General features: G+C 30.0%; 7 protein-coding genes and 2 non-coding genes across 10 annotated transcripts; 6 read left to right on the forward strand and 3 right to left on the reverse strand.

The window, feature by feature from the left end:
- Positions 1-7019: 7019 nt before the first annotated feature.
- Positions 7020-9330, reverse strand: LOC145757372 (acyl-CoA dehydrogenase family member 11-like). 2 transcript variants are annotated; one of them, XM_082572436.1, is made up of 2 exons: positions 8714-9330; positions 7020-8647 (listed from the first exon to the last, which is right to left on the reverse strand). In XM_082572436.1, exons 1-2 carry the CDS (start codon positions 9168-9170, stop codon positions 7287-7289), a joined length of 1818 nt encoding a protein of 605 aa, XP_082428562.1. In that variant the 5' UTR covers positions 9171-9330; the 3' UTR covers positions 7020-7286. The 2 variants fall into 2 exon arrangements, with proteins under 2 accessions (XP_082428562.1, XP_082428561.1); XM_082572435.1 differs by having other exon boundaries at positions 7020-9330.
- A 380-nt stretch (positions 9331-9710) lies between these two features.
- Positions 9711-12902, forward strand: LOC145763412 (mitochondrial fission process protein 1-like). Its single transcript, XM_082574854.1, has 6 exons — positions 9711-9750; positions 10146-10204; positions 10540-10685; positions 11262-11358; positions 12061-12202; positions 12737-12902. The coding sequence occupies exons 2-6, from the start codon at positions 10150-10152 to the stop codon at positions 12798-12800; spliced, it is 504 nt and encodes a 167-aa protein (XP_082430980.1). The 5' UTR covers positions 9711-9750; positions 10146-10149; the 3' UTR covers positions 12801-12902.
- A 162-nt stretch (positions 12903-13064) lies between these two features.
- On the forward strand, positions 13065-17125 carry LOC145756083 (dehydrogenase/reductase SDR family member 1-like). Its single transcript, XM_082572325.1, has 8 exons — positions 13065-13211; positions 13289-13435; positions 14007-14086; positions 14586-14718; positions 15153-15299; positions 15664-15733; positions 16179-16259; positions 16817-17125. The coding sequence occupies exons 1-8, from the start codon at positions 13065-13067 to the stop codon at positions 16984-16986; spliced, it is 975 nt and encodes a 324-aa protein (XP_082428451.1). The 3' UTR covers positions 16987-17125.
- A 197-nt stretch (positions 17126-17322) lies between these two features.
- On the reverse strand, positions 17323-22101 carry LOC145745888 (lipoamide acyltransferase component of branched-chain alpha-keto acid dehydrogenase complex, mitochondrial-like). Its single transcript, XM_082564072.1, has 8 exons — positions 21768-22101; positions 21365-21527; positions 20910-21040; positions 20428-20562; positions 19862-20098; positions 19283-19474; positions 19016-19087; positions 17323-18375 (listed from the first exon to the last, which is right to left on the reverse strand). Exons 1-8 carry the CDS (start codon positions 22074-22076, stop codon positions 18208-18210), a joined length of 1407 nt encoding a protein of 468 aa, XP_082420198.1. The 5' UTR covers positions 22077-22101; the 3' UTR covers positions 17323-18207.
- A 441-nt stretch (positions 22102-22542) lies between these two features.
- On the forward strand, positions 22543-22614 carry Trnae-cuc (transfer RNA glutamic acid (anticodon CUC)). Its single transcript has one exon. It is a non-coding gene; the product is annotated as a tRNA-Glu (tRNA).
- A 10-nt stretch (positions 22615-22624) lies between these two features.
- Trnag-gcc (transfer RNA glycine (anticodon GCC)) lies at positions 22625-22695 on the forward strand. Its single transcript has one exon. It is a non-coding gene; the product is annotated as a tRNA-Gly (tRNA).
- Positions 22696-23222: 527 nt separating this feature from the next.
- Positions 23223-24439, forward strand: LOC145760326 (THO complex subunit 6 homolog). Its single transcript, XM_082574193.1, has one exon. It carries the CDS (start codon positions 23242-23244, stop codon positions 24241-24243), a length of 1002 nt encoding a protein of 333 aa, XP_082430319.1. The 5' UTR covers positions 23223-23241; the 3' UTR covers positions 24244-24439.
- A 168-nt stretch (positions 24440-24607) lies between these two features.
- Positions 24608-52789, forward strand: LOC145763679 (activating signal cointegrator 1 complex subunit 3-like). Its single transcript, XM_082575183.1, has 47 exons — positions 24608-24764; positions 25351-25486; positions 25789-25894; positions 26611-26764; positions 27227-27444; positions 28113-28194; positions 28590-28704; positions 29167-29222; positions 29298-29416; positions 29864-30008; positions 30284-30406; positions 30959-31159; positions 31642-31782; positions 32215-32379; positions 32837-32928; positions 33251-33407; positions 33941-34075; positions 34402-34468; positions 35016-35206; positions 35864-36022; positions 36386-36505; positions 36867-36963; positions 37310-37464; positions 38011-38187; positions 38709-38937; positions 39448-39602; positions 40100-40198; positions 40652-40820; positions 41379-41519; positions 42193-42358; positions 42736-42902; positions 43324-43469; positions 43948-44068; positions 44386-44528; positions 45041-45178; positions 45992-46112; positions 46545-46687; positions 47176-47314; positions 47813-47981; positions 48380-48496; positions 49168-49336; positions 49656-49807; positions 49873-49996; positions 50461-50572; positions 51068-51165; positions 51878-52050; positions 52423-52789. Exons 1-47 carry the CDS (start codon positions 24672-24674, stop codon positions 52541-52543), a joined length of 6516 nt encoding a protein of 2171 aa, XP_082431309.1. The 5' UTR covers positions 24608-24671; the 3' UTR covers positions 52544-52789.
- Positions 52790-63535: 10746 nt separating this feature from the next.
- On the reverse strand, positions 63536-69442 carry LOC145750415 (uncharacterized). The gene is made up of 3 exons (XM_082566454.1): positions 67032-69442; positions 64864-64948; positions 63536-64294 (listed from the first exon to the last, which is right to left on the reverse strand). Exons 1-3 carry the CDS (start codon positions 67227-67229, stop codon positions 64227-64229), a joined length of 351 nt encoding a protein of 116 aa, XP_082422580.1. The 5' UTR covers positions 67230-69442; the 3' UTR covers positions 63536-64226.
- Between the last annotated feature and the right edge of the window lie 1810 nt (positions 69443-71252).

Below are 71252 nucleotides of genomic sequence, written 5' to 3' on the forward strand. Positions count from 1 at the left end.
ATCGTATTAACTATTTTACACGATATAGATATAAGTTCTAAGTAAAAATTAACCTGTCTAACACTTTAGAATGCTTTTTTTAGTAGGTTAAAAACTTAAAATAAATGTAATAAAATGATTTGGAAAGTTATTTGTTCAAGTGTTTTAATTTTGGTTGTTGTTCTAGCACCTTGTAGAGGTAAGAAATTGTTAACAATTGTGCTATTTATCAAAACAATAATCCATATGTCATATATATATATATCTAAGTATGGATGCATGTCTTTGTAGACCTTAGTAATAAAATTCCGTTTGTAAACAAATTACGACGAGCAATGGAGTTATAAGTTTGATTAAGGTACGACAATTAAACAAAAGATTTAATTGTAACCTAACAAATAAAAAATATTCAACAATCTAAAGTGTTAAAATATATAAAAAAATTTGCGGAAAATCTAAATTAAAAGATCAAACCTTAAATGAAAAATAAGTTAGGTAGGGTCAAAATAGAAGTATTAACAATTAGGTGTAGTTAAAAGATTATCGAAAATAAATTATATTAATTGCTTCAAATTTTCGTCCCTCGATTAACGATTTACAACAAAAAATTATTAATAAAAAATTAGAAAAATTAAGCCCAGTACCGTGGTAGGCCAGCCATGGCAGCAGACTATGACCCAAAAACGTTTTATGTTTAAGCCGCATCAAAGCCACAATATTCGCCCTTGAGTTTAGCAGTTTTTAAGTATATTTTTGATTGCTTGCAATAAACAATCTTATCACACATTTGAATTACGCTGCCATGTATAGCAATTTCTACGAGTCCTTGTGTCGAATATAAATATTTATTATTGTAATAAAATATTTTGCAATCACTTTGTAAAAACTAGTTTTTTTTTACAGCAACCAAAGCCGATGCAGTGATAATCCACAATGGATATGAGATCAGTTTTTACAACAAAACACATTATTCATACCAACATCAAGCTGAACAAAAATGCCAGGAAATAGGGGGAACTTTGCTCATAATCAAAGACCTACAAACTCAACAAGTTGTTGAGACTCAACTTTGGGAATGGGAAAAACCGACAGGGGGTTACGACTCTGAAAGTTATTGGCTTGGTGCAAGTGGTTACTCCTCACCATATAACTGGACATGGTTCGATGGTACACCAATACCACAACGTGGTTCTAGTACAGACAAGAGATATGAAAATTGGGATAAATACCAACCAAATAAAAATCCAGGTTATCTTACAATACAAGCAACAAATAAAGTAGAAAACTTACCATTAGGAGCCTGGTCTGCCAAGAGTGATAATCAGCAATATGGATTAGATTTTATCTGCCAAAAAGGTAATTATAAACTATATTTAATTTATTTCAACATCCACAGAAATTTTCTTAAACCATTATCAACTTACATAACAAAATAAATAAAAATAAAAAGGTTGTACGTACTAACTGTTTTTAATTATATAGCATTTTGTTGTATCGCTTACTATATATTTTTATGTTTAAAATTTAAAAGAAATTAATCAAATATTTTTATTAGAAATTTGCAATAGTGAATACCGATGCAGAAATGAAAGCTGTACTAAACCTTGTGAAGTACAAGATAACGAAACTTGTTTGTGTTTTTGTAAGCCTGACTACATACAAACTACTGAAGGGTGCGAATTAAGTTAGTTAATTAATATTCAGAAATTTGGTAAATAATAAATGTTTATAAACAATTACTTAAAAATATTAAATATACTAAACTTATATAACCATAATAATTTGTAACACTAACTTGTTTAAAAATATTTTTTTAGATATGTGTAAAGAATCCAACCAAACCTTCGTTGATGGAGAAGAAAACCTAATTCTTACATTTCCTGATACATTAGCTGGTTACCGCGCAAATACAGTTCAAACTTGTCCTTTAAACACCCCAAACGGTAAGCAAATTAGACCTGTATGAACTTAAAGTCATTTTTATAGTATACTTTTTTTTAAATATGTCAGATAAACATAATTTAATTAATATTTTCATTTTATAAATTTTAAGCGGGAATTTCTTATGGAAACAAATTTTGTGATGAAAATGGAAATTGGAAAGATCCTGTCTTTATTAAATCATGTGATCATTCTTTGGAGGTAAAATTTTTGTATTTTATATCATAACCTTTGTTTATTAAAGTTAAATTGGTACAAATTACTAGAAATTATTAAACTTTTTTTAGAATCTTGAAAGCCAGCCGATAGCAAATGAATCACAACGTGTAGAAGTTGCTAACAATGTCCAGGTTTTAACTTCTAACCCAGAAAACATTCAAGCAAAAAATGTGACGTCAGCTGTTGAGGTTTTGGAGAATATCGTAAACACTTCATCTTTATCAACAAATGTAAGATATTTGTTCACTTTTCTTAGGAGTAACTGAATATAACATTTTGTTTATTTTGTTTAACACACTTATATTTAAATAAAAAATATTTTAAAGGTGACAAATTCAGTTGTTTTGACGTTAAGCAACTTGTTGGAAGTTTCTGAAAAGGAAATAATCAAAAGTAATTCACCGCAGAGGTTATTATATTTATGATAAAATGTTTTAGGCTAAATATGTTTAAACTTTTGTAAAATAAATTTAGATATTAGTCTTAATTCTATAATAATTAGTGTGAGTAATAAAATTACTTTTATTTTATTATCAAAAAAGTTTTTTACAAACCGAATAAAATATTAATTTACGTGATTTATTATTTAGAATTCTAGAAACATTGACCAAGGTTGGTGAAAAAGTTGAGCTCAAAGAAGGAGAAACATATGAACAAGTTGGAAACAACCTTGTCTTTGCTGTTTATCAACCAAATATAAAAGGTTTGTTCATGTAATTGCAGCTATAAATTTTAACGTAATCTTTTTGTAAGTTATTGTAGAAAGGCAAAAATAACCGTCAAAAGAAGGTTATTAAGCCAATAACTTAAAAAAAAGTTTAAAAACATTTATTCCACCAAATGAAAGTAAAAAAATGGGATCACTCGTATTTAAGAGCTTTAACGATCCTATTTTTATTGTTTAAATTTTGAAAAACAAAAAGTACAAGTGATCCAAAGTGGTTTTTAAAATGCATTTCTTAATTAGATTACTTTATTCAATTTTTATTTAGAAACAGTAAAACGCATTGGTTTGCAAGTTATTTGGAATCAATTAGTTGCAGAAAAAAGCTTCAGAAGCGACCAAGCAAAAACATTTCGTGGCCATTCAAGTTCAAACTCTTACATTCAACTTTTTGCAGGTTTGTATTAGTTTTGATTACAATGACTCCTAAGTAAAATTAAAGTTTGCAAATTGAATAAAGCATTTTATTGTAGATGTTAGAGTGAGTTTTTATGCAATGTTGAACAACAAATTGTTCATTAACCCAAGTTTAAATGGAGAAGTAAACTCTCACGTTGTCCTTTCTGCAACATTGATTGGCAATCAAAGTTTAAAGAAACCTGTTTTAATGAAATTTGATCTAAACCAGGTAATATATAAGTTTTTTAAGTTAAATTGACAGTTTTTAATATGTAACATAACAATATATTTGTCTTGGTTCTTTAGATTTTAGTAATGTTTTATCTCGTTTTATTTCTATAGAACTTGACAGCAGGCATGGAAAATCTTACCCAATGTGTATTTTGGGATGAAAACATCAACGAATGGTCTTCAGAGGGCTCAGAAATTATTTCTCAAACTCTAGAATATATTGAATGCTCGTTTCAGCATTTAACCAACTTTGCAACTGTTTTTGTAAGTGTTTTTGAGTATTTTTTATTTAATTAATACGTTTTGTAAGCTATGCATATATTACTATGTTAATAAAATCTATAGCAAGGATTAATTTAAAATTAAAACATTGTTTATTTCAGTATTACTCTGACACTGATGACATGTTACACGAAAACCAAATTCTTTCAACGATTACCTTGGTTGGATTATGTGTCTCAATTCTTGGTCTTTTGCTGGCAATATTAGCCAACATCTGTTTAAAGTAAGTGTTTTACTATTAGTATCGTTTTTTTTTAACCCTAAACTTGGTTCACCTTTATAACCAAAGAACTAACATCATCTATACTTCTATATGTATGGTCATATGCTGATCCATAATTCTATGCGGGCAATAACTGAACTTCCATAATATAACATAGTTAAATTCTTCGTTATTAACATACAGTATCTAGACGTTATAAAATGTTAAATACTATTTCTAGGGGCCCTAAACAGAAGAGCAAAAGACGCGGCACTTTTATTTCCACTAATCTTTCCATCTCTCTTATACTCTTGAACACAAGTTTAATCGTCAGTGAGCAAGACATTGTAACAACATCGGCTCAAGGTTGCTTGGCCTTTGCTATTTTGATTTATTATTTCCTCTTTACTAGCTTTGGTTGGATGGTGGTGGAAGCAGTTATGGTGTTTATGGCAATTTACTTTGTAAGTAACTGTTGTTTTTAAATGTAATTACTTACAAAACATTTTTTTATGTATTTTAAGATACTTTTTGTTAAAAAACTTTGAAATTTTACTTCAAAATATTTTTTAAATTGTTTTATTTTTAGCCCGTCTTCGTCAAAGTGAAACTGAATTGCAAAAAGCTGTACGTTAGTTCGACGATTTGGGCTTGGTTGGTACCTGCTGTTATGACCTTGGTTCTTATTTTTGGCAGAGAAAAATACCTGAAAAAGGATATGTTGTAAGTACAGAACCAAATTAACTGTAACTGGTGTAAGTATTATTTACTCAATACATATGATATGCATTTTAGATGCTGGCTAAAACGTGAATATATCAAGTACTTTGTGACGATTCCTACTGCTATTTACATCGGCATCAACTTGATCATTTATCTGGCAATTATCTACAAGTATGTCTGGAAACGAAACAGAAATGCTATGGTAAATCAAAATTTTATTTTTAAATCAAGTTCACTCAAATTGTAAACAACATAACATTACTTAATAACTTATATGTAGCTTAAAGTTTAAATTTCAATTGCATTTTGTTGGGTTAAGGTGAAGAAGAACCGAACAAGAGATGCCTGGTTCTCTTTGACGCTGTTTGTTAGTTCGGGAATCCCCTGGATATTATGGTTCTTTGTGTCAAAAGGAGGGTTGGTACTTGCGATTATATTTGCTGTATTCATTTCACTTCAGGGTAGGTTATTTTTATATTTAGTTTAATAACGATCCTGACCTCGCTGTAGTAGATTAAGTAATGGTAGATGTTGGCTCAGCTCGGTAGCACTTTTACTTCCATTTAAGCTAGTATTCAGGCTAAAGATTGCAGTAAAACATTGGTTTAACTAGTCGATAGCCTTCTCAACGGTCAGCATTTTAATTGTCAAAATTTAAAACAAATTATATTTGTCTGCGATAATCAACCTGCGCATCACAAACGGCAGAGCCGGGAGGTTTCGGGTACAAGTCGCACCAATACCATAATATTCGCCCTCAAATGCGGCGTTTAAAACAAGACCGGCAGCGTGGTTTAAAACAAGACCGGCAACACTTGCTACACCACACACGAGGTCGTGAGTTTAATCCCCACTGTCCTCATGCTGTAGCGCCCTTGGGTAAGTCGCTATAAACAGTATGAACTCCTACTGAGCCAGCCCGTATTCTGCAGTATAATTATCAGGCAATTATAATCTATAATATCCCAAACTGCTAAAGGCAACTCGAGACTGGGTCAGAGTAACAGTTGTTACTCTATGTTTAAGTCGCGCATTCGACTTTTCTACATCGAGGATAAAGATGTATACAAAAAAAAGAGCTTTAAACACGTTCCAACAGCGCACCCTTATCACAATAAGCTGATACGTAAAAGATAATAAAGAAATTATCCAAAAGTAATTACCAAACTGTTATTTCAGGTTTCCTGATCTTTTTGTTACGTTTTGTTCGTGATGCCGAAATAAGAAACGAAATCAAGTTGGCAATAAGAAACAACGAAGTTCGCTTGGCGGTCGTTAACGCTAATGACAATTCTTAAAGTAGTAGTGCTTTCAACTATGTAGTAAAAGTCGTCTTATCTGTTTATTCTCTACTATTAAAGAGCCCTTTATAACATGTATTTAACATGTTGTTGAATTGTAGTTCGACTTATTATTAAGATTCCGCCTTTAACTTTAACTTAATATAATTCTGCCTTGTTAACGTTTATGTTTGCGCGACTTAAACACAGAGTAACATAAGTTACTCCGACCCAGTCTCGAGTTGCCTGTGGCAGTTTGGGATATTATAGAGACTATAATTGCCCGGTAATTAAGCTGCTGATTAAGTGCTGGCTCAGCAGGAGTTTATACCGTTTATAGCGCCTTCCTCAAGGGCGCTACAGCATGAGATCAGTGGGGATTGAACCCACGACCTCATGTGTGGGGTAGCAAGTTTTCTTACCACTACACCACGCTGCCGGTAACTTTTATAAGTATGGTGAATTACTTTTATTTAATATTAACATTTTTGGCCTAAACTCTTGGTAGTGTCACTGAAATAAAATATAGTTTTTTGTGTTGTAAATTATGATTTGATTTTTAAGAAATATTGGGTAGCAAAATTGGCTAATTTAAACTAGTAATTACGCGAATTATTGTAAAATACGCGGTCCAGAATTAATCTTTTTTTTTACTATACTTATATGACATAAATTTTGTCTAACTTCCCGCCTTCATAGGCCTAAAACTTTTTTGGTATAGTTAAGTTTAAAACAACGATTTATACCTAAAAAAACGTCATAATCAGTCACGTGTCCAATGTAAGATGACAACCTTACAAGGTGGCCTCCCCTTTAACAAATCAATGGTCGTATATACATTGAACAAATGTATTTTCTAAAATATAAGTTATAATGTTTAGATAGAGAAATAGATTATATTTAAACTTGTAATTTTCAAAATTAGCAATCAGTTTAGACCAGTGTAAATTGTATATTAGGCCTTCCTCCATTTGTTTTTTAAAGAACTGAACCAAGAGATTCTATATGGGATTTAAATTTTATCATCATTTTAACTTGACAATATTTTAATTTATTTATGCAAAATAACAAAATCCATTTCAAAACCCAACAATAACTGTATGAAATTATGGTTATAGATTAAATCTGGATTTTAATGGTTGCAAATTTAAATAAAAACAACATACCTATAACATGAAAATTTAAAAATTTAAAAACTATTAATAGTTGCATAATTGTAGTTAATTTTTTTATATATACAGTAATAAAGATGCCAAAAAGTAATACATTAAAAGAATCAGAATTGTCTTTATATTACATTTGAATTTTAAAACACAAGTTCCCTATCCAAAATTTGAGCCTTTGTACTATAAGCTCCAATCCTTAAATTACTGGCAACTGGGCACAAGTCCGTATTACACCACATTACTGCAGCATGTACGTCTGCCTTAGTGGCACCCTCCCATGCTGCATGTTCTACTAATAACATAGCTGAGTAAATGCGAGCTAGGGTGTAGGAGAAATCACGCGCTGATAAGAACATTGTTTGCGGATCCATTTTCGAAAATTGGCTAATAAAAGCTCTTAGGTCACCGGTTGCAATCTGAATTTTAGCTGTTGGGTTTCGCAAATCTTTGATGCCACGATCACTTACATTGCCTAAGCGTTTATTTATTTCCATAAAAAATGAATTAAGTACCTCACCTTTTGATTTAGCAACTGCACGTAAGGTATCTAGAGATAGAATATTAGTCGTACCTTCCCATATACTTAAGACTTGTGAGTCTCGCAATAAACTAGGTAGTCCGGTGTCTTCTAAATACCCTGCTCCTCCAAAGCTCTCAAGACCTTCAGATATCATAGCAATTGATTGCTTGGCTGTGTATAACTTACACACTGGTGTTAACAGTCTTAGAAGATCAGTATCTTCTTTGGTAGCTGTGTTGAGTTCGGTTTTACCGAGTAATAAAACAGTCTCAAAAGTTAGCAAAGTTGCAGCCCTGCTTTCCACATCAATTCGTGCCAGGGTTTGCACATGTAGTGGATGGTCAACTAACAATTGACCAAAGGCCTTACGCTTAGTTGCATAGTCCTTGGATAAAAGTAGAATTCTTCGTATTGGTGCAGCAGACATGATCGAATTATGAATCCTAGTTAAAGTTAACATTCCTGATATCAGTTTAATTCCCCTACCCGGCTGTCCTATTAGTTGTGCTTTAGTACCATCTAATATCATTTCAGCTGTTGGCAATTGCCTTGTTCCTAGTTTATCCTTAAGTCTTGTTAATTGTAATCCATTCAAACCTGACACTTTATTTGATTTATCTCTAGTTTCAACATAAAATAAAGAAATACCTTTTGTTCCTGGTATGGTGTTGTCATTTTCATCTACAATTCGAGCCAATGTGAGAGCCATGTCAGCATCAGTTGCCGATGTAAACCACTTATAACCATTCAACTTGTAACTACCGTCTGGTTGTTTGTACGCAATTGTTTCTGTGGCATTCGCAACATCCGAACCTCCCTGCTTTTCTGTCATCCACTGACCAGAAGTCCAAAAATCATTAGGGTCCAAACTTGTTAGTTTATTAAATGCAGTCTGGAGTTCACTATCCGGATTGTCTTTTAATACATTTTCCAAGACTTTTGCAGCACCATCTACCATAGCTAAAGGACAGGAATATAAACCTGATGAAGGAGCAAATATAAACAATTTCATCATTTGATAAAGTCTACTATATTCTCCATATTTACGTTTATAACCATGCCCAACTACTCCTTCCTTTGCAGATATTGATTTCATTTCTTTCCATGCTGAGCAGGTATTAACTTCATCAATTCTATTACCCCATGCATCGTACTGGGTTAAGCTTGGTGGATTTAATTCACATTCTCTGCCCAGATCATTGATTTTATTCGCAACTTCATTCCCAAGTCTAACAAAATCTAATTCTATTTCCTTAAAGAAGTGTTCGGGAAAATGACGTTTTGCGAAAGATTGTAAAAATTTATCACTGGTATATGGGTTCTTTAAAACAGGTAAAACTTGTGTAAAATCTCCTGTATTTTCGTGTTTAAATTGCTCAGATTTCTTTAAATTATTGCGATTTGTTGATTTTGTAATCTCTTCATTTGCTATAACTTTAGTTGAATATTTAAAGCTCTTACAGTTATTTGTAACTTTCAACGAACTTCTTTTAAGAAATAACATTCTTAAACTACATTACAAAACTGCAATGTCAGAATGTTGCAATAGGATTAAGATCAGATGATATCCCATAAAACAAAACGAAGTTAAAGTAAATATGACCTTCCTACATTACAATTAAACATTAACTAAAATCCGGATATGTCAAAGCACAACGTTCTGACGTTTGTAAAACGTTTGGAACTAAACAGTTGAATTAACAAACTGCTAACTTATTTTAACAGTTACCCTTTTAGAAAAAAATATCATAAACCGGGTTAGGTTATTTATTAATAAAATAAAAATTTTTTTAATAATGAATTGCAAAAGTGAATAACTTAATTTTTTGAACTTACAAGGATGGAAATAAGGATAAATTTTCAAATTAAATTCTAGTTTTAATCTTAAATTTGGGGGATCCCCCTTGCATAGTAAACATTGTCCACGAGGTTAAGGCAATGACTTCATAAACTCACATGACGTAACAATTAGCGTAGTTTATTACGTCATATTTATAAAAAATGACGTTACCTTTATCCCACAGTAATTTGTGCAGTCCAACTTCGAAAAGTGTTGATAAAATTACGTTTGAAAACAAAACAAGGTATGAAAATGCTTATCTACCAACTGACCGAGATTTCATGTAAAATACTGGCAGCGTGGTGTAGTGGTCAGAACACGTCCTACACTATGTGAGGTTCTGGGTTCCATCCCCAATGAAATCATGCTGTAGCGCCCTTGAGTTAGGTGCTTTAACAGTGTTAACTCCTGCTGAGCCAGCACTTAATCAGTCAGCAGCATAATTATCGGGCAACTATAATCTATAATATCCCAAACTGCAACAGGCAACTCGAGACTGGGTCGGAGTAACCAATGTTACTCTATGTTTAGGTCGTGACGTCGACCTTTTCACATCAAGTATGAATAAATATGAAAAAAATTATAACCTTTACTCAGGGTTTTTTTAATAGTTGTTAATTAATTTTTTAATTTTATTAGGTCAATGAGCAATGAGAAAAAATACGACATTTTTAGGGATTCACTGTTGAGATATTTAGGTTGGTTTTATTTATGACTTTTATTGTACATTAAAGAAAATGTGATTTTTTTATATTAAATAAAACAAGCAAAAATAATATTAGGTTTGGTGACCATGCCATAACATACTTAAAATCTTTATATAAACATTAATATTTTTGGCATGTTTTAAATCATTAAATTGATTTTGTCATTTTTTCCCGCCGCATTGTTGTAATATTAATTGTATATCTTACTTATTATTTTCTTTTATCAATGCACGAAAAACCCTTTTTGTTTAAAGAATTATAAATTTAAAAAATAAATCTCCAAAAAAATGATTTCAAAACTTTTCTCAATTTTCGTTGTTTTCCAGGATATGCAAATGAGGTGGGAGAAGCGTTTCGAAGTTTGGTTCCAAGATTTTATGTAAATGGAAGTTATGTGGTGGCTAGTTCTTATGTTGTTGCAGATGCTTTTCATAAATATCAAACCACACAAGAACAAGTGGAACTAATAAAGGTTAATTATTGTTTTAAATTTAATTTTAATTTTTTAATTGCAATTCTTTTTTTAAATTTAAGCTAGTATTTTAATATAATATTTAAGTTCTTATTTATTATTTGTTTTAAATATGATCTAATTTATGCATATGCTTTTTTTATAAAATGACATATATATATATACAATTTACCGACAGCGTGGTGTAGTGGTAAAAACACTTGCTACACCAAAGGTTGTGGATTTAATCCTCACTGCTCTCATGCTGTAGTGCCCTTGAGTAAGTCGCTATAAACAATATAAACTCCTGCTGAGCCAGCACTTAATCAGCAGCATAATTATCGGGCAATTATAATCAATAAAACCCCAAACTGCTAAAAGCAAATCGAGACTGGGTCGGAGTAACTGAGGTTAGTCTATGTTAAGGTCGCGCATTAGACCTTCTCACATCGAGGATAAACATATATATAAAAAAAGATATTTAAAGTTGATTTTTTTGTAAATGATTACAAATATTACAGTTGAACACCCTTTTTTTTTTCTCAAATTTTTATTTTCATATCTTCACCTAATTTTTTATTTAAATTGATTTTATAGCAAGGTGAAATAGTATCTAATCCTCCTCAATTTTCTCCAGTTATTTCTGGTGTTGATGCATTGATCTGGCAATCTTTAGCTTCAGTCATTATTCCAGGTAACAATGAGTCTTCTTTGTATAATAAAGGCAGTTTTAATAATTTTATTAAGAAATAAAATAACAAAACAATAAGTGCTCATTAAAACTTAAGCAACCCATAACAACGGTTTAAGATGGCCTTTATTTTATTTAGAATAAATTTAAAGTGCTGGGCTAAATCCCAACTGCTTTAATGTTGTATTATGCTTAATTATGGCATAAAAACTGTATACTCATGTTGAGCTAAAAACCAATTGTCAAATTAATTATTGATATTTAAGCATTTTTTGAATTAAATACCTGCAAATCTAACTGTTTTAGTAGACGCTATTTGATAACCTGCTTAATTGTCGGATTTTTTAATTGTCATATTATGGTTGCAACTCTCAACTAATATTTTCCTGAGATACTTTTTTCACAAATAGAGCACATTACAAATAGTGGTTTTATTTATTTTGTAGGTTTATCAATTAGAAATGAATATATATTTTTTACTAAGCTTTTTTATATATAGATGAAGTTTGAGGTTAACTGCAGTTCATTACAGTCTACAATATATGACACAGCAAAATTTTCTTTACCATTTTAATGACACATAAATTCTGTTGCGATACTTATTATTTACTTAAATTTTTAATACTTAACCAAGGTTAATTATTTCTTTGTTTTATAAAATCTTTTGTTTGTTTTACATTAAAACTAAACCTTTAAACATTACAGGTTTTACAATAAACAGGTTGTGCGCTGGTTCTATGTTTACTCTGCAGAAACTTTCTAGAAAAACTTCAAATTCTTTTAAAAAATGGACTGTTACAGCTATAGGATTGCTAGCAATACCATTTATTATTAGACCTATAGATGAGTAAGTTGATATTAGTTAGTAAGTTAAAAAATTTTAATAATTAAATTTTACTTAAAACTTTAAAAAAAGGTAATTTAAAATTGCTAGTTTTTTGAACTAATTAAAAAATAAGATTTTGATAAGCCTATAGTGATTAATATCTCTATTTTATAACTTTATATATGGTATAACAATTTACATTTTATCTTGTTTTGGAATGACAATTAATTAAAAAATTGTATTTTCATAAAAACCCGCAGCGTGGTGTAGTGGTCAAAACGCTTACAACAATACATAAGGTCCTGGGTTCGATCCCCACTGCTCTCATGCTGTAGTGCCCTAAAGTAAGGTATTATAAACGGTTTGAACTACTGCTAAGTCAACACTTAATCAGCAGTATAATTATCGGGCAATTATAATCTATAATATTTCAAACTGCCACAGGCAACTTGAGACTAGGTCAGGGTACGGTTGTTACTCTATGTTAAGGTTGTAAAGATGACCTTCCCACATCGAGGATAAAGATATATATTAAAAAAAACTTTTTATTTTAAGGGGTGTTCATTTATTTATGGATGGTACAGTTAGAAAAATTTACAAGAAAACAAAAGAGAATTAAAAAAGACAAAATATTTAGAAATTTATAAGTCCTTAAAATATTTATTTTATTTCATTCTGCAACCATTGCTACCCCAAATTTAGTATTTATTTTTATTTTATTTTTTTCTTGGTTTTTAGCCTTTAAATATTACAAAACTACTTATATGATTTAATTTATTTATATTGTTAAGTTAATAAAATAACAATCTTTTTGTTTGTTTATAAAATTGTTATTTTTTTTCTTATAGATATTAGGGTTTTTAATTTTAAAAATATCAAAAAAATGCCAAATTTGTACGGTAAAGTTTGTCTGGTAACTGGAGCCTCAAGAGGACTGGGAAGAGGAATTGCAATTCAACTTGCAACAAGTGGAGCTACTTGTTACATCACAGGAAGAAACAAAGACACACTTGTTAAAGTTCAAGAGGAGGTTTGTTGTGTCATTATTAGGTTTTATAACAGTTAATTATATCTAATTTTAATAATATTAACTATCGATATTTTAAGGTTAAATCCCGGGGCTCTACTGGCAAGATAATTCCAATAGAATGCGATCATTCAAATGATAAAAGCATTGAAGAACTTTTTGCTCAAATAGCTCAAGAACAAAATAAACTGGACTTACTGGTCAACAATGCTTATGCTGCAGTTAAGGTAAAATATATGAGTTTTAGTGTGTTTATGTTTATTATTTATTTATTCTCAATGTAAAAAAGTCAACTTCACGCTAAACATTACACTTCAATATATAAGGTCTTTTCCCACTGCTTCCACGTTGTAGCATTCTTGAGTAAGGTGCTATAAACAATATAAACTCCTGCTAAGCCAGGACTTAATCAGCAGTATAATTATCGGGCAAATATAATCTATAATATCCCAAACTGCCAAATATTAACTCGAGACTGGGTTAGAGTAGCTGATGTTACTCTATGTTTAGGTTGTGAAGTCGTCCTTTCCACATCGAGGATAAATAAATAAATAAAAAAAACATAAAGCAACTATTGTTACCCCGACTTAGCCTCAAGTTGCCTTTGCCAGTTTAAGATATTATAGATTGTAATTGTACAAAAATGAATCTGCTGTTTGGTTTTGGCTGGGTAAGAGTTCATACCATTTATAGCAATTAAAAAACATAGAAGCAGTAGGGATTAAACCACTTTATGTAGTAAAGCCAAGTGTTTTTACCACACCACTGGTATTGTGTTTAACCATAAATATTTTCTAGTATATAATGGATGAAGCAAAGAAGCCTTTCTGGGATCAACCAACAGAAGGCTGGGATGCAATCAACAATGTGGGATTAAGGTAAGGGATTATACTAAAGTTAAATATTAAATATATTTCATAGACTAAAGACCTAAATGTTATGCGAACCCTTACAATGTTATTTTGTCTGTAAGTAAAGTGTAACTAGTACCTTCTAGTAAGAAGACTTTGCAAGAGTAAATATGTATGTAATGTTTAGACTGTAGACTCCTTTTTTTTGCATTATGTTGTTTTATTTTAAACATTTTATATAATTTATTGTATTCATTTATCATTGATGTAAAAAGTTAGTTCTTTCAAACTTAAATATAGAGTAACAATTTATACTCGGACTCAGTTTGAAGTAGTTTTTGTCAGTTTCGAATATTATAGATTATAACTGGCTGATAATTAAGCTGCTGATTTAGTGTTTGCTTAGCAGGAGTTTATACCATTTCCAGTATCTTACTAAAGGTAACTACAGCATGTAAGGAAATCCCAAGAGCTTATGTGGTAAAATCCAACAAAAGTTATCTATTTAACATAAAATTGTTTTTAGAAACCATTTCTTGTGTTCTACTCATGCTTCTAGAATGATGGTGCCCAAAAGAAGTGGATTAATTGTGAATATCAGCTCAGTTGGGGGAGTTATTTACTTTCAAACTCCAGCTTATGGGATAGGAAAGTCTGGGGTAGGTTATTATGAGATATTAAAATAAATGATCAGTATTTTATATAAGCAAATATTTTTCTGAAAATCCAAACTTATAGTCTTTTTAAAATCAATTTGGGTTATGAAAATTATGCACATAAAATCCTGAGTTCGATTCCAACTGCTCTCATTTTGTTGTGCTCTTCAGTAAAGCGCTATAAATGGTATAAACTCTTGCTCTTTAAAAAGACTGATTACCAGCCCAATTTCCGGGCAATTATAATCTATATTATCCCAAACTTTCACAGGCAACTCGAGACTGGGTCGGAGTTACTTATGTTACTCTATGTTTAGGTCAAGGTTGACCTTTCCACATTGAGAATAAGTAAATATGAGAAAAAAGATTGAAAACTTATATGTAAAATAATAAAAAGAATATTATAAAAATTACTAAATTCAAATATTCTCTCACAGAAAGACAGAATGGCAAAGGATTGTGCCAAAGACTTGGAGAAATACAATGTGGCTTATATTTCTTTATGGCCTGGTCCAGTAAGAACAGAACTTATAACTGAACTTATCATGAATGCACCGCCAGAAGAAGTACAAAAACAAGCTAATGTAAGTAAAATGTAAAACTTTTTTTAACTTTTATTTTGTTTTACATAACATGCTTTTTTATGTATTTATTTATACTCAATGTAAGAAGGTAGACCTTACAGTTTTACATAGAGTAACATTTGTTACCCTGACCCAGTCTCGAGTTGCCTGTGGCAGTTTAGGATATTATATATTATAATTACCCGATAATTATGTTGCTGATTAAGTGCTGGCTTAGCAGGAGTCCATATCGTTAAGCCCCTCACTTTAATGCCCTACAAAATGCAAGCATTTGGAATTAAACCCAGAACCTTAGGCAGTAAAGACAAGTTATAATATTGAGAACACTTAAAATCTATTACACTCTTATTAATTTAATTTTCAGTTAAACTGGCTATTTGAAAATGGTGAAAGTACAGAATTTTCTGGAAAGTGCATCTCCCATCTTCTGCTGGGTAAAATATTAATTTATATATAATGTAGATTAGTGGACTATATATATATATACTTATAAACATAAGTGGTATAAACTTCTGATGAGCCAATACTTAACTAGCAGTTTAATTATCAGGAAATTATAATCTAAATAATATCCTAAACTGCCACGGGCAACTTTAGACTGGGTCGAGGTAACTAATGTTACTCTATGTTTAAATTGTGAAGTTAACCTTCCAACATCGAGGATAAAGATATATACAAAAAAAATATATATTTATGTATGTTCAATTTATAAGCCTACAAAATATATTAAACTGCCATTTGTGGTGTGCAGGTAAATTATCACAGGCCAATAGTAGTTAGGAGTTGCAACTATGCTACGACAATTAAAGCCCCGATTCTAGATCTAGCCATTAACTTGTATGTTACAAAATATTTTATTTTTGTTATCTTATTTTTAAGATAAAAATATAATGGATAGAAGTGGTCAAATCTTATGGACAACTGATCTAGCAAACGAATTTGATTTTAAAGACATTGATGGTATGTTAAAATTGTGATGCAAAATAAATGTAATTTTTTTGATTGCATTGTTATGGTTTTATGTTGTAATACTTTTAGTAAAATATGTTTTATATAAATTTTCATACATAGTTAATGTAAACCAGCAGCTTGGTGTAGTGGTTAGAACACTTGACTTCACTACATAAGGTTATGGGTTCGATTCCTGCTGCTTTCATGTCTGTAATGTCCTTTAGAAAGGCATTTTAAACGGTATAAACAATTGTAATCAAATGCCGGCAGTGTGGTGTAGTGGCAAGAACACTTGCTACATCACCCACGAGGTAGTTGGTTCAATCCCCACTGATCTTCTACAAACGGTACAACTCCTGCTAAGCCAGCACTTAATCAGCAGCATAATTATTGGGCAATTATAATCTATAATATTCCGAACTGGCACAGGCAACTCGAGACTGGTTTGGAGTAACTGATACGCATTCGACTTTTTCACATCGAAGATAAAGATATAGACAAAAAAAAATGTTAGAAGTTTTTTTAAAGTTATGCTTATATCTACACCATGCTGCCTTTCTGTTTAGGACGCAATCCTGTTAGCATGCGATCAGTTAAAAGCATTATGGCTGGTGTTGGTTTGCTTGGTTTAAGTGGCTACATCCCATCATGGCTTAAGTTTCCCTTATGGTTGTTTCTAAGCATGGCTTCCCGACAGAAAGTTAAACAGAGAAAAGAGCAAAGCAAATATGAGTAAGGGTTTCTTTTTAATTTGTAAAATAATTGTTTTAAGAAATGTTTAAGCTGTTAATTATGCTTTTAACTCGTTTTAATTTATTGTTAATTTTATTATTTTAATAACACTGTAACCTATGTTAAGTTGAAATCTAAACTTATAATATTTTCTTATATAGCCTATATAATACTAAACTTTAATAAAATTATTTTTTTAATATTACCTAAATTACAAAAAATTAATTAGTGAAATAATTTAAGTTATTTTTTTAATTAAAATTCTTAATTACCTCACTTCTATTAATCAGTGTTTAATTATTTAAATAAAACGTACTAACAACATTATTAAATATGCAAGCAATATGATAATTTATTTAAATTAACTCACAATGCATTTTAAAATGTACATGATTAATAAATTTATTAAAAATATACAAAATTGGAGAGAATTAAACAGTGGGGTTGTGTATATAGAGTTAAAACCATTGTGTATAATTCAAAACATAAAACTAAATGTCAACATTGTTATATACTGAAAAATGATTTAAATAAATTAGTGACATAAACATTATTACTTTTGGCATGTTTTAAATTATTAAATTGATTTTGTCATTTTTTCCCGTCGCATTGTTGTAATATTAATTGTATATCGTATTTATTATTTACTTTTATCAATGCGCGAAAAACAAAAAAAATAGTGACATAGTATCAAAAACAAGTCTATTAAATGAACATTTTGAAAAAGTGCCATTTTACTGACAAAAAGCCATTTTTTATTCACCCCATTTTACCCTTACCCTTTCTTATAAAAATGCCCTTTAATTACAAAAAAATGTTAACCTAAATTTAGGTAAAATGCTGTTTTTTAAATTTTGTTTTCAGAAATATGTTAATTTGGTCAAATAGCTTTCGGTAACTTGGGCAAAATACCATTTTTAACAGGTTAATAATTAAGCATTATGTTGCAGTTGTTTAAATATGGTGCAGAATTATTTTGTCATAAATATAATTTAAAAGCATTACAAAAATAAATCCAATAAATTACGCAATTTTTTTTAGAAATAGTTTAAAATATAAATTATGTATATATAGCATGATTATAAAAAAAGCTTAACATAGGTGGAAATTTATATGAAATTTTAATACCTAATAATATATGCCAACTAAAGTATTAAATCTAAAATATTTATAAAACACCAAACTGTAATCTATGTGTATGCAACAAATATCAAAAATTTTAAGTTTATTTTAAATGCAACAACATTCGGTTTGGTTCCTCTAAATAACTCTTTAAAGTATTTGAAAACCTGGCCATTGTAGCTCCCTCAATGACCCTGTGGTCCCCAGACCAACTAAAACACATGATATGAGCTTTCTTTACTTCATTGTTGTGTGTAAAACGTGGCAGCTCCTGTGAATAAAAAAAAAATATAAAAGTTTAATATTTTGATTTATGGTGCAACTTAGGTTTAATCCCATTGCTTCAATGTTTTATTGCTTTTAGTAAGGTGATATAAATGGTATAAACTTTTATCGGGCCAGCAGTTTTTTAACAGATTAATTATTGGGTAATTATTTTTTTACAATATCACAAACTGCCAAAGCCAACTTAAGACTGGGTTGGGGTAACAATTTGACTTTCCAATATATAAAAAAGGGGTTATAATCAAGTTTTTTTAATACACCCTTATAATAAATTGTAAAAAGGTGCAATTTCGGCTAATATTACCCATTTTGTGCCTAATATAAGGCATATGATTGTAATATAAAGGGCCTTTATATGTGCTGCCACAGTATTTATAAAAATAAACAAACATATTAAATTACAAAAATGGTAATATGATATTTTTAAATAAACAATAGTCTACAATATTAAGGTTTGGTATTTAAATATGAAAGTTAATGTATTTTACAATTACAGTAAAGTACTATGCTACTATGATATAAAAGTATTATTGTTGTTTTTTACTTTAATGAAATTTTTTTTAATTTTATCCATATTTATATTAAATAAATTTACACAAAAATGTCAATAACTTGTATTAAAATACCTGTATTCTTCCTAAAGCACCTATAGCCACTTGGGGTGGAAAAATAACAGGTTTTGCATAAGTTCCTCCAATCTAAAACAATAATTAAGTTTTAAATTAAAAATGATTATTTTAGGTTAATTATTCAAATAGTTCAATACATTATTTATATGCAAGGAATTTAATTAAAATTTATTCATATTCTAATCCATATCAACATATTAACAATTTGCTTTTATAAAAGTATGACAACTATCTGTAAAAAAAACAACTGATATAAAAACTTACATTTCCGATATTAGAAAGCCCAAATGTGCCTCCTGTTAAATCATTCGGAGATAATTTATTATTCAACCCAGCTTCAATTAGTCTGTTTAACTCAGATGCTATCTCTAATATAGAAAGCTCCTGGCATTTCTTTACACAGGGTAGTAATAAACCATGAGGTGTATCTGTTGCTATGCTTATATTATGATCAGCCTAAAAACAAGAAAAAACGAAGTTATTATGCATTGTTAGGTTAGCTTTTAATTTAGTATAGTAAAGTAATATAAAAATCCATATAATATGATATTTATTATTACAAGTTGCCCTACGGTAAAGATTTTAATTGCCGTAATTTGGTCACAACACTCAACTAATATTTGCCTGTGGTAATTTACCCGCACACCACAAACAGCAGTTTTTTTTTATTGTATAGGCCTATAAATTGGACATATAGCCACTAACCTTTATTATTTATAGATTGCATTAACTTAATTATAACTGAATAGCAATTTTTTTAAATAAAATTTCGACTAAGAAATTGAAAAAAAATCATATTTTTTAAAACAAAATAGGCTACTGTATAATTACACTTATACTTACTTTATAAATAATATTATCCCCGCTATTATCAATCTGTGAATTGAGAATTGGATAATCGCATAAGGCCAACGATGTTGCTTTCATTATAAAAGGCATGTACGTTAACTTAATTCCTGTGGAGTGTTTAACTTCCTTCTTGAGTTTGGATCGGAGATGGACTAATTCAGTTAAATCATATTCATCGTTGTACCCAAAATGTGGAATTGTTAACGCTGATGTCATGCTAGTGAACATTGCCTAATTTGTGAGGAAAATAAATTAAAGTATTATTCCATGTCTTAAGCATGCTTTCTTTTATTATTTACGTATGCATTTATCCCAACTTGGGAAGGTTAACTTCATGGCCTAAACATAGAGTAACAACAGTTACCCTGACCCAGTCTCGAGTTGACTTTGGTAGATTGAAGTATCAATTATAGTTGCCCAGTAATTAACTTGTCGATAAAACCTAATTTTTTCCTTTTATATTCAGTTTGACAATATATATTTTAACATCGAGTTACACCAAACAGTAAGATAATTAGCAAAATTTAAAACAATTTTGTAAAATTAGGTATTGAATTTACCTTTCTTATTCCCCTGATCGGTTCAACTTTATCACTTTCTAATCTCTCCACTTTAACAACTGGAGTAGGGGGTTGGGTTGGGGTAATATGGGATAAAATATCTTCTTTCAATACCCTTCCATCTTTCCCTGTACCCTGAATGGATTATAAAAATTGTAATTTGTTGTATATAAATTTAAGATTATTTATAGTTTTAATTTGTTAATGCCATATACTGGGTTAACATTGCAGATATATTATAAAATACAAAAACTTTTAAGTTTAGTTGGTTTGGCACTTTTATTACACGCTAAAAACAGTAAAAACTCTTGCTGAGCCAGCACTTTATCAGCAGCATAATTATCGAGCAATTATAATCTATAATATCCCAAACTGCCAATCAAAACTCGAAACTGGTTTGGAGTAACTGTTGTTACTCTATGTTTAGGTTGCGCATTCGACCTTCCCACATCGAGGATAAAGATATATACAAAAAAACTTACTTGAATAGTTGCTAAATTGATGTTGTTTTGTTTTGCTATATGTCGTACAGCTGGGGTGGCAAGTACCTCAATACTTTGACTGGTTGTTGTTTCTACTTTTGTTGTTGTCACTTCTGGTTCAGCAACTACTTCTAAGAAAACAAAAACAAATTTGTTTTGTGGTTGTTAGTACTCTATAATATATAGTAGTACAAGTAATCATTTGACTAAATGGCCGTATTTCTAAAAAATTAAAGAATTTTTTTCAGAGAATGGGGTAGAGGTAGGAAGATTAATAAAAAATGAATATTGTCAAAAAAAGGCATTTTATTTTCACAATTACTGACTCTCTTAATATGTTATCTATCACCCCAATTGACATAACTTTCTGTAATAGCAAAAAAAGGTTCAAGCGATAATAAGCATTTTAAATGTACTAAAAAAACAACCCTATGAGCAGCAATTAAGAATCTAACCTTCTTCCTTTTGTTCAACTGCTGCACTACCTTCTTCCCCTTCTACCTCTATATCAACCAGGGCATCTCCAACTTGAGCAATGGCCCCAACATCGAAATAAAGATTTTTAATCACTCCATCATATCGACTTGTGATGGTAACTGATGCTTTGTCACTTTGAACCTTTGGGGTAAAGAAATTAAATTTGTTAACTTGTTTTTTATTGTAATTTAAAATAATACCCTTTATGTTGGAAGGTTGACTTTACGTCCTAAACATAGAGAAACATAAGTTACCCCGACCAAGTCTTAGGTTGACTTTAACACTTTGGAATATTATAGATTATAAATTTCTGGTAATTTTTTTTATTAAGTGCAAAATAAGGATAAAAATTGTTCTTGCACATATTAAAACAATGCTAACCTCACAAATTTCATCAAATTGTGCCACATCATCCCCAATATTAACGAACCATTCTTTTACTTCAACTTCTTTAATGCCCTCTCCTATATCGGACAACTTAAATGGAATTAATCCACAACATTTAGTAGAAGTATGAAAACATGCTGAACTTGTCAGTTGGGTTGATGTTTTAAAGCTAAATTGGTTAAGTTTTCTTTGTGTGTTGTATTTACGAGTTTGTGGTAATATACGACTTTGCCTTAGCAAGATTGGTCTTCGTATTTTGCTTTGAATGCACAACCTTATGTTCGGAATTTTAGACACAAACATTTTCTAAAAAATATAAAAGATTTAGTCAAAAAGTAAATGGTGATACTAAATGTAAAACCCATATAATTACCCCCGCTTAGTTAAAGAATATAGGGTAAGGACAAGCAGGGCATATGTCAAATTTATTAAAATGTTCTAGTTTGCGATTAATTATGATTTTTTAATCTTTAAGTTTGGTACAGTTTATATTAAAGTTAAATTGTGCTATCCTGCTGCCAAATTTTCTTTTAAGCTATCTCATTAATTCGTTTTTTTTATTTTGCAAAGTGCAAATAAAAACAGAATGTTAAACGAGATAAAATACGTGTTGACATCATCACGCTATGGTTCAGTGGCCATTAATTTAACCTTTTGATTGGTCACGCGAGAAGGCGTTCACTAAATACTCTCAATAAAATAAAACGTAATGATTACATAATTAATTTGATAATTAACGACATGGCGGTTTCGACGCTTGTGACATGTCTCCTACATGGTCTAGGGGTTAGGATTCCTGGCTCTCACCCAGGCGGCCCGGGTTGGATTCCCGGTGTAGGAACATCGTTAAAGCATTGGTGGTTCAGTGGTAGAATCCTCGCCTGCCACGCGGGGGGCCCGGGTTCGATTCCCGGCCAATGCAATTTTTATAACGTTATTATAACATTTTTAATTTAGTTAATGACACAGCGGATTTATTTTTTTTTAATAAAAAATTGTCGTATACATAAGCGAATTTTAGTCGGACAAGGCTGGGAAATACCCTAGTCTGGAATTAAAATTGTTGCATGGATAACTGAAATAAATTTTCGTGACGTTATTTAATTTATTTCGGATATTTAAACAGTAACTTCATATTTTTATTTAATATTTATAACTCATTTTTAAAATTTACAACATGGCGTAATGGTTTAAGGACTTTATGGTTAAAACCCAATGCAATTTTACTGCTAAGTAGTCAGAACAGAGAACGGGACTAGCTGACTAGTGACTACACGAAATGACACGAGCAGGCAAGGTTCTGGGTTCGATCCCTACTGCTCTCATGCTGTAACACCTTGAGTAAGGCACTATAAACATTATGAACTCGTGCTAAGCCAGCAATTATTTAGCAGCTTGATAACAGAGCAATTATAATCTATAATATTCTATATTTTTTATTTAGTTTTTTCATAAACTTTCATTAAATATGAATAAACTACAGTTACTTCACACCACAATTTACAGCTCAGCTACCTCAAAATGTGGCAACTATCTTGCCGTTGGAAACAATTTTGGGCATATTTCAATTTTTAACATCTCAAAAATTCTATCAACAAACATAAATGAAAATGATAATAAACCTATTTTCACATTTCAAGCACACCCAGGACCTGTTTACTGCATTCTTATCACATCTGAGTTGTTAATAAGTGCTGGGTCTGGCCCAATCTGTATTTGGAAATGGTCTGATTTAATAAACAACAAAGCCAACAAAATTATGAATCTTAAATCGGAGAATATTAATGAAACAAAATGTGATAATGTGAACAGTATTTGTGTAAGTACAAAAGAAAATCATCTTTTCTCAGGAGGTGATAGTAACGATATTTTAATGTGGGATTTGAAGACAGGAAAATGCTTGGATGTGTTTAAGGGTCATGATGATTATATTCACTGCGTAGACTACACTGATTCATTCATAAGTTCAAGCAGTGAAGATGGTTTTGTTAAACTGTGGGATGCTAGAACAACTCAGTGCTCTAACTCAATTAACCCAAGTAAAAACAAGAAGTTAAAACGAACTGATATCGGAAAATGGGTTTCAACTGTTAGTGTGGAATCAAATGGGGATTGGTTAGTTTGTGGAGGGGGACCCAAAACTTCATTATGGCATCTTAGATCAATGAGCATGGTATCATGTCTTGATAATGCTCAAATCTCGAAAACCTCAAGTTTTTCAGCAAATGTGATTACTTTGTTTGAAGATGAGATAATCGTTGGTGGAACCCAACCTTTTCTTCATAGGTGGAATAGAAATGGAACCCACAAAGCTTCAATTCCATGTGATATTAAGAATATATTTAGTTTGTCGTTTGCTGGTGATGGTTTTGGTTCGAAAAAGTTACCATTAGCTTCCACTGGTTGTGGTGGTTTTGTGGGAATTTTTACCAATCTTGGATATCAGGGAATGAAACTTTCTTTAATTTAAAACCAAGCACAATAAAAAAAAATTCAAAAACTTGCGTCGATTAATATTTTGTTTACTGGATTTACAACAATAATAAAAAAAAATAGATTTTTTGATGTTACCACCTAAAAAAAAATAAAAGTGTTTTTTTAATTAAATTTTTTTACACTGCCAAAATTAATATTTTTTTTGTATTTTTAGCAAAACTTATTAGTATAGTTGCATTAAAAACTTAAAAAACTAAGGTTTTTTAAAATATTTGTTAAAACTTTTTGTGCTTATTTTTTGTGTTGTAATCATAAGCCCAAATTTGTTTTTTTTACATTTTGTGATATGTATTTTTTTAAGCAACTAACTTTATCATTTAATTTGTAGAAGCCTTTAAACTAACTTGAATCATAAGAAAAAACACTGACATAGTAAAATAAATAAAAAACTGTAAATTAAAAATGGAATCTGAAGAAATAGAAAGACCAAGACTAACGACAGCAATCAGAGAATTTGGGGGAATTTCAAGATGCTTTGAACCAGTAGAAAGCAAAGTAAACTTAATTATAAATATTGTACTTGTATCTTTTTAACCTAAGATTAAGATTAAATTTGTAATTTTTTTAGCAATATATATACAGTTTAACTGGCAGTGTGGTGTAGTTGTAAGAACACTTGCTACACCATCACGAAGTCGTGGGTTCAATCCCTACTGCTCTCATGCTGCAGCGCCCTTGAGTAAGGCGCTATAAACGGTATGAACTCTTGCTTATCCTCGATGTGGAAAGGTCAAGTGCGCGACTTAAACATAGAGTAACATCAGTTTCTCCAAACCAGTCTGGAGTTGCCTGTGGCAGTTTGGGATATTATGGAATATAATTACCCAGTAATTATGCTACTGATTAAGTGCTGGCTCAGCAGGAGTTCATACCATTTATAGCGCTTTACTCAAGGGCGCTACATCATGAGAGCAGTGGGGATTGAACCCACGACTTCGTGATGGTGTAGCAAGTGTTCTTACCACTACACCACGCTGCCATTAAAATTGACATAGAACCATAAAAATAATTTGTTTAGGAATGGTGTTTAAGTTACTTCACATTATAACTAAAAACTGAATTAAAATAATTTTTTCTACAGAACATCGTTCATAATGGACAAAGATTAACCTGGGAACAACTACAAGTTATCTTCAGAAAAAATTGTCAAGCAAAAAAGAATTTACAAATTATTAAACAATGTTCAAGAAGCCTTATTGAAGAAGCTGGGTTTATTGGTAAGTTTATTTTTATGTTTTTTTAGTGGGTATAAAACAGCACAAAAACACCAATTTTTAATAATTTAGTTATTTTTAGTAAAATTTAAAGCACACTGACCTAAGAGTGTATTAGGTTTATGGTTTAAATAAAGCATGTTTGAATTTTTGTAAAGCATTTTTAATTCTATTTTGTTTAACAGGTTTAAAAAAAAAACAAATGATTGGGTCAAAAAATAAATAGTTTTCTACTGTTATATATATTTAACTAATACTGAGTGAATATTATTACTTATTTTAATCATTTTTATTTTGTTTTTAAGTTGGTAGGGACGAAAGTGTAAAAGTGAAAAGAAATGCAGCAGTTGATTTATTTATTAAGTTTTACGATGAAGATCAACTTACCCAAGATGTTATAAAAGATATCAAGTAAGTAAATCAGACAACAGCAATGTGGTAAAGTGTTAGAACACTTCGTCTTACTACATGAGGTCTTGGGTTTGAATTCAACTGATCCCACGCTGTTGCACGTTAAAGTAAGGTGCTATAAATACTATATCAGGCAGTTATAATATATAATATTCCAAACTGTCAAAGGCAACTTGAGACTGGGTCGAAGTAACTAATGTTGCTTTATGTTAAGGTCGTGAAGTCAACCTTCCCACATTAAAGTTAAATGTAAAGTAATGCCTAGTGTTTACCCACAACCATGCTACCAATTATAACATATTTCAAAATTTATTGAACATAAAATAATGAAATACCACCGGCAGCGTGGTGTAGTGGTAAGAACACTTGCTATACCACCATGAGGTCGGTGGTTCAATTCCCACTGCTCTTATGTTGTAGCACCCTTGCATAAGATGCTACCAATTATAACATATTTCAAAATTTATTGAACATAAAATAATGAAATACCACCGGCAGCGTGGTGTAGTGGTAAGAACACTTGCTATACCACCATGAGGTCGGTGGTTCAAGTCCCACTGCTCTTATGTTGTAGCACCCTTGCATAAGATGCTATGAACGGTATAAATTTCTGCTAAGCCAGCACTTAATCAGTTTAGGTCGCGCATTCGACCCTCTCACATCGAGGATAAAGATATATACGAAAAAAAGAGAAATTTAATAAATATTTGATTTAGATCAACATTTCGAACTAGTGAAGTTCGAAGTATTAAACAAGCTTTTACAATTGTACAAGAAATCTTACTTACTGTGAATGAACAGGGGGTTAGGGAAATTAATTATGCTGTTAAGACGGATCCAAAATCCAAAGAATTTGGAAGAAAACTAAAGGTAATGAAAATAGAAAATTGAAAAATCTAATCTTGTTTACCCTATGTTTCTTGCTGATTCTCTCTTGTACTTTACATTCTTTGCTGATTCTCTCTTGTGCTTTACATTCTTTGCTGATTCTCTCTTGTACTTCACATTTCTCGTTAATTCTTTCTCATACCTTACAGTCCTTGCTACAGTTTTAGCTAATTCTCTTTCCTGCTTTACAGGCCTTGCTAAGTCTCCTTCGTACTCTATGATTCTTGCTAATTTTCTTCCATATTTATTTGCCAATTCTTTCCTGTACTTTTTGCTTATTTTCTCTTGTACTCATGGTTTTAAATTTTTTGGAGGACCATAAAGTACCAGTGCTCTAGTTGTTTAAAATATCAAATTTTAATTCGGATGTGGATTGAAAAAGTAATTAAAATATTTAACGATTATTCTAAGTTCTAATATTTTTAATTTATATAATTTTTTTAGTTGTCCATGGAATTACCAATATTTCCCAGTTATGACTCCTACTCTGATTCAGACTCGGAAAACGAGGGTTATGACATTGTTGGAAAGTTTAGGGAGTTCCATAAAGATCATATGAAGAAGAATAACAGTGATATCCCCTCCTCAAGTAAAGTTCCAAGTAAAATTGTGACTGATAGAAATAAGGAGGGATTGCCTTGGCTAAGACAACAAATTGCAACGTAAAAATTTTTAAAAAATTAAGAATTTTTTCTTGAAACCAAGTTGTTACTTAGGATTAGGTTTGTCAAGATAAGAACCACGCCGACAGCGTGGTGTAGTGGTCTGAACACTCTCCTATTCTACACAAGGTACTGGGTTCGATTCCTAGTGATCTCATGCTGTAGCGCTCTCGAGTAAGGCGTTGTAGTGGTTTGAACTTCTGCTGAGCTAGCACTTAATTAGCAGCTTATTTATCAGGCAATTATAATCAATAATATCCTAAATTGCCACAGGCAACCTGAGACTGGGTCAAGGTAACTGATGTTACTCTATGTTTAGGTTGCACATTCGACCTTCCCACATCGAGGATAAACAATCATAAAAAAATGTTAATTAATCAAGGCTATGCACCACCAACATAACGGTTTTGTGGTTAGAACACTTGACTTCACAGCATGTGAGGTCATTAGTCCAATTTCAACTGTTTTTATATTGTAGCATTTTTAAGCATAAAACCAATCAGCAGATTAATTATTGGGCAAATATAATTGATGAAGTTCTAAACTGCCACAGGCAACTCAAGACTGGGTCAGGGTAACAAATGTTACTCTAGGTTTGGGTTGCGCATTCGACCTTTCCACATTGAGGATAAATAAATAAAAAATAAAAATCTAAATTCATTTTTCAGCAACTTTAACAGTGAAGATTTAGTTGAACCCACTTTAGTTTTATTAAAGTCGAATGACTCTGATGAACAACTTCAAATGGGAGTAATTATTTGTTATTGTTAAATAAGCTAAATATTTAGATTTAAAACAAATTAATTTTGTAATTTCCAAAAAAATTTTCGAAATATTTATTCTCAATAAAATATCAACTTCATGACCAGAACATAGAGCAACAATCATTACCTTGACCCAGTGTCAAGTTGACTTGAGCAGTTTAGAATATTATAGATTATAATTTCCAACTTTGTAAACTGCTGATTAAGTGCTAGCTCAGCAGGAGTTTATACTGTTTATAGCGCCTTACTCAAGGGTGCTACAGCATGAGAGCAGTGGGGATTGAACTCAGGACCTTATGTGGTAAAGCCAAGTGTTCTAACCACTACACAATGCTGCCATTACTATCGGTAATGTTTACTATACAATGTATTTATTTTTAGTTGTGTGAATTACTTGGGTTTGACAACATTGAGCTAGTTGGTGAAATATTAAGAAAACGTCAGTCATTACTGTATGATGACAAACTTGTAACATCACATGGAATAAGGGAAATGAGTAAGTTCAATTACTAGTATTTCAAAACCTATATAAAAAGAATTAAATTGTTTGCACTTTATACTAGTTAATACCCCTTTTCTATTTGTCATAATATGGTCGCAACTCTTAACAATTATTTGCGTGTGCACCACAAACGATAATTTTATTTATTTTAAGAGCTTACATACATATATGTATATCATCCTCTTAAGCTTTTTTGTATCTAGATATAGCTTATGTATTAAGATTATTTACAAAATTTTTGGCTATTACTTTACTAATTTTAGTCATTTAATATTTTAAAATAATTTAATAATTTTTTGATAGTTTTGATAGTTATTATTTTAAATTTTTTGTGAGTTTTTTTATATAAAAAATTTAAAAATGTACTGCATTATAATCATTGGGTTAAATTAAGGCTATCCACTCTTTAATTTATTAATTTAATTTCCCCAAAATTAAATCAAATTTGTTTTTTAGGTTTACACCAAGAAAGAGACATGACATCTAACTACGGTTGTCAAGTGATCGTTCAGGTTAAATATTTAACATCATTTTAATAAAATAAATTTTCCAGTTTAAATATTTATAAATTTTTGATTTAAATTTAGACTGATGCAGAAAAGCAAGTTGCTAAAGCAATTAGAAAAGAAGAAAAAAAAGCAAAAAGATTGATCGCTAAAAATGATAATTTCGATCAGTTTGATCCAGTCTTAATGAGAGAAAAAAGGTATTTTAGTTGATTTTAAAATATTCAGGTGATACTAAAACATTTATTTATCAGCGAATTGCTTGTTTTTGGTCAATGGCCTGATGGTATAGCAGTTTATAACTGCATGGAAGCAGTGGGAGTCGAACCCAGTACCTCATGTGTTAATGTCCAATGTCTCTAAGTACTGTTTTGCTGCTGGACTTAATTTAACATCTTTAAAATTATGCAAAAACTGTTAAAAACGGGCAAATAAACAAGTCTATATTATTCTATATATAATGTAGCTTAATCAACAATGCATAAGTATGTATGTTCAGTTTATAAACTTTAAAATAAATAAAACTGCTGTTTGTGGTGTCTGTGAAATCACTTTTTAAAAATGAGCAAATTAATAGCAACTGGCTAGTTGTTCTTTACATAAAATGCATACTGTAGGTCACTTACTTAACTTTTATTTGTTTTTAGAAATAGAGAATTAGCTTTAGCAGCATCAGCCCCTCTCTTCTCCCAGCAATATAAAACTGGGGCAGCTAAGAAAGAATATTTTCAAAATGTTTACGATTCTAAACTTGCTGCTCAACAAACTCCTTTATTTGCTGGTGGTATGAAGGTAAATTTATTTTGGTGATATTTGTTGACAAGAAATTTGATTCAGAACTACAAAAAATTGTGCTTTTTTAAAGAAGATTTGTGTTACATACAACATATAAAGTGTTATCTAACATCTTATAATATATATTTATTTTAACCATTTTTTGCCATGGTTAATTCACGCATGAACCACAAATTAAACCCAAAAATTGAACATTTTTTTGAGCTCAAATATTTTTGCAAATAGCAACACTTTAGTGTGAATAATTTTTGTTTTAATTTTCTTTATTTTAGATGTCTCTTCCAGAAGGATGTGAAATTAAGTCAACGAAGCAATTTGAAGAAGTCAAAGTTCCTGCCACTAGAGGGTACTTAGAGCAACCTTGGCCCCTCGTTAAAATCAGTGAAATGCACAAGGTGATTTTTCTTTTACCAATAAAATTTTTTTTTTAAATTTAATTTTTTTTTGTATTCTGGAATTTAACAACTGTTTATTTTTTTTAATTTTGTGATTTTTTTATGTTTAAATTATATTAATTATTTTCTAATTATGTAAAATTTTAAATCTAAGAAGGTAAAAGGGGCATTTGTTTTAATTTATTATCTTTTTGATTCATAATATTAAATTTTACGAAGTGGTGGTAAGAACATTTGAGCTCTCAGCATGACATTGTTGGTTTGATTTCCACTGCTATCATAATGTAGTATCTTTAAGTACTTGTAAGGTCCAATCCAATCAGCAGCTTATAATTATCGGGCAATTATAATCTAAAATATTCTAAACTACCAAAGGCAACTTAAAACTGGATTAGGGTAATGGATGTTACTCTTTGTTTAAGTCGTTAAGTCGATCCTTCTCACATTAAGGATGAAAATAAAAAATATAATATTAAGATAGCTGGTTATTTGCATTAAGTCTTATGCTAAACATATTGAACTTCTTTAACAAATTTTACGCTTTTTCTACAGATTGCACAACTTGCGTTCACTGGTATAAAGTGCCTCAACACCATTCAATCTTGTGTATATAAAACAGCTTACCAGACCAATGAGAACTTGTTAATATGTGCTCCAACTGGTGCAGGGAAAACCAATGTTGCTATGCTTACTATAGTGAAGGAAATTATGAGGAATGTGGTATCAGGGGTTATACAGAAAGACAAGTTTAAGGCAGGGTTGTTTTTAGTTATTTAATTTAAATTTAAAACACTTTTACATTTTAGAGGTGACTTTAATTCTTTGTTCGATATAAATACAGTTGATAAATATCATTTTAGGTTAATTTAAGTGTTAACTGTTTAACTTATTATGTGTGAATAGATGCACTGGGTGATTATTACTTAAGGGCCTTAGGTTTAATTTTCACTGTTTTTATGTTAAAGCGCTCTTAAGTAAGATGCTCTTAAATAGTTGAATGGTTTCTACTGGTAAGCTAAAAACCAGTCAAAATGTTGATAATCTTATCAACTTACAGAAACAAAATGTCACATTTAAAATTGCCAAAAGCAACTTGAGACTGGTCTAGTATTATAAAAATGGGATCATTTGTGTTTAAAAGTTCTTGCTAATTCTCTCTTGTTCTTTACGGTCTTCACTGATTTTCACTTGCACTTTTAGTCTTAATTTTTTAAGGACTGAACTTTAACTTTTAGATTGTTTATGTTGCCCCAATGAAAGCTCTGGCTGCAGAAATGACTGAAAACTTTGGTAAAAGATTAAGTTCTTTAGGAATTATTGTCAGGGAATTAACTGGAGATATGCAACTCAAGAAATCTGAGATTATGAGCACACAGGTACATAAAACTGTTTTATAAAAACTATAAAATAATTAAGGGATTATTAGGTTAGTTTACACAAGTATTTGTAAGGACAGTGTTTACCAAATATTACGACGTTATGTAGTGGTTAAAAAACTTGGCTTTACTACATGGGGTCTTAGGTTCAATCTTCATTGCTTTTATGCTATCTCTAGGTAGGATATAAATGGTTTAAACTACTGTTGAGCCAATACTTAATCAGCAGCATAAATATCTAGCTTTTATAATTAATAATATGGGCAATTATAATCTATAATATCCCAAACTACCACAGGCAACTCGAGACTGGGTCGGAGTAACTGTTGTTACTCTATGTTAAGGTCGTGAAATCGACCTACCCACATTAACTACAGGCTTATTTAAAATTTTTAACCACAGACTTATTTAAAATTTTGATATTTTAATTAGATGTTAATAACCACTCCTGAGAAATGGGATGTAGTGACCAGAAAATCAACCGGGGACGAAGCTTTATCAAAACTTGTGAGATTGTTGATTATTGATGAAGTTCATTTACTTCATGATGAGAGAGGTCCCGTACTTGAAACATTGGTGGCCAGAACTTTAAGACAAGTGAGTTATTTTGATTTAATATTAATGTAAAATTTTGGTATAAATTTAAAATACTGATTACAATTAAATGAAATAAGGAATTCAAAATTTAAGATTTACATTTCCTTAAAGTTTAGGTCAAAATTTGTTTGTCTAAATTGAAACATTTATTTAGCAAAATGTTTTTTTTTTCTGGTATAAGTCCGTAGTATTACTTTTTTATTTTAAACTAATTGTTTTTTATTGTATTTTGTCTTAGTTTTTAAAGTCTGTTTCAATTTTTTAAATTAATTTTTTATTGTTATCACTACACCTAAAAAAAAGTATATATTTAAGGTAGCAAAAATACTAGTTTTTTAACTTGGGTTATGTGAAAAATACAATAAACAATATATACATTATTATTATGTTTGTAAATAACTGTTTAAAGTTCTTGTAATTTATTTTAAACTGATGATTATGTATAATGTATGTTTAGGTTGAAACCCAGCAAACAATGATCAGAATCGTTGGACTTTCAGCAACTTTACCAAACTACACCGATGTAGCAAGATTCCTGAGGGTCAATCTGTGAGTTTGTTTTATTTATTTATATTGTAGGAAGGTCAACTTCAAAGCCTAAAAAATGGAGTAACAACAATTACCTTGTCCCAGTTTTCAGTTGTCTTTGACAGTTTTAGATATTATAGAATATAAATAACCAATAATTATGCTGATTTGTAAGTGCTGGCTCAATAGGAGTTTATATCATTTATAGTACCTTACTTAACAGCATACAGCATTGGGAATCAAACCTAGGGCCTTATGTAATAAACCCTAGTTTTGTTACCACTATATAACATCACCAGTACATAAAGCAAACAAACTAACCTAATTTAAAATAATCTTTCAGGCAGAAAGGATTATTTTTCTTTGATGGCCGATTTCGACCCGTTCCCTTACAACAAACATTTGTTGGAGTAAAAGCAAAGAACTTGATGATGCAGAGAAGGGATATGGATGAGGCTTGTTACTATGCTGTAGTTGACAACTTACGTAACGATGATCAGGTAACTTATAATGTTGTGTTTTTATATTTATTAATTTTCGATTTAGGAAGGTCAACTTCACAGCCTAAACATAGAGTAACATCAGTTACCTGACCCAGTCTCAAGTTGCCTTTAGCAGTTTGGGATATTATAGATTATAATTGTCCGATAATTATGTTGCTGATTAAGTGTTGGCTCAGCAGGAGTTTATACCGTTTAGGGCTTTACTCAAGGGCGTTACAGCATGAGATCACTGGGGATCAAACCCTCGGACCTCATGTAGTGTAGGAAGTGTTTTGATTACCACACCATGCCGCCAGCCTAAAAAAGTTTAGTAGCGATTGTCATCAGGCTTTTATTATTTTTTTGCAACAAATTTAAACCTCAATTAATTCTATTTCTGAGGATTTTGAAAAGATTTTTAAAAGAAAATAAACATTGTTTTAATTTTTAATATATATTTTTTTTATTTTAGTGGTTTTGGTTAATTTGTTATACTGTATGTTAATTCATACTAAAATTTGCTTTTAAAACAACTAATTTTAACATTTCAGGTTTTAGTTTTTGTTCATGCCAGAAATGCCACCATTAAAACAGCTGAAGCTTTGTTGGAAATTGCCCGGGAAAATAATGAGACAAGTTTGTTCAGTTGCCAGGATAAGGAGGAGTACACACAAGCTCAAAAACAAGTAACTTAAACATTTTTGTTTTATTTAAACCTGCAGCATTGTGTAGTAGTTGTAGCACTTTTGTAACGGGCTTTATAGCATAAGGTCTTGGGTTCGATTCCCACTGCTTTATGTCTTATTTATTGCTCTTAAGTATGATGCTAAATCGGTACAAACTCTGTTGAGTCAATTCTTTATCGGCAGATTAAATATTGGTCAAATATAATTAATATTATTTGAAACTGTTGAAAAAAAACATAAGGTTAAAGTGTTAATTAAGGGTATTAATATTTATCCTGTTATTATTTACTAAATTGTTTACAAATTAAATATCTGTGTGCTTATAGATGGAAAGATCAAGAAACCGAGAATTAAAAGAATTATTTCGCTCAGGTGTTGGTTGCCATCATGCAGGTATTTAACTTTCTACATTAAAGTTATTAACACTACTTCTTATACTTTTTATACCGAATGTCCAAAAGTTTAAATTGGACATTTAAAATATCATCATTGATTTTGCCAAGACTTTAGCTCTGACTTTTCTATTTTGGCATACAGTTGATTACTTTCAAAGAATGTATGTCTTTTGACTTGTTATTTGGTGCTTAAAGTGTTGGTAGTAATAGTAGTAAGAACACATAGCTTCACTACATACAGTATTAGGTTTGTTTTCTACTGCTTTTATGCTATAGAGCTTTTAAGCAAAGTGCTATATTTTAAGCCAAAAAAATATTCAGCAGATTAATTTTTGGACAAATAGAATTCATAATTTTCCAAAATGTCAAAGGCAACTCGAAACTTGGTCAAGGCAATACTTGTTACTCTAAGTCAAGGTAGTAAAGTTGACCTTTCCACGTTGAGTATAAATAAATAAAACTTAGCATAATAACTTTTTAAATGTTAAAAAATAGCAATAAAGTTTAACTTAATAAAATATTATTTTTTCTATTTACAATAACAGGCATGCTAAGGAGTGATCGTACAATGGTAGAGAAATTATTCTCCAAAGGATTAATCAAAGTTTTATGCTGTACAGCAACCCTGGCATGGGGGGTCAACCTTCCAGCACATGCTGTTATTATAAAGGGGACTCAGGTCTATAATGCCAAGCAAGGTGCTTTTGTGGATCTGGGTATTTTGGATGTTATGCAGGTATAACATGATTGTTATTTTACTGGTTATCAGCTAGTAATACTGGCAACATGGTGTAGTATTAAAAACACTTGGCTTTACTACATAAAGTCTTAGGCTAACTTTAACTGATTTTTATATCGCATTGTTTTGACTGAGGTGTTATATCGGTTTTAACTTCATGGTGTAAATTATTAAGAACACTTGGGTATACTACATGAAGTCTTGGGTTTAATTTCCACTGCTTTTATGATGTAATCTCTTCAAGTTAGTTGCTAGAAAGAGTTTAAACTTCTGCTAGGCAAACAACCAATTGGCAAATTAATTTCAATTATAGGCAATAATTAACCTTACTACCAAGTTAACTCATAGCAGATATTTTAATGTTTTGATTAAAAAAATATTATATAATATATATACTAAGCTGGCAGTGGCATTTCAAAGACTAAGTCTGGTTAAAAACACTCTAAAATTTAAAAACACTTATAAAGTCGACCTTACATTAGGAATAAATTAAACAAGTTGAGGTTAAACCAATTAAAAATACATATTGAGGATAAACAATTAGAAATTAATCACTGAAAATAAAACTTCATCAATTGAGGTTAAAATTAACTAAACTATTTATTTAAGACTAAAAAGTAATTGAGAATAAATTAAATTAAATATTATTTCTAGATATTTGGTCGTGCTGGGAGGCCACAATTTGACACAACCGGAGAAGGAACAATTATCACCACTTATGACAAGTTAGCTCGTTATCTTTCACTTATGACACGACAAAACCCAATTGAAAGTCAATTTGTTGATTGTTTGGTCGACAATCTAAACGCTGAGGTAAAAAGAATTTGTAATTTTTCTACAAAATTTTAGCTTTTGCTATGTAAATATGATTTTTATTTAAAAATAATAAAAACTAAGCATTTTAATTGGCTGTGCAGTTGTAAAAGGCATTCGGTATCTCTACATAAGGTTTTGAGTTCAATTCCCATCATTCTAAATTAAGCAGTATTGTTTAATTTAAAGTTTTGGGTTTAAGTAGTAATTGTTAAAACACTTAGCTTTATTACAAGAGGTCTTGGGTTCAATTCCCACTGTTTTTATACTATACTGTCCTCAAATAAGGCAATATAAACAAATAACGCAGTCATATATGGGGCTAAACATTTTCAAAATGTTATTGTTTTCTTGTATTTTTAGATTGCATTGGGCACAGTTAATACAGTTGAAGATGGAGTAAAATGGTTGTCTTATACTTACCTGTATACAAGGATTAGAAGAAATCCACTCGTATATGGAATTAATCATGCTGTGATTGAGGTTAGAAATACTTATTTATATAACTTGGTCATACTTAAGTTTCTGGGTTTGATTTTCTTATTTTCTGTCTTTTAGGGCCCTTAAGTAAGGTATTTTTAACTGTATAAACTCCTGCTGTGACAACACTTAATCAGCAGCTTAATTGTTGGGCAATTATATTAAAAAATATCCCAAACTGCTACTGGCAACTCAAGACTGGGTCGACGTAACAAATGTTACTCTAAGTTTAGACTGTTAAGTCAACCTTCCCACATCGAGGATAAATAAGTATTTATAAAAATATTGTTAACATAATTAAATGTACAGATTAACGAAAATGTTTTTTTAAAAATTTAAAAACCTTTTGCTTTATTTGTTATAGAAAGACCCAGACTTAGTGGGATGGCAACATGACCTTATAACCCTAGCTGGGAAGAATTTGGATAAAACAAAGATGATTAGATTTGATCAAAGAACTGGTAACTTAAAATAAATTATAATTTAAAAAAAAAATAAAAGTAAAAAAAGATAAAAAAAATTTTCCAATTATGTATTGTATTTATTTTTAGCATCTTTTTAAGCCTATTATCTTTGCCTTTAAAATTTTAAAATAACAACTATTTTTAATTAGACACAATTTGGATTACTGTATGTACTATTTATAAGACTTTATTATAAAAAACTGTTGTTTGTGGTGTGCAGGTAAGTTACCACATGCAAATTTTTGGTTGGGACCAAATTATGACAATCGTTTAAAAGCCATTGGTCAAGTAGGCAAAAATGCAGCCTGTAAATCAAGTAAAAATAATTAAATTTGATTTTTAGGTTACTTTTATTCCACTGATTTGGGACGAACTGCTTCACATTTTTACATCAAATATAAATCAATCGAAGTCTTTAACGAATGTATAAAAGCTGAAATGGATATTGGAGCAATTCTTTCTATGATTTCCAAATCTCATGAGTTTGAGCAAGTGAAGGTAAAAATATATAACAAAAAATTCCTTAAAATTTTTTTTTATTAGTGAGAATAAGCTAAAGTAATAAGAAATAGCCAATAATAGTTATTGATAATAATTTTTTTTGAATTTTTTAAAATTTATAACTGCAAAAATTAATCATTAAGCGCATGATGTAGTTGTTAGAACACTTGTCTTCCCTACATAAGAGCCTGGGTTTGATCCCTACTGCTTTTATGCTGTAGCACCCTTAGGTAAGGCTTTAAAAAACCGGTATAAAACTTCTGCTGAGCCCAAGTTTGGCAGAATAATTATTGACAAAGTTAACTAGATATAGGGTTGGGTAACAAACAGTATCTGATATTTAGGCATAGCCAGGAAAGTTGGCATTTTTCATTGAGGATAAATATTCACAAAATACTAAGTTAACATTGGATTTAGGGGCCTTGTTATGATATTTAGAAAAAAATCATGTGCAAACTTTACTATGTTTTAAACATAAAATGCTGTTTTTTTTCAATAATTATTTTTCTATTTGTTGTACCATTTAAAATTGTGTTGTAATAGGTACGTGAAGATGAGATGACTGAACTGGACAACTTATTAGATGAATATTGCTTCGTTCCCTTACACTCTGGACCTGAAGATACTGAAGGAAAAGTTAATATTTTGCTTCAAACTTTTATTTCAAGTGGAGATGTGAGAGGATTTTCATTGATCTCTGATCTCAATTATATTGCTCAGGTGAGGATAAAGTTCATTTTATTACATGATTTTTATTGTTATTGTAGCTCTAAAAAATATTTGCCTGAATTATTGCAATTACCTTTAATGGTGATTATGTTGAACTTGTTTTAATGAAACCACTACTAACATAATGTCCTGGGTTCAATTCTCATCTCTTACAAGTAATGGCATTCTTTTAAACAGTGTGAACTCTTGCTTAGCCAACACTTAATCAGCAGTATAATTATCAGGCAATTATAATCGATAATATACCGAACTGCTAAAGGCAACTCGAGATTATGTTGGGGTAACTGATATTACTCTATGTTTAGGTCTAAAGTCAGCTTTCTTACATTAAGGATAAATTAATACAAAAAATACACGAAACTTTTAATTTAAAAGCTTACTTACTATAAAGTTTAATTTTTCATTTTATAGTTTAAATACTGTAGTTTTCGAGTTACATTTTATTGTTTAAAATTATTTTTAAATTATAAAATTAATATTGTCAAACTATATTTTTATTTTAATATTTTTAGAATGCTGCTCGTATAATTCGTGGTGTATTTGAAATAGTTTTAAAGAAGAAGATGACCCGACTCACAGGTCGAATGTTAAAGTTGTGTAAATGTGTAGATAAAAGGTTGTGGCCCCATAATTCACCTTTAAGGCAATTTGGGGCTCGGTTAAAGAACGATATTCTACGAAAAATTGAGGATAAAAGATTAACATTGGATCAGTTGAAAGAATATTCTGCTAGAGACTTAGGTATTTACAAAAAGTTTTGTTTTGGTAATTTTTTTAGCTTTTTTTTAAAAACTTGTTTTGCAATGTAAATTTTTTTGTTATATTTTTTGTAAGATTTTTTATATTTTTCTGATATGAGGTAGTTTATCTATTTTTTATATTAATTTATCTTTGATGTGACAAGGTCAACTTTATGAACTAAACATAGAGCAACATTTGTTAACCTGACTCAGTCCCTAGTTGACTTTGCTAGTTTTGAAAATTTTTAAAAACGTCAATTTATAATGAACCTGTGGATTGGTTTTGGCTTAGCAAGAGTCCATATCATTTATATGACCTTACTTAAAGGTGCCATAGCATGGAAGCAGTGGGGATCAAACCCAAGACCTTGCCTAATGAAGTGTTCTGACCACTACTAGGGTTTTAATAATTTTGTTTGATTTAACTGCTGGTTTCTAAGATTTCAACTAAAAAAGTTTGTCAAAACTACTTTATTATGCATCATACAAAAATGAAATTTCAATATTTTAGGCAGTTTACTAAGAAATCCACATGCTGGCGATAAAGTGATAAAATGTTTAAACGAAATCCCGGTCGTTCATCTTGAAACTTCCATTCAACCAATAACCAGAACTATTTTAAGAATTAAATTAACAATAACACCAGAGTTTAAGTGGAATAATCATGTAAGTTGACTCTTTTTTAATGATCTGCTATGGATATATTCTTGAAACCAGGAATTATAAAAACAACATTATGTTAATAAATAGTAATATAACATCATCAATCTGTATCATACATGGTGAAAATAAAATATAAAATGGCCAAGAAACACTTGGGTGTTACTTTGTGTTAAAATGTACTGGCAACATGGTGTAGAAGTCAAAAAACACTTGGCTTCCCTGCATGAGGTCCTGTGTTCGATACCTACTGCTCTCATGCTGTAGAGCCTTTGAGTAATGCGCTATAAACAGTATGAACTCTTGCTTAGCTAGCACTTAATTAGAAGCCTAATTACCAGGCAATTATTATCTATAATATTTCAAAAAGCCAAAGGCAACTCGAGACTGGGTCGAAGTAACTGATGTTTTTTCCACATCGAGGATAAAGATATATACAAAAAAAACAGCATGCAAAAAACACTTAAAATAATAATTTGTGTTTAAAATGTTTAACTATTAAGGTTCATGGAGCTGTTAGTGAACCATTCTGGATTTGGGTTGAAGATCCTGACACTGATGATATGTACCATAGTGAATATATTCATGTTACTAAGAAACAGGTAAGCACTTTTTAGTAAACACTTTTACATGTAGCAATATTATTTTTGTGAAAGTTATTCTGGTAAGTTAATAAAGGTTAACTTGAGACTTAGTTTAGGTTTTGTAAGCTTTAAATTGTTAAGGTTGTGTAGTCAATCTTCTTACATTAAAAATATGTAAAAAAATCTAAAAAAAATTTTTTTTGCTACTAAAAAATCGATATCAAAACTTGAGGTTTTGGCTTAATTTCCACCACAGTTTCCTTGAGTAAGGCACCTTGAGCAAGCAAATATAATCTTTACTTTTCAAACCACCATAGTCAAATCAAGATTGGGTCAGGGTAACAAATGTTACTTCATTTTTAGGTGGTCAAGTCAATCTTTCCACATCGAGAATTAAACTATATAAAGAAGCTAAAATCTAAGTTTCAGAATCCAACTAACAAATTTTAAAGACATTTTATTCATGTTTAGGTTGTCAGACAAGAAACCCAGGACTTAGTGTTTACAATTCCCCTTGCAGAGCCCCATCCAAGTCAGTACATGGTTCATATGGAGTCTGATAACTGGTTTGGTTCATCAGCCGTTTGTCCAATCTCATTTCAACATCTGATATTACCTGAAAGACATCCACCACATACTGGTAACATATTTATGTCGGGCAATTAAAATTTATAATATCCCAAACTGCCAAGGTCATCTTGAGACTGGGTCAGGGTAACTGATGTAACTTCATGTTTTTTTTAATTTATTTAACCTTGATGTGAGAAGGTCAATGTCACGATCTAAACATAGAGTAACATTTGTTATTTCAATCTTTTATATTGAAGTGGTTAAGTCAATACCGACAGCGTGGTGTAGTGGTAAGAACACTTGCTACACTAAACACGAGGTCGTGGGTTCAATCCCCACTGTCCTCATGCTGTAGCGCCCTTGAGTAAGGCACTATAAACGGTATGAACTCCTGCTGAGTCATCACTTAATCAGCAGCATAATTATCGTTTTTTTTTATTATTTTTTTTCCTAATGTGCGAAAACCAACTTCACAGTCTTAACATAGAGTAGCATCAGTTACCCTGACCCAGTTTTAAGGTTGACTTTGCCAGTTTGGGATATTACTCATTACAATTTTTATGATAAATAATTTGTTGTCTCTTTTAAAAATTAGTTGTCGTTTTAACCATTTTTTCATTTTTTGCAGAATTATTGGACTTAGATCCTCTACCAGTTAGTGCCATGCAAGATACCAAGTTTGAAAGTGTTTACAGTTTCACTCACTTCAACCCGATTCAAACCCAGATATTTCATTGTCTATATCACAATGACTGCAATGCTCTGATTGGTGAGTTTGATATTTAAAATAAAGAATTTATTATTTGATTAAGCTTATCTTCTAGTTATTGCTAAGAAACTGATTACAAGTTAAATTTTATTATGAAATTGGAAATTACCAAACCAAATAATAAATTAATTAAAAGTACCTATATACTAATGAGAAGTAATAAGAGCTTGTTGATTTTTTTTAATTCAAAGACCATTAAACAACTTTTATTTATATTATAGTTTTTTAATTTCAAACTTAAGGTCCTATTAAAATCTTACTAATTCTTGTTTAAACAGCAGTTTAATAATTTTGTAAGCAATAAATTATACATACATTTTTAAAAATATTGGGTACTAAGACTTAATATATAACCGGCAGCGTGGTGTAGTGGTAAGAACACTTGTTACACCACTATAAGGTCATGGGTTCAATCCCTGCTCCTATGCTGTAGCGCCCTGGAATAAAGGGTTATAAGGGGTACAAGTTATCGGGCAATTATAGTCTCTATAAGATCCCAAACTGTCACACAGGTAACTCGAAACTGGGTCGGAGTAACAGTTGTTACTCTATGTTTAAGTTGCACATTCGACTTTTCCACATCGAGGAAAAAATTTATATATACAAAAAAAATATATATATATTATACAAATTGTAATTTTTTTGTTACTTGATTTTTAAATTTGTTTCTTAGGAGCTCCAACAGGATCAGGAAAAACTGTTGCAGCCGAACTCTCGATCTTCAGGATGCTGCGGACACAACCTGGATGCAAAGCTGTTTATGTTGCTCCTTTGAAAGCTCTTGTTAGAGAGAGGATAAAGGATTGGAAGAGGAGGCTCGGAGATAAACTTGGATTAAAGTAAAAACTGCTTAAATTATTTACAAAAAACATTTTAAGTTTCTAATTTTTAAAATAAAGAAACATAATATTTTTTTTTTAAGTTAAAATTGATTATTCTATAAAAGATTTTAAGCTTAATTGAATATTTTAATACAAAATCACTATTACTAAAATAAAAACAAGAAGGGTTATTTTAAGTTTTTGATTATTCAAAAATTCTAAAGCCATAAAGGTAATAAAGTTTGATAAAGATTGTGAAGTTTGTAAAGTTTAAAACCATATAAGAAACTTGATCCAAAATTAAGAATTATAATTTACTAACCTTTTTTACTAGTTTAAAAAAGTAAAAAAATTTAAAATGTTAAAAAAAAAGAAAAAAATTTGAAATTTTTTAGATTGGTGGAGTTAACTGGTGACAATGCACCAGACATGCGAGCCGTGGCACAATCTGATGTCATCATCACTACTCCGGAGAAATGGGATGGCGTGTCACGTAGTTGGCACACGAGGGGGTATGTCCAAAAGGTGGCGCTGTTGATTATCGACGAGATTCATTTACTAGGTTAGTAAATAATAAGAAGAATGCAAGTTTTTTTAGTAATTATTTGTATTTGGTTTTTGTAGTTATTAATTTTGATAATGTAATCTAAAACTTAAATTTAAAACTAGTTTTTTAACAAATTTGTTGAAACTTTTTTTAGAATTTGCATCTTTTTTTGGAAACTTAATAGAAAATATTTAAAAATTAACAATTTTTAAAAAAATTTAACTTTTGCGTTGTTTAAAACTTAAAATTTTATTATTTTCTGTAACAGGTCATGACAGTAATTGTTTATTTTTATGTTTATTAATTTTAATAATATAAGCTAAAACCACAATTTAAATTTTTTTTAGTAAAATTCTTTTTTTTAAATCAACTTTTTAATAAAAAAATTAAGTTTTTAGAAATTTTTAAAACTTAGTTTCTAATTATCTTATAACAGGTCAGGACAGGGGTCCAGTTTTAGAAGTGATTGTTTCACGAACCAACTTTATATCATCCCAAACTGAAAGAAATGTCCGGATTGTCGGACTTTCTACTGCACTTGCTAATGCTAGAGATCTTGCTGATTGGCTTAATATTAATCAGGTTTAAATTAAAGAATATTCTCTTAGGTTGACATTTTTTATTTATTTATCTTTAATGTAAAAAAACAGATTTTGTGTCAAAAACATAACATTTTTTGGAAACTTTTTAAAAAACTTGGAGATTTTATTTTTTTGATAAAATGTTTTTTTCTGATATACATTGTTGTAAGAAAGTCGAGTTTGCAATCTAAATATAGAGTAGCATTTGTTACCTCGACCCAGTCACAAGATAACTTTGCCAGTTTGGGATATTATAGAAAAACGTGCCCGATAATTAAAATGCTGATTACGTGTTGGCTTAACAAGAGTTAATACTGTTTATAGAACCTTACTCAAGGGCATATTAGCACAGAAGTAATGGGAATTGAACCTAGGACCCCATGTAGTGAGGCCAAGTGGTTTGATCATCACACAATGTTGTCTATTATTGATCTATTTTAAGGAAAAATAGAACTTCAACAAATTTCATTTATTTTCAGCTTGGTTTATTCAACTTCAGACCATCAGTTCGACCCGTACCAATGGAAGTTCATATTCAAGGATTTGCAGGGAAGCATTATTGCCCTCGCATGGCTTCAATGAATAAGCCAGCTTTTCAAGGTAAGATGTTTTATATGTTTTACACATTTGATAAATTTTGTGCACAAACCTATGACACAAAACTAGCTAATTTACAATTGTAATTGGTGGCAAGTTATATTGGTTAAAACATCATTTTACGTGAGGTTTTAGGTTTGATCCTTACTGCTCTAATGCTGTAGATGATGATTGATCTTATGATATTACCTTAAACAAAGTAGAAACTATGATTATAAAAATTTAAGCAAAAGACAACATTAAGTATCGAACTCAAGACCTTCTATATTTTAATTTTTTTAAATTGTTTTGAAATTATTTTGCCCTCTTTTTGTTTGCAGCAATTCGAACGCACTCACAAAAGAAACCGGCTTTAATATTTGTGTCGTCACGGCGACAGACGCGCTTGACTGCATTTGAGCTAATGTCACTTCTTGCTGCCGAGGACAACCCAAAACAATGGCTTCATACGGATGAGATGGAGGTATTGTGATGTTATAATTTCTACTTGTTTTATTGTTTCCTATTTTTTATTGTGTCTTCATTTATTTGACTTTTCAATTCAACAGTGATTTTTTTACATATTTTTATTGTTATTGTGCAAAGATCGACTTTATGATCCTAAACATAGAGTTACCCCGACTCAGTCTTAAGTTGTGGCGGTTTAGGATATTATAAATTATAATTTCTCTGATAATAAATCTGCTGATTAAGTGCTGGTTTAGCAGAAAATGATACTGTTTAAAAATCCTTACCTAAGAGCAATAAAGCATAGATAAACATTAATTCAACCAGTCTAAAACTTGAGATATTAATAACCAGGTGGTAGTGTATGTGTATTAATCTGCTGATATTTAATGGTATTTTAATTTAATGCTTAATTTAAAAGGAATAATAAACACACATTAAAATTCTTTTATATTTCACATTTTTTGAACTTGGTATAAAACTATTCTACCCACCTAATTCTAGTTCAAATAAAATCTTAACTTTAAGATGGAGGAATTGACCCATATAGTGCGAGACCCAAACCTTCGTTTAACTTTGGCTTTTGGAATAGGAATCCACCATGCTGGGTTGGTTGAAAAGGATCGATGTTTAGTTGAACGGTTGTTTGCTGATACCAAGATTCAGGTAATTTATTATATTCAGGTATTTGTGCATTAACAAAAGTATTTAAAAAGATATACAATAAATATTACAACAGTGTAAAGAAAAAAAATGACAAAATCAATTTAATGAAACATGCCAAAAGTAATAATGTTTACATAAAGATTTTATAGTATGTTATGGCATGGTCAACAAACCCGTTTTTCTTTTATATTATTAAATGTTTAGGTGCATTTTTATTACTTTATAACTAATGTAAAAATACAGACTTATAGGTTCACTAAAAGGTAACGCACATTGCCAATATCTAAGAATACATACTTGTTCTTTTATCAGTGTTAGGTAGTATTGATCTATTGGAATTACCTGATTATTGATTTGCAGTTTGTTATTGGTTGGGCAGGGTGAATGCTTTTATTGCTTTACCAAAGGGTGCTACAGCATTAGAACATGAAACCGGCAGCGTGGTGTAGTGGTAAGAACACTTGCTACACCACACATGAGGTCGTGGGTTCAATCCCCACTGATTTTATGCTGTAGCACCCTTGAGTAAGGCGCTATAAACGGTATAAACTCCTGCTGAGCCAACATTTAATCAGCAGCATAATTATGGGGCAATTATAATTTATAATATCCCAAACTGCCAAAGGCAACTTGAGACTGGGTCGGAGTAACTGATGTTACTCTATGTTTAAGTTGCGCATTCGACTTTCCCACATCGAGGATAAAGATATATACAAAAAAAACAAACATTGGAGATCGCACCCAGTACCTTATATGCTTATAATCTGTGTTTTAACCTTAACTGAATGTTTAGTTAAAAATGTTGTATTACAGGTATTGATAGCAACCTCCACTTTAGCCTGGGGAGTTAACTTACCTGCCCATCTTGTTATTGTAAAGGGGACAGAATATTTTGATGGAAAACACAACAGATATTGTGACTTTCCCATCACAGGTTAGCTTACTATGTTTTAGAGTATTTACTATATTAAAAAGCATTATTTCTTGTGAAATATTTAATAGTTTGTAACAAAAACCCTACATTAAAGTCTAGTTAGAGTATATTTTGTTGTATTGGCCCTTAGTCTTAAGTTGTCAGTGCTAATTTTGATATTATTGACTTTGTGAAATGCCTTATTATTAGTTTGTCTATTAAGATGTCAGTGTCTTGATTACCTTACACTAATTGCTATGACTAAGTGAAGATTTGAATCTTTTTTATTCTTACAAAACTGAGATTAATACTGATATACCAACTTTTTTTTAGTAGAAATGTTTTAATATATTATAAACTTTATTAACTATGTTAAAAACCTTACAACATCAAATTACCATAAACTACTTTTTTGGTAGAAATGTTTATTTAATTTATAATAACTTAATTCAGATGTTCTACAAATGATGGGCAGAGCTGGTCGCCCTCAATTTGATGACAAAGCAGTTGCAGTTATTCTAGTTCATGATGTAAAGAAATCTTTTTACAAAAAGTTTTTGTACGAACCTTTTCCTGTTGAATCTAGTTTATTAGAGGTTGGTTTGTTTAAAATATTAATCTATTTATTTTAATTTTCGAAAAAAAAAAGATTTTGATATGGAAAAGTTTACTTTACAACCTAAACATAGAGTAACATTTGTTACCCTGATCCGGTTCTAAATTTCCATCAATAGTTAAGAATATTCTTGGTTATAATTGCCTAATAATTAATCTGCTAATTGTTTTTTTTTTGTATCGTTTATAACGTTTTACTCAAAGGTGCTACAGCATGGAATAGTGGGAATAAAACCCAGAATGTAGTAAAGTCAAGTGTCCTAACCACTACACTAAGCTGATGGTTATATCACATTGGTTGTCTCGAATTAGATTTTTTTTGACAATTGAATAAATAAAATAATGATGCAAAAGGGGAATAACGACTAAATCAATTTTATGTTTTAAAACAGGGTCACTAAATCAAAAAACTACTAACTTTAGGACATAAATTGTAAACCTTATCGTTTATCTTACTTATTTTTTGAAGGTTTTACAAGATCACTTAAATGCAGAAGTGGTTGCAGGCACTATAGCCAATAAACAAGAAGCTTTAGATTATCTTACTTGGACTTATTTCTATCGTAGATTATTAATGAATCCAACTTACTATGAACTACAAGATACCGGTAATAAGAAAAAGTTGTTTTTATATAATCTGTATATAATAAACATATATAAAAAAGATGTTCAGTTTATAGCCCTGTAAAATAAATGAAACTTCTGTTTGTAGTGGGCTGGTAAATTATAACAAACATTAGTTGAAAGTTGCAACCATACACAATAATTAAAAAAAACTGACTAGTTATAAATTAATAGGTCTTTACTATATCATTGTATAAATTGTGAATATATGCATTAGTCATATTTTTAAATACTCTTATTCTGGGTTTTGTAATAATGTATGTATGTTTAGAAGCTTTTTGTTTTGCTTTTTTAATTAGATTGTTTGCGTTAGTTTTGGCAGTTTTTTTTCTATTAGTTTGGTTCTTTTTATTTATATATACTAGAATTTTTAACAATTTATTTAATATTTTAGACCATTCTATATGAGGAATATATTATTATAAAAAAAACTCAGAATTTAAATATATATAAAGGTTTTAACAACTTGTTTGATATTTCAGATCATGATTCAGTGAACAAATTTCTCTCCAAATTATTAGAGAAATCAATCTTAGATTTGAGAGAATCAGGTTGTCTATGTTGGGAAAAAGAAGAAGGGGAAAGAGAGTTAGAGGCCACCAATGCTGGCAGGATTGCTTCGTTTTATTATCTCAGCCACTTGACCATGAGGTTAAGATTTGTTGTTTTTTAATTTTCTTTATAAATCCTTGCTGATTTACTTTCTTAAAGTTAAGCCAAACCGGCAGCTTGTTGTAGCGGTCAGAACACTCTTCTTTACTACATGAGGTCATGGGTTCGATCCCCACTGCTCTTATGCTGTAGCGCTCTTAAAAAGGTGCTATAAACAATATGAACTCTGCTAAGCGATCACCTAATCAGCAGCTTATTCACCAGGCAATTATAATATATAATATCTCAAACAGCCAAAGTAAACTTAAGACTAGGGGTAACTGTTGTTACTTCATGTTTAGGCTGTGAAGTTGACCTTATCATATTGAGAATAAAAATATATAAAAAATGATGTGTTTTTTGAACGATTTTTATATCATAAACTACTATTCAAACAGAATGTTAGCAGAGAAGATGCATGGTGAAATGACAATTGAAGAAACTTTAGTTTTACTCTCAGATGCACAGGAATATCATGAACTTTCAGTAAGACATAACGAAGATGGAATTAATAGGTAAGAACTATGACAATAACTTACTTGTTTAAATTCACTTTTAGTGGTTGAAACACTTAACTTTTCTTGACGAGTTTTGGGGATAAGATCACCAATGTTTCAATGCTGTAGCTTCCAAAAACATGGCCCTATATAAATTATACAATCTACTGCTAATTAGTTTATTTCAAACTAGCAAAGTTAACTTTAGACTGGGTTGGGGTAGCAAATGTTACCTTATGATTAGGGTGTGAAGTTGGCTTTTATAAATAGACGGTTGAGTTAATACCAAAACTTAAAAACTTGAAAGAATATCTAGAAAATTGGATTTTTAAACTAAGTATTAAGTTCTATATATATATATATTTTTTTTGTATATATCTTTATCCTCGATGTGGGCAAGTTGAATGTGCGACTTAAACATAGAGTAACATTAGTTACTCCGACCCAGTCTCGAGTTGCCTGTGGCAGTTTGAGATATTATAGATTATAATTACCCGATAATTAAACTGCTGATTAAGTGCTGGCTCAGCAGGAGTTCATACCGTTTATAGCGCCTTACTCAAGAGCGCTACAGCATGAGATCAGTGGGGATTGAAACCACGACCCCATGTGTGGTGTAGCAAGTGTTCTTACCACTACACCACGCTGTCGGTATATATAAAAGTTGTTAAATTGCTTTTAATTTTCAGCGATTTATCGCGAGAACTTCCCGTTCGAGTCGACCAAAATACTTTCGATTCCCCGCACACAAAAGCCTTGTTGCTCATGTATGCCCACTTGTGTCGAGTTTCTCTGCCTTCGACTGATTATGTCACGGACCTAAAATCTGTGCTCGATCAAGCAATAAGAGTTTTGCAGGTTTAAAAATTTATTTTTTGGAAAAAAAATATGTGGCAAGGTCGACTTCACGACTTAAACATAGAGTAACATCAGTTCCAGTCTCAAGCTACTCCGAACCAGTCTCAAGTTGCTTTTGACAGTTTGGGATATTATATAGATTATAATTGCCCAGTAATTATGTTACTGATTAAGTGCTGGCTCAGCAGGAGTTTCTACCGTTTATAGCGCCTTACTTAATGGTGCTACAGCATGTAAACAGTGGGAATTAAACTTAAGGCATCCTGTAGTGACTCCAAATATTGATTAAATATAATTTTATTTGTTTACTTGTTTTTAGTCATTTGTTGATGCAAGTGCAGATCAAGGTTGGATTGTGACATCACTGAGGTCCATGCATCTTATTCAAATGATGTCACAAGCTTGTTGGTTCAATGAAACTTCATTGTTAAGTCTGCCTCATGTGGAGAAGAATAATGTTCATGTGTTTGAGTAAGTTTTATATTAAAAAAAAATTTAAAATAAAAAATTTAAAAACCAACATTTTGTTTGTTTAGATCAATGTTATATAAAGGATATAAGGTTGAAGAAATAAATGAATTGGTTGCACTATATAATGATGATTCCCATCTTGTTAGTAATAATCTACATCGGATATTTAATCAAAACGAAGTCAAAAAGGTATTACATTTTGGTTATTTGTCACCCTTTTAACTGTAATTTTTCAAATTTAAATAAATAAATTATTGCTTGAATTTACTTAATGTTAAGAAATTGTCAAGTTTTTTTTTATTTATCCTCGATTTGGAAAGTCGACTTTGCGACTTAAACATAGAATACCATATGTTACCTAGATCCAGTCTCGAACTGACTTTGACAGTTTGAAATATTATAGATTATAATTGCCTGACAATTAAGCTGACGATTGGTTTTGGCTTAGCAGGAGTTTATACTGTTTAAGGAGGCCTTCTAAAAAAAATATGGCAGCAGTGGGAATTAAACCCAAGGCCACATATAGTAAAAAATCCAAGTGTTTAAAGCATCACAGGTTGATTTAAAGTAACCTTTGTTGGTATTCTAAAAATTTTAATTTAAAATTACATTTTGTAAATTTTAACAACTTTAAAATGTATTTTTTACCACAGATATGCACTCATATATCTCAGTTACCACAGATTAAAGTTGAACTTAGTGTAAGAGGCTGGTTTGAAACTAATCCCAATAAACAACTTGAAAAATCTGTTCCTTATAACTTTGGTAGGTTTGTTATAATTTTTTTTAATATAAATATTCTGTTGTTTTTTTAAAAATTTAATTTTATTTTTTTTAAACTCTGTTTATATTAATCATCAAATGTTATAATAATAAGTTTATTTTCATAAAATTATTTTTTCATAAAGTAACAATTGTAACCCTGACCCAGTCTTCAGTTGCTTTGGCAGTTTGGAATATTAATGATTATAATTGTCTAATAATTAATAGCTAATAATAAAGTGGTGGCTTAGCAGGATTTTATATTATTTATAGCACCTGAATCAAGGGCGCTATATCATGAGAGCAGTGGGGATCAAACCTCATACCCTATATAGTAAAGCCAAGGGTTCTGACCTGTTAAAATGGGGTTTTGAATTATTCTTATATATAATAAATTGTTTTTTTAGTTATCAACTGTAATTACTGTTAATTAAAATAAACCAATTTATTAAAAAAAATCATCTCAAACCAAAAAAATTAAAAAATTAAATTGAGCAGATAAATCTGTGAGAGATTCTTCAACATGGGTTGAAGTTCATTCTGATCAGGAATATTTTATCTCAGTTCAACTTAAACGAATAAATTTGAAGCAAATGGTAAGTAAATACATATTAGGCTTTATTTTAAGTCAGTTGTTATATATTATGGGTAGTATTACTAAATGTTTTCATGTTAATTTTATTTTAATGTTTAGTGTAGTGGTTAAAAGATTTGGTTTTACTATAGAGGTCCTGGGTTTCCTGCTGCTTTTATACCCTTAAGTAAAAAGCCTAATCTCCAGCTGAGCCAACACTCGATATGCAGTTTAATTTTTGGGCAATTATATATATATATATATATTTTTTTTTTGTATATATCTTTATCCTCGATGTGGGAAAGTCTAATGCGCTACTTAAACATAGAGTAACATCAGTTATTCAGACCTAGTCTCGAGTTGCCTGTGGCAGTTTAGAATATTATAGATTATAATTGCCCAATAATTATACTGCTGATTAAGTGCTGGCTCAGCAGGAGTTCATACCGTTTATAGCACCTTACTCAAGAGCGCTACAGCATGAGAGCAATGGGGATTAAACCCACGACCCCATGTGTGGTGTAGCAAGCATTTTTAGCAATACACCACGCTGCCAGTGGATTCTATAATATTTTAAATTGCCAAAAGCAACTTGAGGCTAGGTTGGGGTAACTGATGTTACTCTATGTTTAGGTCGCGCATTCGACCTTTCCACATCGAGGATAAAGATATATACAAAAAATGGGTTTAACATGTTTGTAACAAAATTCACCAGTTTTAAAATTTTACCACAGAAAAATGACGACAAGGCTCTTACTCCCCGATTCCCAAAACCCAAACTTGAAGGTTGGTTTCTGGTGTTAGGGGATAAAGAAAAAAGAGAATTAGTTGCACTTAAACGAGTGAGTACTTTAAGAAGAAGAACCACGGAATCAGTTTCCTTTATAACTCCTATTCAAACTGGAAGGTAAAAAAAAGTTTTTTTGCAGAAATTTATGTTTAACAATTTAAAATTATTTAAACTTGCTTATTTGCAATTATATAAACGTCTTGAAAAGTTTTTTACAGATTTACTTAATGGTATTTCACGCCAGAAACTTATTTAAAATATATTTAAGCTTTTTTAAACAAACTTTAGCTGCGAAATAACAAAGTTTTATAAATTTTTTGGGGGATATTTTAATAATTAGAACCCCTTATTTAACTTTATTGTATAATTTTGATTTATATTTATTTTTTTATTTTATATGTTCGGGCTGTTAAGTCTAAAATCTTTAATTAAATTTTTTTACAATTTTATTTTTTTAATTAACAAAACTTTTTTTTTAAAAACTTTTAGAATGGTTTTAACTTTATGGTTAATCTCTGATACTTACCTGGGATTGGATCAAATATATGACGTCAGACTTGACGTCATAAACAAACTAAAATCTCAAGATAATGAAAATGAAGAATTATAATAAAAAAACTAAATTTTAATTGGTGTAAATTAATAGTTTTTAATTTTTTGCTGATTATAAAATATTTAGTTAAACTGTTGCTTGAGTGTTGTTATGGGATGAGTTAAAGGTGCAATCTTATTACTGTTTTTTTTGCAAACGTTTTTTATTGGTTTCAACTTATTTTTGCTATTGTTAAACTCTTAAAATCTCATTTAACTAACCTTAACAAATTGGGTAAAGTTTATATCGTCCTCAAAGTTTCTACTGGTGTTACATTTTAATTGATAATTTATTTGGTTTATTTTAAGATAATTTATTAAAATAAAAAAGTAAACAAAATTTAACTGATTTTTTTCATTAATCGTAAAGTTAAAAGTTTAATTTCAATTCAACTTGTATTAAAAAGCTGTGTTTATTTAAAAGGTAAGTTGTATTTCACATTTAATTTATATTCAACATTTCATTCTCTTAAACCTTGTTTTCTTATTCTCTAGGTGCTGGTAAAAAGCATTCCCAGTTGAAAGTTGACCTTTATGCTTGTGTGGTATATTGTTCATAATCCTGCGTGTTTGAAGGTTCGAGTTGTGTCATATCAGTCAGTGTCACACTATCAGTCCTTTAGCCTCGCGTTTATGAATAGCCTCCACCACGTTACATCACCTCACCTTTTCCGAATAAAATATAAACAATATCATCTTAAGGTTAATATAGGGGTACTATAAAGAAGATTAGCATGAGACTGATTGGTATGATATTGCATTATATTCTAAAAAATTCAATATTTAATCTTATTTGCATTTAGGCTCAACATTCGTAGACTGTCAAACATGTTCTACTTGCATCGCTTTGAATATCACTTAGAAGAGTTTTTGTTTTTAAATAAATTTTGGGTTAAAATATTTCCTAGAAACAACAACATTTTTATTCCATCAAGTTAAACCTTTATTTACTTAAAATAACATGACGTTTTTTTGGATTCAAAGATTTGAGAAAAAAAATTCAACACAAGTATTTTTACATACTTTAATAATAAGCAAATCTAAGTTTAAATGATATAATGAAATAAAAAGGGTTATAGCTTAACACAAAATTGAAACAAAATTATTACATGCAGTTTTTATTATCGTCTATTTTAAGCAACACCTACACTTTTCTAATACAACGTTAGTTTAGAATGATGATAAGCGCACTAAAACCATATTTTAATTTTGTTTAAATTGTGTTATCTACAACAACTAAATACTTAAATGATATTTCTCAGCTTAATATAACTTTATGTAAAGGAATTGAGCGTATTTGCGGACAACACACCACAAGAATATAAGGAAACCTGAAACAAAATTGAGATTTGTTTTATTATTTATGTTATTTCAATTCATATTTTTTATGAAAATCGTTGGACTTGAAACAATAACCTCGTCAAGCAATGTATATACTAGAGGTGTGGTGTAGTGGTAAGAATAGAGATAAAGGTTTAATTCCCACCGCTTTAATGCGACAGTCGGGGGTTACCTTTTCCAATATAATAGTAAATTGCCTTTTTATCCCTACCTATATTAACAAAATATATAAGCTCTTATCATGCTAGTTTAAATAACATATGTGATTGTCCATTATATTTTATTGTATTTACCCAATATTACATTTGTTTGTTTTTCGAGTTAGCATTGGCGGTAGCAGTTTAAAGTACTTGTAAAACAGATTTATTAACCTAACATGTTTCAAATACGATTTTAAAGTGGTACATATGTTGTTATATCTATTAGCCTTAGTACACAAGAAATTAAACCGAAATTGCTTTTTCTAATAAGTAGGTAAATACGTAGGTTTTATTGTTAACATCATGTTTCATTTAAATATTTAATATGGGTTCTCTTATATTAATAAATCGAAATTTCTAACTTAACTGTATTTTACAATAGCGTTTGTGCAGCAAGTTTACTTAAACAAAACAACATGATGATGTGAAAAAGCAATCCACTCTAATCATAAAACAAGAGTTATCACAAACTAAATAAATAAGAAAGCCCCTGGATTGGATAAGAGTTATATACACGATTTTACTTAAGTCATTATAAATATGAACTTATGTAAGTTAGGCTTAATCTATTTTATTTTCAACTACCTTATTAAATATTGAAACAACACGTTTACTTAGAATATGAATACACGTTTAAGGTTTACTTAGAAATTACGTATATGACATATTTAATAAACATGTTCGTTTTAATGAATTACACAACAAAATAAATAGGTTAAATATAGGCACAAATAACATCCCAATAATTTTATTAAATTGTATATATTTACGAGCTATTTTGAGCAACATATACACGATATATATTTACAATGTTGACTTGTAATAATATTAGGCGCTTTAAAACAATATTTTAATCAAAATTCGTACAATTTTGTTATGTATAATAATTAAAATTCGATTTTTAAGATATATTTTTTAAACATTACACACTATTAGGTGGAAGAATTGAGTTTATCCATCGATGATTTCACATTTCTTAATTCCAACTTGAGTTCGTTTTGTATATCTTTGTTGCGGACAACACACAACAAGAATATGAAAAAACCTGAAACAAAATTAAGATTTGTAAAATCGGGTTCGAAGTAAAGACATAATATTAAGTTGTCTAGCAATGTATATTGTGCTGTACTAGTTAAAACACTGGGCTTTATTGCATAAGTTAATAAAATTAATCGAAACAGCTTCCATGCGATTGCATCGTTTAATTTGACGCTATAAACGGTACAATCTCCTGCCTAGCAATCTTACACATTTACTTAACAAACTATAAAATGTAGCTTATGTCTTTCTAATACAACGATAACTTACCCTGAAGTGAAGTAAAAACAGCAAAAACGATTGCCACCACTAGCCCTCCTTTTGTCACACAGAAACCTAATATCCAGGAGATTCCCAAAGTAACAAACACTGTAAAGGAAAACCAGACATCTTTGGATTGGTTCTTCTTAACCTATACCAACAAATGCAATATCTTTGCTATGAAGATTTTTGAAAGTTTTTGTATTAACTTTACAAGTATGAAGTAATCACTACAACACTTATATTACCAATGCAGTTCTGTTTCGTTTCCAGACATACTTGTAGATAATTGCCAAATAAAAGATCAAGTTGATACCGATGTAAATAGCAGAAGGTATAATCACAAAGTACTTAACATATTTAAGTTCGAGCCAGCATCTACAATGTACAACAGTTGTATTAGGTAAAAAATTTGCAAGTCATTTACATTAAATTTGGTTCTGTACTTACACAAAATCTGTTGTTATGTAATCTTCTCTGCCCAAAACAAGAGGCAATGTTATCAAAGCAGGTACAAACCAACCCCAAATCATCGAACAAGCAATCAGCTTTTTACTACTTAGACTTACTTTAGTATAGATAGGCTGAAATTTAAAAATAAGATTTAAATTTACTTAAAGATTTAATAATGTAAGTATACTTACAAAGTAAATTGCCATAAACACCATAACTGCTTCAACCACCATCCAACTAAGGCTACTAAGAAGTGAATAGTAAATCAAAATCGCAAATCCCGAGCAACTGGGAGCCCATTCTATTACAATGTCTAGCTCACTTACAATTAAACTTATGTTCAAGAGCATTAAAGACATTGATAGATTTGTTAAAAGGAAAGTGCCACGTCTTTTACTTTTCTCGCGCGGTGCTCTGAATAAATTTAAACAATTTGTTCAATATTTCTACATTGTTAATAAACAGTAGAGTATACATAAAGTAAAATCAAAAAAGGTACTTTAAGCAAATGTTTGCTAATATTGCCAACACCAGGCCAATAATTGACACACATGATCCAACCAAACTAATCGTTGAAAGAATTTGGTTTCCAGGTAACATATCATCAACGTCAGAATGATACTAAATGTAATAATCAACGTTTTAAGTTGGCATCAAACCTTGCTATAGATATTAAAAATTTAGCAATATATACATAGCTTATAAAACGTATTATTTAATAGAAAATTAAAAAAAAACTCTTACAAATAAAGTTGCAAAGTTGGTTAAATGCTGAAACGAACATTGAATATATTCTAGAGTTTGAAAAATAACTTTTGAGCCCTCTGAAGACCATTTGTTGTTGTTTTCATCCCAAAATACACATTGTGTTCCATTTTCCATGTCTGTTGTCAAGTTTTTCTAAAATTTTGCACTTTATCGATTATAATTGTTGAACAACTATTTTTGGTTAAAAAACTTGAGAACAATAAAGTTAATATTAATTTACATACCTGATTAAGATCAAATTTTATTAAAACAGGTTCCTTTAAACTTTGATTGCCAATCAATGTTGCAGAAAGCACAACGTGAGAGTTTATTTCTCCTTTTAAACTTTGTTCAATGAACAGTTTGTTGTTCAACATTGAATAAAAACTCACTCTAACATCTAAAACAAAATTAATTATTCAATTTGCAAACTTTTATAGAAGTGTCATTAAAATCCGAACCAAATCAGCAGTGTCATTGAAATCATAACAAAAACAAACCTGCAAAAAGTTGAATGTAAGTGTTTGAACTTGAATTGCCACGAAATGTTCTTGCTTGGTCGCTTCTGAAACCTTTTTCTGCAACCTCTGGATTCCAAACGACTTCCAAGCCAATTTGGGTTTCAACTTCTGATTAAAAAAAACAAGTTATTTATTTTGTCAAATTTTACATAAAACTTGAAAAAAGCTTTTATTGTTCTTTATATTAGATAATTTAACTATGTTTTTAACCCTGTATATTACATTGAAGGTCTACGTAATTTATTAATTTAAATTTGTATCAGGTTGATAAACCGTTTTTATTCGGTTGATAGACAGCTAAGGCAAGGTTGCTTCCAACTTGTTCATATGTTTCTCCTTCTTCAAGTTCAACTTTTTCACCAACCTTGGCCAATGTTTCAAGGATACTAAAAAAATGTTTTTTAACAAATATTTTAACATAATATTTTTATTCTCTATACACAAGTAAATATATTTCATAAATATGAATATTTTTGTTTTTTGAACCCAAACCAAACCTTGGTGCAGAGTTACTTTTGGTTATTTCCTCTTCAGAAACTTCTAACAAGTTGCTTAACGTCAAAACAACTGAATTTGTCACCTTTAAAATATCAATAAATTATGTTTTTAAAAAAGAATTTTTATTTATTTTTGTGTACGTAAAAGTTAGGTATTAACGTGTTGAATAATAACGTGTTAAAAACTAAACAAAATTGTTATACAAGTCACCCTAAACGAATCTTACGTTTGTTGATAAAGATGAAGTGTTTACGATATTCTCCAAAACCCTAACAGCTGACGTCACATTTTCTGCTCGAATGTTTTCTGGGTTGGAAGTTAAAACCTGGACATTGTTAGCAATTTCTACACGTTGTGATTCATTTTCTATTATCTGGTTTTCAAGATTCTAAAAATAGGCTGCTGTTAAATTTAATCCTATAATTTTTTTTCAGTAATGTTAGGTAGGCTACTTTAATCAGTTTTTAAGTTACTGATTACAGTCATATGCGATAAAGTCGTGTAGTGGTAAGAACACTTGCTACGCCACCAAGAGGTCGTGGGTTCAATTCCCAGTGCTTTCATGCTGTAGCGCCCTTGAGTAGGGCGCCATAAACAGTATAAAATCCTGCTGAGCCAGCAATTGATTAGAAAAATTATTACTGTGCAATTATAATCCATATAGTATCTTAACTGCTAAAAGCAACTCGGGACTGGGTCGGGGTAACTAATATTACTCTATGTTTAGGTCGCGCATTCGACCTTCCCACATCGACGATAAAGATATATACAAAAAAAGGTCTTTGCTAAGACATGATTTAAAAAAATTACCTCTAAACCACTATCACAAGACTCAATATAGACAGGATCTTCCCAGTTTCCAATTTCATTACAAAATCGATTTCCATACGCAATTCCCGCTAAAATAAACCATTTAAACGTTATCATATAATAAAAAGGCTATCTTTAATCTGGGAAAAGACAAAATACAAAACACAGTAAGTAAAAGTGTATGCCAAACATAATCTAAGTAGTTTTTGTCATAAAAAATAGTTACCATTTGGGGTTTGTAAAGAACAAGTTTGAAGTGTATTTGCGCGGTAACCAGCTAATGTATTAGGAAATGTAAGAGTTAAATTTTCTTTTCCATTAACATTGGTTTCTTCACAAAAAACTAGCACAACAAAATAATTTTTTTTTAAATTAAAGTATTATTCGGGTTACTTATTTAAAAAAAAACTTTTTCTAGCGTTATAAGAATACATAGGAATATAAAACATTAATTTATACCTAATTCACACCCTTCAGTAGTTTGTATGTAGTCTGGTTTACAAAAACACAAACAAGTTTCGTCATCTTTTTCTTCACAAGGTTTAGTACAGCTTTCATTTCTGCATAGGTAGTCATTGTTGCATAATTCTAAATTAATTTTTTTAATAAAATCTTGCTTATTTTAAACAATTAACATTTAGTGTTTTAATGACAAAGTCTATAAAACTTTAAGTTAAGAGAAGTTTATATGTATTTTTAGTAATAACTATTTGTTAGTTGGAGTTGGCTAAGTAATAAAATTTTATTACTGTCATATTAAATAAAGTATAAATTATAGTTACGTTTTTGGCAAATATAACTTAATCCTCTCAGACGGTTGTCTATACCAAACCAATCTCCAAGGGCCAGGGTACTTCCTGTCCCATTAGTTACTAGTATTGCAAGGTAACCTGGATTTGTATGAGGTTCACCGTTATGCCAATTTTCATAATTCTGGTCAGTACCAGAACCATGCTGTGGTATAGGAGTACCATCAAACCATGTCCAGTTATATGGTGAGGAGTAACCACTTGCACCAAGCCAATACCAGTTCCAACCACTGATCTCGCTTTCCCATTTCCAAAGTTGAGTCTCAACAACTTGTTGGGTCGAGTTATCCTTGATCATGAGCAAAGTTTCCCCTCTTTCCTGGCATCTTTGTTTAGCATTAAGTTGGTTAATGAGAGTGTTCTTGTAAAAACTGATCTTATATCCATTGTGGATTATCACTGCATTTCCTTCGTTACCGAAAAGTGATTGTTATTTCAATATTGAAAAAATAAATTAGATAACCTAACGAAAAAATATCTTAACTTTTTTATAATAATTGAAAGTTTAAACTTACATAAAATATCAATCAAATCTACATAGTTAAATATTTGATTTTAAGTAGGTAAACAAAAAAAAATAATAATTTTTTATATAAAACTTTATGTTTGTTCTGGTAAAAAACTTAAGCTTTAAAAAAAATAATCTTTAATAAATTGTGTTAACCTTCACAGGGCCTTGTTGTATTGAAAGTAAGCATAAATACATACAAATATATTTCCAAATTACTCTCAACTTAAAATATGAACACATAAATAAACTCATTATTTAAAAAATCTATAGATATATTCAAATAAAATTTATACGGAATTTTTTTATGATTAGATTAATTTGATACTTGAAATATGGTTGGGAATCGTTTAATCTTTTTATAAACGTACCAAAAAGGATTAATTTGTACTATTTAAAGTATAATTACATTAGGTTACTTTATTTGTTGTTAGATAAGGTTTTATATTTTAAAAGTTATCTGATGTAAACAATTTGAATATAAATTAACTTACTTAACTCGCATCCATCAGCAAATTGTACGTAGTTTGGTTTACAAAAACACAAACAAGTTTCGTCATCTTGTGCTTCACAAGGTTTAGTACAGCCACCATTTCCGCATAGGTAGTCATTGTTGCAAATACCTAAAAAAAATATAAATTTAGAAGCTAATAGTACGATACAGCATTAATTTTTTGTTCACTGTTTTTATATCTTAGTTAAGATAGGTAGGATAAACTTTTTGTTAATGTTATAAAAGATAAACGAAAAGTTTAGTTACGTTTTTGGCAAATAAAATTTGATCTTTTAGTTAATTTGTCTCCCGCAAACCAATCTCCAAATGCTCCTATATCTAGTTTATCTGTTGCTTGTACCAAAAAATAACCCGAATTAACATACGGTTCACCCAAACGCCAGTTCTCATAATTCTCATTAGTACCAAAACCATGTTGTGGTACTGGTGTACCATCAGTCCATGTCCAGTCATATGGTTCTTTGTGACCACTTGCACCAAGAAAATAGCTGTCGAACCAGCTTCCTGTTGTCTCACTTTCCCATTTCCGAAGTTGAGTCTCAACGACTTGTTGGGTCGAGTTGTCTTTTATCATGAGCAGAGTCCCACCTATTTCCTGGCATTTTTGTTCAGTTTCATAGTGAAACAAAAGAGGAGTGTTGTTAAAGAAAGTGATCTTATACTCATTGTGTAGTAACACAGCAGAAGCGTTGTAACCTAACAAATACTTGTAAAGTTATATTAGCAATAAAATCTAAGTTATAAAACAATCTAGAAATTTTAAAACATTTTTATTATAGTTGGTGGAAGGTTATCATGGCAATATTTCCCGAAAATATTTAATATTAAGTAAACTAATAAAACTAATACAAACACGATTTATATAACACTTTTTATTGGGCCAAAATGTCTACTTTTTATTTTACTATAAAATAACTGTAAAAACAAATTGTATTTATCTTTACTTGATGTGTTGTTAATAAAATAATAAGTAACGTTCTACAAATATATTGTATTTGTTGTATGATAATTTGTTATTGTGCAAAATTAACTAATGTAAAAAAATTTATCAATTTAACCCAGTAACTCACATCCATTAGCAGTTTGTATGTAGTCTGGTTTACAAAAACACAAACAAGTTTCGTCATCTTGTGCTTCACAAGGTTTAGTACAGCCACCATTTCTGCATAAGTAATCACTATTGCATATTTCTACAATAAAATATTTTGTTAAAAATGTTCAATTTTTACACTAGGAAATAAGTAATAAGTATTTTAAACAAATCTATAAAATCGTATGCTGAGAGTACGGTATCAATATAACATTTTTATTTTTACATTTTTTGTGTAAATTACAAATTGCAAATTTTAACTTTTTATGTTATAATAAAATTTGTATAATTTATAATTACGTCTCTGGCAAATATAACTTGATTCTATATCATATTTGTAAGAACTAAACCAATCTCCGAGTGCATAGTGCGAATTATTCGCTGCTTGTATTGCAAGATAACCTTGAGTTCTAAAAGGTTCACCTACATGCCAATTTTCATATTTCTCATCAGTACCATTACCATGCTGTGGTATAGGAGTACCATCAAACCATGTATAGTTATATGGTGTTGAGTTACCACTTGCACCAAGCCAATACCTGTACCAAACTTCACTGATCTTATTTTCCCATTTCAAAAATTGAGTCTCAACAACTTGTTGTGTTTGCACGTCCTTGATCATGAGCAAAGTCCCCCCTATTTCCTGGCATTTCAACTCAGCTTCAGGATTGGTAAAAGAAGGTGTGTTGTTATAGAAACTGATCTCATATCCATTGTGGATTATCACTGCATCTGCTTCGTTTCCTGAATAAAATTAAACGACAAGATTTTATATCGATTCAGAAATCTAAATGTTTTTTATTATAATTGCCTAAACTTATAAAAAAACATTTTAAATTACATAAGATCATGTACCGTTTTTTAACTATTAAAATAACGATAAAAACCTATTGAAAAATGTAACAAAATTTAGTTACCTTTACATGTCGTCGTGGTACATAAAGTTATAAGTAAAGTCAAACAAACATATTCCCAAATCATATTTAATTTTAGATACAAATAACTAAGACTAACCTAAAAAAATATTAGAACAATTTATACAAGATTTTAACTTAATTAATTTGAGAATACTTCATACTAAATCGTTCTAACTGGCCCACAAAAGTATTTTTTTGTGGTTATGAACTGAAATCTTAGATTTTAAAACATATTGTTATTTCTTTATTGAGTTCTACTCTCTACATTGCACTAAGACTAAATGTGGAGTTACCTAAAATAAGGAAACATATAAAAAATTAAACCGAAACTGCTTGTAAATGCAAAGGTAAACATTGTAATCGTGTTGGTTGTTAGATACGGTTGTTAAAATATATTGCGTTTTATCTGAAATTAAAATATGGGGTTTCTTATATTAATAAAACAGCCTTAAATTTCTAACTAAAATGTATATAAATTACGTTTTTGTATGTGCAGTTACTTGAATATAAATAACAACATAATGCTGAAAAAAACTTTACTCTAATTATAAAACAAGACTACCAGATTTTTAACAAAATTTTTTTTTAACAAAAATTTTTTTTTATTTTGGTTTTTCGAACATTGATGAAAGTAAATAATAAATATGATATACAATTAATATTACAACAATGCGACGGGAAAAAATGACAAAATCAATTTAAAGATTTAAAACATGCCAAAAGTATTAATCTTTATACAAAGATTTTAAGTATGTTATGGCATGGTCACCAAACCTATATAAATTAAATCTTTATCAATTACGATAAACATAAGAATGAAATATAATAAAGAAGTGAATAAAATATATAAAAATATATCTTAAAACATAAAACTGCATTTTGGGCCTACCTACAAATTTCATCAATGACGTATTTAATAAACTTGTTAAATTTAACGATTTACGTAACAAAAGAAATATCTTAAACAGAAACCTATTGATTCCAGGAATATGCTATAAACTTGTTTTAAGGTAACTATTGTTGTCAGCTATGTAAAAAGGTTACAAATAGATGGTAAAATTTTATTAACTTTACAAACAAATAAAAATTTTAAATTTTACCGCGTGAAAATTATAAAATTAAAGCTGTAAAGTTGTCCTTTTTACATTGGACATTAAAAAAGTTCAAACATTTATGCAACAACTTTTGTAAATATTTAGTAAAACCGTTTTTTAAGTGTTGTTATGTAATAAATTCAAGATTAAAGTTTGTGCTTTTCTTTTTGATGATTTAAGCTAAATTTTGTTTCAGTTACAATAAACAGATGATGGTAAAGTTTTATTTATTTCACAAACAAACAAAAATTAATATTCTACTACAATAAAATAAAGCAATTTCGCACTATATATGTGATGCAAGGCACTTTGAATAAAATCATTATAAATGGATGATATATTATAAGTATGTCTTTACATTAACATTACATTATATTTGTACATTCAAATTAAATGGCTTTTGTTCCTGTATTATATAAACGTGGTATAATATTGTGATTTTATGTGCGTTATTAAGTTAGTGATGTGAAGTGTGTTGACGTCGTATTACCATATATGGTGTAATGAGAAAGCAGATTTAGTATGCAACATCATTGGATCCCGGTTACGTATAATGTTAGTACGGACTAATATTATGTACGTTATTAAAGTACAATTAAAATGCAATTTATTAAATTTAATTGGTTTTTAAATAAGCAAACAAAACAACATCTATTGGAAAATTATTTTTAAATTTTGCAGAACAAAAAATATACGAAATTTTGTAAAGAATAGCCCTTAAATTGATATGTTACAATTGAAAAATTATTTAATTTATTAATCAATATTAAGAGGTTGTTATACATATACAAAAACAACGAAAATATGTTATGGGTTTAACTGCAATTTATTCTTTTAAACTGTACAAGAATTGCATTTATTTTATGAACAAAAAACCGTCCAATTATTAAAAGTTTAACATCTACGTAGAGTTGTTTACTTCGCGTTGTATGGCTTGCATTTCTGGCTGCTGAAGGTAATCTATACTTCCTGAAATTTTAAATATAATTTGTTAGTTTACTTTTTTAGTTAAAACATTTAATTTGCAAATTCACGACTAGGCTTATAATGTTTTTTCTTTTTATATATTCTAGATGTTGAAAGGTCGACCTCACGGTCTAAACATAGAATAATATTCTTTACCCCGTCCCAGTCTTAAGTTGACTTTGCCTGTTAAGTAAACTATGGACCATAATTTACTGGTTATTAAACTTTATTTGGTTCTTAAACTTGGCAGAAGTTCATATGGTTTTTAAAGTTTTCACAAGTATTGGGGCAGTAGGAATCAAACCCAGGACCTCATGTAGTGAAACCAAATGATTAAACCTTCATTTATGGTTAAACCTATAGGCTTGAAATCGTTGTGTGTAGATATTACGAAATGAAAGAAATTTAACTTTGATAGAGCTGGACTAGGCTAAGATAACAAAAGTTATCAATTAAGTAGGCTGTTATAAATAATGCCTACAGCCTATAAAAACACCAAATTCTGCTAAATTTAGTATTAAAAGTCTTTATATATTTGTAAATCCTTTAAAAAGGTGCAAATTTTAACGTACCTGTCTCAGCAGTTTCTTGCATTAGCGCACAACAGCAGCAACAACACCATAGCGCAACGTCGATCCAGAACGATCCTTCAATCCCCTGTAAAATACAAGTTATATTTAATTTATATAACAGTAGCGAATAAACAACGATAATAATTCTATGGTAAGGGAAGATTAGGGTTTTGAGCACGGCGTTTCCAGTTAGCTTAAACACGTTCCAACAGCACACTCTTTCTAATAAGAATACGTAAAATCTACCGCAATACGAGTAAAAAAATAATAAAAATCGAAATGCTAAAACTGCCTTTTATGGCATATATTAGTTAAAAATTAGAACCATATGACAACAATTAGAATGCCGACCATAGAGCGGGTTATCGATTAATTGCTTAAAAAAATGGTCGAAGTCAAAATCCAAAATATTTTGAATAGTGGGACCAATAACAAAACCTTAAAACTGATTAAAAACCAACAAATTTAAACAAATAATAGAAACTGGTTTTACAAAGGCTTATATAAACAAACATAGTAGTACTATAACCACAATGTCAACAAAACTTTAAACCTTTTCAATAACAATTTATTTCCGAAACCAAAATAATAAAAGTTACGAGCGTCCCTTATTCTTATTTAAGGTTTTAGTAGCTTGCTTGTTAAATAAATAACGCTGTAGAATGTTGTTAAAGCATTGCAAATAGAGCATATCGTTTTACAATACAGCTCTTATGTTGTCCAACGGGGTTTAGATTAAATAAACTGGGTTTAAAGTTATAAGGGTTTAATAACACTGGCGTTCATAAAAAGAAAAAAATTTTTAAATAATTACGAAATCAATGTTAAAAAAAATTTTTAAAAATACTAAAAACAAATGTATCTGCAAATCTTATATTTTGAATCGTAAAATTTATTATTTTTAACTTATTTTTTAGATTTAATTTATATTTTTGGAAAAAAATATCATTCTATCAGTAATATAACCGGCAGTGTGGTGTAGTGGTAAGAACACTTGCTACACCACCATAAGGTCGTGGGTTAAATCCCTACTGCTCTCATGCTGTAGCGCTCTTGAGTAGGGCGCCATAAAAGGTATGAACTTCTGCTGAGCCAGCACTTAATCAACAGCATAATTATCGGGCAATTATAATTTATAATATCCCATACTGCCACAAGCAACTCGAGACTGGGTCGGAGTAACTGATATTACTCTATGTTTAAGTCGCGCATTCAACTTTTCCACAACAAGGATAAATATATATATCAAAAAAAAATTACAACAAAAATTTGATTTTTAAATTAAAAATTAAACCAAAATAAGCCCTCCCAATGTTTTACGCCTATGCCTTATTTTTATAAATCGACGAAAAGTTCACATGGGCGTAAAAATTTTGAGTATTTATGTTAAACAGAGCATACCATGTTATAAAAATATTCAAGCGAGTTAAATAACTTTAACATTTTCAACAGTTTATTATACGATATATCATAATACTATTATTATGACGTAATAAAAGAATAATTAATTGCAATGACGTGTGACATTTTAACGTAATAAAAAATATCAGTTATTTATTGGGTGGTTGTTGTAATTGTTTTATTGTGTTACGAATGATCCCCGATTTACGTCATTATTTAGGCTTTATGACGTTATAAATTGTTCTAATCACGTGACTATTGTTTTAATTATTTTAACATTATTAATTTGTTTTTTAATTAGAGTGATAAACAATAAAATGTATTAAGTATTAAAAAATATACTATTTACATAATTACCATACCAATTATTTAAAAAAAATTACAGATATTAGGTTTAACATTCTAAAGATTTTTTTTGTACATATCTATATCCACGATTTGGAAAGTCGAATGCGCGACTTAAACATAGAGTAACAACATTTACCCTAACCCAGTCTCGAGTTGACTGTGGCAGTTTGGGATATTATAGATTATAATTACCCGATAATTATGCTGCTGATTAAGTGCTGGCTCAGCAGGAGTTCATACCGTTAATAACGCCTAACTCAAGGGCGCTACAGAATGAGATCAGTGGGGATTGAACTTACGACTTCATGTGTGGTGTAGCAAGTGTTCTTTTCACCACACCACGCTGTCGGTCAAGGATAGATACACAGTTTAACAAAAAATAACAAAAAACTAAATTAAAAAAAAAGTTTAAAAGTTACCTTATCTTTTCTAACCAATCCTCGGAGTAAACCACCAGCAATACAAGGTGCAGACGATACTGCAATCACCCACAAAACCGAGTTTGCTTCCCCGACAGCTTCCGCGTTTTTACCAATCGCTAGAGGCGCTACACAGCACGCAATCATCGACAATCCAATGTTGCTAAAACATCCAAACAAGCCTTGCTTCCATGCCATAGTTGAAGTTGTTTTGTTGGGTTTTAAAGAAATAGTTAAATAATCATACAAATGTGATGCTGAAATATAAAGTATCGGTTAGAAATGCAAAAAATTTTAAAGCTTTAACAGCCGAATATTACCATTCATTTGCTAGTCTTATAACCATTTTTTTACTGAAAATTCCAACTAATATTTGCCTGTGATAATTTACTCGCGCACCACATACAACAGTTTTTTAATTTAAAAAATTATATAACGTAGACATACTTATAGATAATTTATTGTCCAGTTAGCTTCATTTTATTTAGATTCACAGGTCATATATTTTTCTAATTTTAAAGAGGTGGTAAATTTTTTTTTATTGGTACAATAAAACCTACGTAGTGGTTTAACATGCTACCGATAATCCATCATAATTTAATGTGCTTTATTAATCGGACATAATGAGTAATTCTTCCGGTTTAGAATATCAACTGAAACCGGATCGGTGGTTTAAAGTTTAATTTACTTGTTCATATATTTAATTAGCGTGGTATGTAGTTGTTGGAACACTTGCTACACTACATGAGGTTGTAGGTTCGATCCCCACTGCTCTCATGCTGTAGCGCCTTTGAGTAAGGCACTATAAATAGTATGAACTCCTGTTGAGCCAGCACTTAATTAGCAGCATAATTATCGGGCAATTATATTCAATATTATCCCAAACTGCCGCTGCAACTCGAAACTGGGTCGGTAACTGATGTTACTCTATGTTAAGGTCGCGCATTCGACTTTCCCACATTGAGGATAAAGATATTAACAAAAAAAAAATTAATTATTAAAAAATAGTTTTTTTAAGTTTTTAAAAACTACCTCTTTAATCAATATACAGTACTATCTAATTAATATTTAACTTCATTTCTTTCCCTACTTGATTATATTTACTAAGATGATAAGAACATATACTTTTATATTTCATTCTCTCTTTTGATTTCTTAGTAAATTTCTACTCTGTTATAGCCGCATATATTCTATAATAACACTATAAAACACACGCTGGATATCGCCTTTATAAAGTCATAGTTCCAACCCAATAAGCACAAAATGTAACGCTTTTAAGAAGCACTTAAACCATGTTGAGATTTCAGAAAACGCCACGTGACCAAGTTTTAAAAAACAACAAATGCGTTAAAACAACCGAGTAAATAAAAATTCTAAAAACTTGCTAATTTTCTCGTTTCTTGTACAGTGTGATATCCTATGTGTTATACAGGAAAAAACAATCAAATTAAAACGCAATTTAACCGTCCCATATATTATTTATGGGCCCTCGAATATGGATGCAAAACTGCTGTTTTATATCTGTAATACTATTCTGTCTGCGTAGATAAAATATTAAGGTTAAAAACGTCATTCAATAAAAATATTTTGAATATTTAATTTAAAACTCAAAATTTTATATAAGTACTATTATACATAGGAGTTTAAGTTCACTGTTCTGCTTATGTTTTAACATACCTTATTATATAAATAACTTCTTCTATAAATATTACATAAAAATTACTTTATTTAAAGTTTTAAATTTATATTTTAACAACCTAAGTTCTACTTTTAAACAAGTTTTATTTTATTTTTGTTTGTGTCTACTTTCTCACAATATAAAATGCTGTCAATTTTTCAACCGATTCACCCATCTCTACCCACTTTAATACTGAACCCAATTTGTGGTAAAGGGCGTGCCGATAGCCGACAAAAGTCGACCACGCATTACCTATTACGTCACAATCTAACCACGTATTTAAATTGCAGTGCGCTCTATATTCTAGTTTTATTTTTTTGATTCGAATAAAAAATTGTCATTTAAGCTAAAACCGTTAACTCATCGTAAATCATTGTTTTAACTCTTTACCGACCTATGAGCTAATATACGCGTTATATTAAGGACATGGATAAAGTATGGTCGTCGCTGAAGGGTTTTGTATCTGAGTAATAGGAAATGAATTATTTTCCCACTGGCACAGTTGTTTAAACAGTTTATAAATCATTACAAATCGAAACAAAACCAATCGTTTTTAGAAGGGCGTTACATTAATTTAAAACAGCTGTCTATTAAATATAAATCGGTTTGATCAATTACATTTACACCATAACGTTAAAATGCTTGCAAAATAGACAAAACTTGCTAATATTTTAAATATTTAGCATTATTGCCATGTTAAACAAACTTACATGATTTACTATTTTAAACGAAACCTAAATTCCAATCTACTAATTTGTTTTATATTAAACGATATAATTTACTACCACATACCAAAGTATATTTACTTTAATCTTACTTTTTATAGCACTAGATTGAATGAACTTAATAATAAACTGAATTTATTATAAAATTTGATAGTATATAAATTGGTAAGGCACTATCTCATGCTGTTTTTTAGATTTAAAAACTTAATAAAACCAACTTTAAACATCTTAAAATTCATCCAAATTTATCACTATAAAATAGATTTCTTCATACTAAACCCATATGTATTGCGAAACCACATTTTTAACTCACCTATCTATCCTATCCTTTATAAAACACAACCAAAGCTAACCACAATACTTTATTTAATCAACTTACACATTTATCACAAAAGGCTGGTCAATAAAGCGGCCTAATACCTCAGTATTAAAATGACAGCTTTTCGCCTTTTTTGTTTGACTTACAACTATTTTAAGCACAAACTAAGAGCAAAGACCAATGATTGTAAGAATGTTTGTATTTCAAACTTTTTTTTATGTGTTAAAACAAGCTAACTCGCATATAACTTTATTTTCCTAGTCAGCAACTTCAACTTAATTTACGTATTTCCGTTTTATCGTTTGCAGTGCAAACGGGTTGTGCGTTGTTTATTAAAATGCACATAATAGACTTTTAAATTAGTTTAACACCTATCTTTACCTTCTGTTGTTATAGTAAACTTATATGTTTTTATGTATTTTATTAACCATTAACTTTATAACGTAACTAAATAGGTAACATTTTTACTATACCTTATGTTTACACTTCAGCAACTACATGTGGTAATGTATAATAACATATGTGTATATATCTGTTCTTAGGCCTATTTTAAAATTAAGCCAATATTAAAATACAACATATTTTCGTATTTAGTTCAGTTAATTAAACCAATTAATTCTAAAAATTAATTAAATATCGTTTTTAATTAATTTTAAATTAACAACTTGCTACCTTAGTATGCCATAACTCATACAATAAATTTCTTGAAAATAACTTTCTAAAATCACTATAACGTCACCTTTACATTTTCCCATTTATTAGTTACTAAAGTAATATAATACTCCGTACTACGAACCCCCCCAGGGCTACAACCGGCATTTTAGTAAAAGTTAAAATATTATCGAAATGCCATCGTAAAACGTTGTTTACACAGCTTGCAATTTGTTTAAAAAGAATCCAAACTGGATTAGTAAAATGTAAAATTGCTTATTATGTAAAAAACAATGTAATTTTTGACTTTTTTATACAGAGTCTATATTCAAATATATATTGTAACTGTTTTTCTTATATAGAGTTAAATTATTTTTCTGAGTTTAAATTAATTTTATTTGCGTCTATAAAAGGCTCACAAAAAGTTCTATGACGTAACTATTGTCCTACTTTGTTTGTTTACTGACTGGACGAAGCTATTTTAATAAACCCCATGAGATAACAGCCCTTAATGTTTGGAATAGTTTAACTGATTGACATATCGCAGACACTTAAAAAACTTTTGTCCTTTCTCTAAACATTTAATATTAATTTCAAAGTAAAAAAAAACATAATAAGCCTTTATAGAGTACATTTTTGCAATTATTTCTATAATTTTTGCATTTTTAATTTTTTTATATTTTTAAATTTTTTATGCCTTTTTTTTACTTTTTAAACATAACACAATTATGAATTGTTTAAATTTTAGCCATTTTATTGCATCATATTTTTATCAATGATTTCTTTAACGTTTTCCTTTTATTTATATTTCCTTACCAGACCATTTGAAATCTCTAGTAGACCTTAAC

Source organism: Corella eumyota, chromosome 1 (assembly GCF_963082875.1).
Source record: "Corella eumyota chromosome 1, kaCorEumy4.1, whole genome shotgun sequence".
Classification (NCBI taxonomy): domain Eukaryota; kingdom Metazoa; phylum Chordata; class Ascidiacea; order Phlebobranchia; family Corellidae; genus Corella; species Corella eumyota.

Excerpts from the sequence above, each read along its gene's own strand:
- LOC145757372 (XM_082572435.1), bottom strand. The coding sequence starts at position 9,170 with ATGTTATTTCTTAAAAGAAGTTCGTTGAAAGTTACAAATAACTGTAAG.
- LOC145763412 (XM_082574854.1), top strand. The coding sequence starts at position 10,150 with ATGAGCAATGAGAAAAAATACGACATTTTTAGGGATTCACTGTTGAGA. Across the intron at positions 10,205-10,539 it reads TTCACTGTTGAGATATTTAG|GATATGCAAATGAGGTGGGA; the intron begins GTTGGTTTTATT and ends GTTGTTTTCCAG. Across the intron at positions 11,359-12,060 it reads AGCTTCAGTCATTATTCCAG|GTTTTACAATAAACAGGTTG; the intron begins GTAACAATGAGT and ends TAAACATTACAG.
- LOC145756083 (XM_082572325.1), top strand. The coding sequence starts at position 13,065 with ATGCCAAATTTGTACGGTAAAGTTTGTCTGGTAACTGGAGCCTCAAGA. Across the intron at positions 13,436-14,006 it reads ATGCTTATGCTGCAGTTAAG|TATATAATGGATGAAGCAAA; the intron begins GTAAAATATATG and ends AATATTTTCTAG. Across the intron at positions 14,719-15,152 it reads ATGGGATAGGAAAGTCTGGG|AAAGACAGAATGGCAAAGGA; the intron begins GTAGGTTATTAT and ends ATTCTCTCACAG.
- LOC145745888 (XM_082564072.1), bottom strand. The coding sequence starts at position 22,076 with ATGTTTGTGTCTAAAATTCCGAACATAAGGTTGTGCATTCAAAGCAAA. Across the intron at positions 20,563-20,909 it reads TCAATTTAGCAACTATTCAA|GGTACAGGGAAAGATGGAAG; the intron begins GTAAGTTTTTTT and ends TAATCCATTCAG. Across the intron at positions 20,099-20,427 it reads CGATCAGGGGAATAAGAAAG|GCAATGTTCACTAGCATGAC; the intron begins GTAAATTCAATA and ends CTCACAAATTAG.
- LOC145760326 (XM_082574193.1), top strand. The coding sequence starts at position 23,242 with ATGAATAAACTACAGTTACTTCACACCACAATTTACAGCTCAGCTACC.
- LOC145763679 (XM_082575183.1), top strand. The coding sequence starts at position 24,672 with ATGGAATCTGAAGAAATAGAAAGACCAAGACTAACGACAGCAATCAGA. Across the intron at positions 40,199-40,651 it reads TTCATGTTACTAAGAAACAG|GTTGTCAGACAAGAAACCCA; the intron begins GTAAGCACTTTT and ends ATTCATGTTTAG. Across the intron at positions 44,529-45,040 it reads TTCATACGGATGAGATGGAG|ATGGAGGAATTGACCCATAT; the intron begins GTATTGTGATGT and ends CTTAACTTTAAG.
- LOC145750415 (XM_082566454.1), bottom strand. The coding sequence starts at position 67,229 with ATGGCATGGAAGCAAGGCTTGTTTGGATGTTTTAGCAACATTGGATTG. Across the intron at positions 64,949-67,031 it reads GATTGGTTAGAAAAGATAAG|GGGATTGAAGGATCGTTCTG; the intron begins GTAACTTTTAAA and ends TGTATTTTACAG. Across the intron at positions 64,295-64,863 it reads GCAAGAAACTGCTGAGACAG|GAAGTATAGATTACCTTCAG; the intron begins GTACGTTAAAAT and ends TTAAAATTTCAG.